Genomic DNA, 64217 nt, shown 5'->3' with positions numbered 1-64217 from the left:
GAATTGCCGAAGAGCTTTCATATTAAAAGGTTAAGCAATATAGTTGAGCATTTGTTTCGAACGGATTGCGTATTCTTAAAATGTAAGTAAAATGATTTTAAAAGTGCATATTTATTCATGCGTAGACTATTGAAATGAATTGTAGAAAGCTTTCAATTTTTTTTGGCAAGTCAGCAAAACAAAAGGTTTATATATTTATGGCAACTTGATGTTTTAACATATAATTCTCTAAAAATTTCAGTTAAACGTCATGCGATTTATGAAACTTAAAAAACAACACCTAGTTGACATACATACATTGTTTTGATCTATATCTTTTTGATAATCTTTTTTTTGGCATTTACAAATCTTTTTTTTTTTTGCTCATTTCCTACTCCCACTCAAATTTTGCCTTTGTATGCCAAACTTTTGAGCAGAAATCTTTGAATTGAGTTTAGAAAAATATACAATACAAAACAAGAGAGCGAATAAAATGCAAATATTTGGAATGTGTTTTTTGATTTAACAACACGAATTCTAAAGCGTTTCTTTTATAATACTGCCACGAAGTGAAGATAAACAGCACGTAGTAGTCGACGGTATAAAGCATTTGTTTAGTTAAAGAACTGAACTTGTGTATTTGTCTTAGGGGCCTATTCATGAGCTTTTGACCAAATGCCGCTGTCATTGAGAGGCAAGTAAGTTACTTGGCAAACTTTTTTGGGGCCCAAACAATGACAACTAATAAATGAATATTGACAGGCGGCTGGGCTGAAAACGGTGGGTCAAATTGCCGGTCAGCCGGTCAGTTCTTTCCTTCATTTGGTCAGTTTGTTTGGCTAGTCATGCAGTGAGAGAGAGAGAGCGGAAGGGGCGGAAGGGTGGGAGTGGCATTTGAGCCAGCCTATCGACATAAGAACTTGGCTAATCGCACAGTTATCGACTTAATGGTTTTTCTTTTCAAAAAAACAAAGTGAAAAAAAAACGGAAAACTGGAGAAAAATTTCTTATTGAAAGGCACTTTGACATGCACGATACAAACACACCAGAAAAAAAAGGAAAAAGAGAGACCGCACACATTTGACAGGGCAAAGCGAACACTTTGCCGCCACTGACCTCGAACGACTTCGTCTCCGGCTTCGGCTTCAGTTACGGCTTTGGCTCAGGAGCAGCCACAGCCAGTTGAGGAGTCCTTTGAACTGCAAGTCAAGTCAAATGAAAAACGCACCAATGGCAACTCAAACAAAAATGGCAAATGGTTTTGCCTTTCGCAGAGAGTGAGGGGGTTAGAGAGTTGTGTTTAGCGAAGCAGAGTAGAGCAAAAGAAAGCAAAGTGAAGAATGGGAGGCAGGAGGCAGGAGGCAGAACCTGGACACATGTCGCTTTAAGGGCGTGGACAGACTATAAATAAAAGGTTGACCTCTATTGATTTCATTGCATGCAGCAAAACGAACTCGAAGCGAAAAAAACTTGAACAGAAAAGGGAAAATCGTGAGTGTGTTTATCTTCAGTTTGTTTGCCTTTTTTGTTTCTCCCTCCTTGGCTCTCAGTCTCTCAGTTTTGTCTCGTTGGGCCTACAAATCTCTTCTCATTCTTGCACTTTCCCATCTCTTTTTGTCTCTGGCCTACGGCTAATGGAGAGAAATTGCGTTTTAATGAGTCGACAGCTTTATCATTCTACTGTTTGCCTTTTTTTTTAGTCTGGTTTGGTTTGCAGTTTTGTTGCTGTTTTAGTTTAGAGTTCTTCTTCGTTGTCGTCTTTGATGGCATTATCTGTGTGTTATGATCTTTTGAAATTATTGTCAATTATGCACAATTATTTTGATTCATTTGGCCAATGCACGAGCTAACAATTCTCCCTCTCTCTCGTTCGCTCATTTTGAGCTACTTTAATTTGATTTATTTGAAAATAATTGCGCATATTAGATGGCAGTCAAGCAGTCAAGTTGACAAATTGACAGACTGCCTGAATGATACAATGACAGGCACAACATAAAATGACAGAAAATTGCAGAAGCCAGTCGCTAATGACAATTGATTGTCTCACTTGGCCCCCATATCAATCGAAAAGTTCATTCATATTCAATACATTTCGTGTACTACACACAATTTCATGTCTTGCCAAATTATAATTCCGCTGGGAAGCAAGTGAAAGTGAAGGCCACACAATTATTTTCTATGATTAGCAACTTTCAAATCGCTTTTATTATATCAATAAAATAGTCAGAAATTTGTTTTATTGTTAAGTGTATTTCAAAATATTTGACAACAAAAACTATTATTAATAAATTTAAGCTTATGTACCAAGTTTTTATTTTATTCTTTTCGAATCAATTATTTTCTTTAGGAACTTTTCTATGCATTTTTGTAAATAGGACAAAATTTTAAAATCCTTTATATGTATGGTAAATTTGTATTTTCTCTCATTTAATTATTTTACTTTTAAAGTTTTTAAATATTTATATATTTGTAATTTATAAAATTTGTAATATAAGATAATTCTTTTACAAGTAATTTATTTATCTTACAACTCTCAATGAAGCATTTTTAAATATTGGCTAATTTAAAAACAATCTTTGCCTAGTTTTAAGATTTTCTAAAGCTGGAATAATAAATTTGTTGAGAAGTAAAAAATGGTTGAAGTGCAATACCTTGCATTGCTTTCAATTTAAAAGTGGAAAACCTCCCGCAATTTTTTGATTAACCTGAGCAATGTCAGTTGAGGTTGAGAGTCGAGGCCCGGCAATGGAATTCAATGGCAGTGGCTCGAATGAACTTTTCTCTTCGCCAGAGCTACGCAGCTATGCAAAAGGAGGATTCCTATATTTGTCGACTGGGTTCCCTTTGCGCAATTTAGTTTGCTGCTGGGCGCGCATTCCGCTGCAAGCTCGTAAATATGCGTGCATATGCATGTTGAATAGCAGCAGCAGCAGCAACAACAAAAATGTGACTATCAAGAGACAAGGCAAGAGGCAGCTATAGAAAAAGAGAGAGTGGGGGATAGAAAAGAAGACAATGCTGGAAGGGATCTATGTTTGGAACACGGTTACGGCCTACAGTTCGTTTGCTTTACGACTCCATTTGTGCGCTTTTCATTTCCATTTTTTTGTTGTTGCTGCCGTTGCTTTTGCTTTTCTTCTTTTCCCCAGCAGCAGCTTTTCACGGCAAATGCTGCATTTGCTGTGCTCTTCTATGCTGTCCCACTTCAATTTGTTTTACTTTTCTTTGCCACTTTTGAGCGATTTATGGAGGCAGCTGGCGCAAAAGACAAAAAATAAAAAAGAATGGGAAAACTGTATAAGAGAGAGAAAGAGAGAGGAGAAAGACCATCAATAGATAAAACCAGTGTCCTGCCTGGCAACAAATTGATTTTGTTGTTTTCCCAATTTCTTTGGCTGCTCTCAACAATTGTTGTATTGATTTTAATGGCTGCGTCTCTGATAATTTTCCAAGGTCGACATTTTGGGTAATAGACCTGTCTTGATTTATGTGAGGCTGCCGCCCAAGAAAATTGTTTGATAAAATGAAAGCGGATTCTTTTTCGAATTTTTGAAATTTTAGAGCAACGTGTGTGTCTGAGAACACTTTGCTAAATAATTTTCATTGATAAATGCTTGCTAAATTGAACTAGATTTCAATCCGTTGAAGCTTTCAGCAAACTGTCTCATAATTGAATTCGCAATCCAACAAACAGGTGAGTTTCTGTATCCATTTCAATAAATACAGCGTGCTCTGATTACAATATCTCAGAGGCAGAGTGAACTACATACTTGAGAAGTTGAGCCTTATTATCCAGGGATAGATACGGGTATCTAAGTAGAAGAGAAACATACATACATACATACATACATATTTACATAATCGTCGGATCAAAGCTTGGGCTCAGCGTTACAGGCGAAAGTTGAAAGTTCATTAGTAAGCCATAAAGTAGACTATAAATTCATGCATACACAACATATGTGTAGCACACACACTCAGAGACACACACACACACACACTCGCACACATGGTGAATGGCTCATTATCAACACCCACGCAGATGGCAGCGAATCTGTTAAGCAGCAGCAGCAACAACAACAACTGAGGATGTGGCTACGACGCAGTTCAAGTGGTTTTTCCTAACGGATGTGTGTGTGTGTGTGTGTGTGTGTGTGTGTGTGTGTGTGTGTGTGGGTGTGTTAGTGTGTGTGAGGGGCATATCTTTAGGCGCCATCCAACCACATATCTACATTTAAATTATGCAAGTTGTTGTCTAGGCTCCTTCGTCTATTTCTCTCATGCTGCCATCCTATCTCTCCGTCTGTCTATCTCTCTCTCTCTTTCTCTCTCTCTTCACTTTTTTGCCATCTCTCTTCATCGGTTTGTCTGTCTCTCTGTCTGTCTGTTTGTTTGTTTGTCCTGCCGCCTGTGTCTTTGACCCAGAAGCACACATTTAGGCACCGCGCCGCGTTTTATGCTACGCTTTTACACACAGCACATCTAAATATATGTATATGTATACAGTAGTAGTCTCTATCTGTATGTATGTGTGTGTGTGTAGAGCAAACTTTTGGGGCAGCTCACGGTTTTTATATTTGCACATGTTTGTCAGCCTGCAGCAATTTGGCTACATACTTTGCTACCTTCGGATTCTATATTTTTTATTTGCGCCTTCTGCTGTTTATTTGTTTAAATTTAACGCATCCTCCTCTGCTTCTCCACTTTCTTCTCTTTTTTGCTTTGCTCTGCAGTTTCTATTTATATATGTCTAATACAAAGTCAGCTTTTTATAATGGGCGTTGCGCCAAATTATGCTACAACTTTTTTTACATTATTCTCTCTTAGCCTATGGGCAAAAAAACTGTGTTTAATTTTGTTTGATAATTAAGCTAATTAATAAAAGAAATGTTGAAAAAAATATTTGATCTTTTTTTAAACAGAATATTGTTTAATCAAGTCTACTTATTTGAATAATTCAATCATTTTTATTTTAATTTTGAGACTTTTTGCTAGTTAAATTTAGTTAATAATTTAACATGCTTCAAGCTCTTTATTAATTATGATTTCACACTGACGCAAATCAATTTGAATAATTGAATATATTCTATAGCCTAAAGCCAAAATATAAATTGCGTGTTAATAAATAAATTTGATATTTTCAACTGATTTCTATTGAGTAATTGCTAAGTATGCAAAAGGTCATTGTTTTGACATGTTTATTGATAACCATTCAATCAAAGGTCAGCAAACCATTTTGATAGATTTTTCCATTTATTTCTTATATATTTTCCTTTTACTTTTACTTCAGTTTCGGTTCGATTCATTTGTTTGCAGCAGTCGAGAAATTATGTAGCTCCTGTCCTACGTTTGGTTTCGCTTTCACATTGCTTGAATTTTCTTTTATTTATATTTCGTTTATTGCGCGCTTCGTTTTCAATTTTCATTCCACAATATTTATTTTTTTTTTGTCGACGTCATTGTGTCGTTCTCTTCTCTTCTCTTCTTTTTATTATTTTTTATTTCTCCTTTGGGGTGGACGATGTCTAACCCGTGGGCTGCGTTGCGTGAAATCGCATCAGTTGTACAAACTTTAGGCGCGTTATTTAATTTGCCATTGAGGCAGTGCGCTCCATTTATTCAGTCCACGTTCAGGTCCTTGTCCAGTTCAGTTCAGTTCAGTTCTGTTCTGTTTGGGGCTAGTCAAGTTTTGGCCAGGAGCAATGAAAAAGTCCGCTCAGCATTTTTCCCCCAATTGTGTGTGTGTGTGTGTGTTTTGCAGGCAAAACTTTTCGTATGCCAACAATTGTAGAAGCTTATTTTTAGGCTTGATCAAATTTAATTACAGACAAAGGCAAAGCCAAACGCTGTATTAGAAAAACCAACTTGGAAAAATTAGCACACTTACCGTCACAGTTTGGAGAAAATCAATGTGACCTTGGCAAACTTAAGTCAATCAGTGTGGGGCCACTCGAGTCATTGAACATGACCCAGTTTGATACTTGCTAAATAATTGATCAGTTGTGCAGGAAGTACAGCAGCTTGGATCTGAGCAATTCAAAGAAAGAACGAGAGACAGCGACTCAAAGCCACCCGCTGAGTCAGTTTGTTATTAGCCATTGTTCGACACGTGCGCCAAATTTCACCCTCATTGAAGGTCCTTAAAGTCCTTGGTCGTATCCGTATCTAATTCTAGCTGGCGCCATTGACGTCTACCTTCTGCTGCCTGTTGCTGCTGGCTCAGCTTGAATCTAATCTCGTAATTTGACGCTATTCTTAATTTGCGAATAAATTCAAAGAATATTTGCCAGATTACCTTTTGCTAATGGCATTCCATTGAATTGCGTCGTAATGCGAGCTGAATTAAATTTGTACAACTTTTTTTTAGGATTAAGTTTGATTCACTTCAATTTGTTTGCTGACCTTTATCTGCACTACAATTTGACCCTTGAACATTTATTAGTCTAATTAATAAGTTGAATTATGCAACCGACAAAACTTTTCGTCAAGTACGCACTTGGGGGAAAAAATATGTAAGAGGGAAAAGCCTCGGCATAATTCAGTTTAATAATTTGACTTTGCCGTATGAGTATATTAAAGTTGTTTATACTTTTCGGCTGCTGCAAGGCTAATGATATTTAAATTTCGCCTGCCAACAAACTTTGCACATTTGTTGGCTCCGAAAAAAGTCCTTATTAAGTTGCTTCTTGTTTACGAGTGCACATTTAAGTTCTTGGACTAGACTTGACTTTGACTTAAAGTGCTGCCGTAAGTGCCATAAACGTGGCTCAAATATTTAACGAGCCTTTCACTTGCCGCCTTATTAGGGCACTCGCTCGCTTGTATATTACACATACGCAGTGTGGTCGCAGCTCGTCAAAGCTGCTGACTGAGTAGGCGCCTCGTTCAGTTTGATTCATAATTACACACTTATTTCCACTTAATGGCCACATCTATATCTAGAGTTAATGCGCTTGCGGTCGTTTTGTTGCCGCCATTTGCCTTTTTCCTTTGGCCTCCGCTTTTATTCTTCTGAGTCTTGCCTATGCACTTTATTTATCTGTTGACCAAGTGCTGGACAGCGCTTTAACTCAGCACAACTTTAATGTGCTTATTATCTGCAATTACGCTTGTTAACTCTCAACAATAACAGTCGAGTTTATTGTTCAGCATTGATTTAATAAACATAATTCGAGTTTATTGTTTTTAATTATTTGAGTTAACTTAATTCAAAAGATTTTAAAGCTGCCTTAAAACTAGTAAAGTTTTACTATTTTAACTTGGCAAACATTGTAGTTCACGCGCTTGTTTAACATAAGTAAAGTCACACTTCCAGCTTGTGTCATTTTGGCAATTACTATTATCGCCAGGATGCAAGCGGAGCGACTGGGGGGAAGACGAAGCAAATTCTACTTTGCGCCTTAACCCAAATCAAATTTGATCGAAGGGTGGGTTAAAAACTTTTTGCGAACTACATGAATTACTTATGCGCTAACGTGTTTAACGAAAAGTTTTCGGGGCTGCTATTAGTTTGAATCTCCGCCTTCTGCATCCTGGAGGGCGGCGGCTCATAAATTATGTCAATGATGCCAAATTGTTATCGGAGCGTTTGACACATGTGAAACTAACCGAACCTTGTAAATAATTAATGCCAAAGACCAGAAATTGGTAAGCGGGCAAAATAGATGTAGAGAAGTTCAAGGTTAACTAATAGGATTACGCATAGCATAGCATAGCGGGAGTAATATGCAGGACACGTGAAGGATGCGAATATTGTGGATAACCCAAAATGAGTTGTAGACTATGCTGATTCAAACTCAAAAGCGTGTGTGCAATTTGCGCGCATGTATAAGAAAATATGATGAGCGTCGAGCCAAGAAACGGCATTCACACGCACACACACATACATACATGTAGAATATGCAGGGACGACGACACAATAGCAAACAAGCAAGAAACAACTTTTGTATAGCATACTTTTTAGCGAAATTATTTACATACAAATGCTGATGATGTTGATGAAAGTGGAAAGACGACGAAGAAGACGACGACGACGACACTGGCAATGGATGGATGAATGGTTGGTTGGTGGGTTGGTTGGTTGGTTGGATGAAGAGAGGGAGGAGCACACACATATAGGGGGGCAGAAGGAGCGCAGACAAACAAGGACGTCGTCACGGCGCGCCGTCGGCGTTTGCCAAGGATCCACAGCGCAGCGGAGGCACTTGAAACTATTGCGAGAGGGCGGCTAAAATGCCTTTGCTGCTAGTTTGCTGTTGCAAATACTTTTTTTTCGGCATACTTCTACCGTAAAGGAACAGAATGGAGGGAGGAAGTTAGTCAGTTTCCTCGGCTTTTCTCTTCGCGCTGCGTGTGTGAAATGAACAAATTTTTGAGCGCGCGAAATTTCACTTGCTGCCATTTGATTAAGTGAAGTGCGCGTGTGTGAACCCCACTCTTCATTTCTTCGCTTTCGTTCGCCTCCCTTTGGCAGCGAATTTAAATTAAATTACGAGCATACAATTTCGCCGTGTCAAAGTGTTGTCTATAGAGTAATTGAAATGCTATTTGAGATTAGCTCAGTAGTAGACTCAATCTTATTCACACTTTTTAGTTTGATTTTAAATTTCAAGTGAAATTGTATTTTCTATTTCGAAATTTTTGGCCATTATTTTATCCAGCAATGAGCGCAATCTCTGCGCTGGCCCACAGTCTGCTTCAGCATGGCATTTCCAAGAGCAGCACACGCTGCTCTTCAACAGCGTTGTTTGTGCCCTTTGCTCGTGTTGAGAATTGCAAAGACAAAGATTTAACCAGTGTGGAAGCTGCATTCGAGCAGGACACGAGTCCGCTTAAGCTCAATCTTTGTGGCGATCACTATCGCAGTCCAAATGGCAAGCCGTATTTATTTCAGGCAGTGCGCAAGGCAAGAGTTGCTGTGATCTGTGATGACACTTTGCCGCATGAACCGTTGCCGCCACTTGGCAATCCCGAGTTCAATCGGATTGCCAACGAACTGATCCTCAATAAGGCAGCATCAGCTATAACTCAGCAGCGTGTAGGTTGACAGTTCATTAAACTTTTTATTCGATTTTTAACCTTCTTCTCTCAGGTACTCGGCATTCAAACGCGTTCCGGCTTAGATGCACTGCGTTTGGCGGCGCATTTTCTGCGCGATAAGATGAAGTGCAATGTCTGCCTCCTCGCTCGTCCTTGCTCGGAGCATTTCGAGCCCATCTTCAAGCGAGCTGGTTTCACCTGCCACAGTTATCAGTATTACAGCGAGGAGAAGGTCGAGTTGAACATTTATGGACTGGTTGCTGACTTGATGACTGCTCCGGAAGGCGCAGTTATCGTTATGGATGCCTGTGCCCAGAATCCCACCAGCTTGTCGCCCACCATCGATGAGTGGAAACTGATTGCTCACATTGTCAAGTGCAAGAAAATGATTCCCGTTTTCAATTTAGAGTTCCATGGCTTGGCCAGCGGTGATACCAGCCAGGATACGTGGCCTGTGCGTTACTTTGCCGAGTTTGGCCTTGATTTACTATGTGTGCAGTCGTTTGTACAGAACTTTGGACTCTACGGTAAGTTGAAGAGTAATGTGTGATGTCTTGGCAGGAGTTTAAATTACATTTTACAGATGAGGCGTTGGGTCATCTGATGGCTGTGGTCAGCAATGCCACGCACTTGGAGTCGGTGAAGGATCAGCTGGAGAGCTCTTTACTGGAGCACAATGCACAGTGCTCTTCAGTGTTTGCAAGTCGTGTGGTGTCCAAAGTTCTGACAAACTCAACACTGCGTCAAGATTGGTAAGTAGGGCTTTTAGTTAAGACAGCATTCGTAAGTATGTTTAAATTTACTCTAGTTAAGTCGTTTTCTATTTTAATTATCAATTATATATAGTGCAACTTGTCATCAATAGATTTTTGAAAATGTTGATTAAAGTTGTTTTCTTTTCGATTTTATTTCATATATAATATGAATTTAATTAATTTCTTTTATTATCTGATTTACCCTTATATGTAATCATTTAATTGTGAAAAGATTATTTCATATTGTACTTTTTGGCTTTATAATCTAAGGAAGTCTTTTACTATAGAGTAAGTAAGCTTCTCTTCAAGTTATTTTCTCATTATTGGTTTTTATTCATATGTACTACATATGATTAAACGTTTAATGATAATTTAATTCCAACTTATGCGCTGAATTTTTCGTATGTCGACTTTGACTTCTAAATTTTATTTGCCTCAATGAATGAAACATATAAATCGCTTATCAATTGAGTCGCTTAAGAATTCTGTATCGATTTCTCTCCCTTTGCCATGCATTCTTAATAAATCCTCTATAAGTGGCATTAAGTTGAAAGTGCCTGCATTAAAGTAACTTCCTCTTTAAGACCCCATTAAGTATCTACATTGAATAATGTGACATAAATATTTGCCAACTATTTCGTAACAGGGCTCTGACGCTCAAGGATATACATCAGAATATGCGACAAATGCGTTTAGCGTTGAGCAATAAGCTAGAGATCCTTAGGACGCCCGGCAACTGGGCTCAAATGAAGGACCAACAGGGTCCCCATCTCTACACAAATCTGAAGATGCCGCAACTGAAGGAGCTACGCAGTCGCCACATCTATGTGCCAAATTCCGGAAGCATCAATGTGGGTGCCCTGAGGCCGAACAATGTGGATTATGTGGCTGGTGCCATCAATGATGTAATGATCTCAACAGTGAAAGCCGACGCTGCTGCTGTCAAGACGAAGGAAACTAATTTAAGTGCTATGCAGTGTCTGCAGCATTTGAATGCGCCCTAAATGCTGGTTAACTAAATTCAAATTCAAAATTCATTGTAAATGCAATTTCAATAAAAAAAGAAAAACACGAGTAAACTAATTTATGCGTTAAGCGGAATATGCTTTGTGGAAATATGCATAAAAAGGGACTGAAATGTTTCGGAATTCCTGTGGAAGTTGAGTTAGTTTTCGTTGTCAGAAAATGATAAAAAATGCACTTTGTAATTCTCGTCATCGTCATCATCATCGTCGTCGTCGTCATCGTTGTAGTCATTGCAGCACATGTCGTCTCCCAGCACTTATAAGCGTCACATTAGAGTCAGTTGCTACTGCCAGAGATATAATGCGTTTTGCCCGGAAAAACAGTGATGAGCAGGGGGTGAGAGAGCGGTGGTGGGAAGGTGGTAAGGTGACTGGGGTTATGGCAACAGCTCGTTAAACTACAGTTTAAAGGATCTGACGTCGAGGGTGCTCTCTAGTAGTACACGTACTTGTGTGTTTGACACGCAGTTTTGCAGCTTTATGAATTTATGCTTTCCCCAGTCTCTCATATGAATTGTACTATAAACTCTGCGCCACTAAGCAGGTTAAACATTCTCTTTTATGCTGCAAGCTTTAAAAACAATAAAGATAGTTGCATATTAAACAAGCGCCGACGCGCAAGTATGAAAAGTATGTTAAGGCGTATGTGATGCTATGAAAGATGTGCTCTAGGAATTTCACTTTACTTCAGACTAAGCCAAGTACTTGTAGAGAAGAGGAAAATAAAATATTATATTTAGGATTGCCAGTGATGATTTGGCATTTAAACCATGTATTATACATATTTTAGGCTCCTTATTCTTTCGGCGTGATATATAAAAAAATACAGATACAAAAATACAAGTTAATATTTTGTTAATACGTAATAATATTATATTAATTAGCTTACTTATTCCTGAATGTGTTTTAAATTGAATTATAAGCTAATTACTTACATGTTGCATTTATAAAATTATAAAGAAAAAAGCGCCGAATAGTACTAAAATATAATAAGAGCTATATTTGATATATTGATATACTGTTACATTCAAAATATATAATATAAATGAGCACAAAATACACCAGATTGTCAACTAAAGCAACAAAGATCCAACTGCATCAGCTATTTTTTCCATACAAAATTATTTCTTAAATACCTTTTACAATTCACAAAGGCGGGTATAAAAAGTCTACAGAGTAACTTAAGGTCAAACATACTCGATTCTAGCTTTGCAACTTGTTTGATTTAAAATTAAAATCCGTTTATACGAAAATATATAAACAACAAAGTTATCGCGTATTTCATGGCAACTCTGTCAGTGTTTATCTTAAACGCACTCCATAAACCGTAAATGACGCGGGTTGGGTGCCAGTTTAGAAGTTTTTTTGGTTAGTTAGGAACTTGTTGCGTCCCTAAAATATATTCACATAAATCGAACCCTTTTTCAAATGAATGTGGGTGTGTGTGTGAGTGTGTGTGTGGATGCCTGCAATGCTGCCGTTGGCGTATTTAACCGCAGAAGCCATAAATCCTCAACAGGAGCAGCTACAGACAGTAGAAAATAGATTGAAATACATTTTTTATGGCAATCCGCGTATTTGCTTTTACTTTTACTTTTTTACTTTAGTTTTTTTTGGCAATGCCCCCTTGAACTCTCTAGGGGTGAATGTTGCTGCCGCAATTTGTCAGCGAGGGCGTGTTGGGGAGGAGGAGGAGGAGTGGACACTTGGTGTCGGGCAAATCATTGTCAGGGTCAACTGAATGCCTTAAAGCGTTCTAATGAACGCCATTGAGCGAGGAACTCAGTCAGTGACTCGACTGCCCTTTCAAATCCTCAACGATTGGCGTGGAAACATGTTTCCAATTCCCCTACTTTTTCAGCTTTTCTCAATTCAATTCAATTCAATTGCTTTGACAGTATCAAAAGCAATAAAACTAGCAAGCGTGTGTGTGTGAGTGTGTCAAACATTTGGTATTTTTAAGTGTGCGTGCGGTTTTATCATTGATTGAACTTGTTTAGACGCCTCGAAGAACTCAAATTTACACTTGAAGTGTCTCGGGCGACAACCGACCCAGTTCAGGTCAGCACTTCCTTCCCTCCCCTCCCTCGCGGTTGCCAGACGTGCTGAAGCGAAACGAAATTCTATTAAGGAATTTGACAAGAAAAATGCCACATCCATGAAGTATTAAATGCTCTGATTCAATTGGTCTTAATGAAGGAACAATTATCTAATCAATTGGCTTTATTTGTGAGCTTAAAGACTGATTTCCTGTTGTAAAATAAACGGAAATAAAAAGTCATTTGATTTATGAGGGCGTCTGTAATAATATTTTCACTTGTTTGCCTTTCATTTTCCAATTCCTCCATCAAAGAAACAAAAGAGCGCTGTTTTTAAAGATATGCTCCAGTCACATATGTACATATTCTTGCTGTTCGTTTTACCTTTTTGCTGTCTCATATCTGCAAGTGCTGTGGCAGTTTTGCTGCACACATTTTTGGTAATCGTTTTACCGCGTTTTTGTGGCTTCACATGCATTTCTCAGCAGCCCGCAACGATACAACCGCAGCAACATGCCAATTGTGGCAAGTGTTGCTGCAAGTGCTTCGGCCTTCACTCTGCTCTTCTCGGATTCGGCTCAAGGGAAACGTGTGCGCTAAAAAGCGCAGCACAGATTGCCGAATGGGAGAACATAATACGCGGATGCTGCTGCTGGTGCCGTTCTGCTGCCGACAGTCTCTTTGACAGTGCTGCTAAAAACGAGCTACGTATACTTAATATCTTTGCTCTTATTTTCACGTATCGCAATGTGCTGAAATTGGTTTATCCATTCAGCATATGTTTTTAGTGTCGTCATCTTTTTATACATCTGTTTGTCCAAGTTTACGATTCTGTGAAGTTATCTCAAATATTTTTTCATATATTTTGAGAAATTTATGTGTCACTCTGTTTGACAGCATCGTTTAAGATATTTTTGCAGTTGCACCTTTTGTTTTAGAGGCAATTTAATTTTAACATTTGCCTATTTGTGATTTGATTAGGATTTTAACACGAGCTGTAAACTAGTTTATTTAGTGAAAGGATTTGCGTAGAAAAGCAGGCTATATTTATTTTATGACCAACGAGTTGAATGGATAAGTGACAGAATTAGGTTTCTTACAATATATAGTTTCAAAAAATAATATACATGTATTCATAAATTCTATATTACAAATACATCAAAAAGGACAGTTGACGCATCTCCTAAATTTAGCGATTTCTTACTACTTTTTGAAGTAATCTAGGCAAGTTATTAAATCCTTATCTAAAATATTCAACAGAATTCCAAATAAAATATTTATTGTACATATGCCCTCAGCTACTAAAACAATCACTGTTTATATCCAAATAATAAAATTATATGAATATTCCATAACGTTATTAGAAAACAAATCAATAAAAACTGTTCGCAAAATTCCATGAAAATTGTAATGCGACACAAGGCCGTCTGATGTTCTACTTTAAGTTGTCAACGCCAAAGGCTGGTTTAAAGTGGCGACAACCGTTATAGTCGCCACCCCCAGCTGTCTCCCACATTTTTGAGGGCAATTCACTCTACCTGCGGGGTAATTTGAAACAGGAACAGGAAGGGTGAATAAATTGGTTTCTGTCGCATAAAGCCATTACTTGGCAGCCAGCACAAAGGACCTACAACAACAGTACAGTAGGTATGAATTTTAATATGTGCGAATATTTATATACATATATATTTATATATAATATTTCATAAGCTGTAAAAGAGGCAAAAACAAAAGCAACAACAACAACAACAAGAGCACCAAGGACAACGTTATTGCTGCTGCTGCTGCTTTGGTGCCAACAACAGATCAAAGGGTTTTATCGTGGCCCTTGCCGTTGCCAGCGTACAATTGGACTTTTGATTTTTAAAACGCGTCAGGTTAATAGCCCCTTATGCAATCATATACATTTTTCCTTTAGGGTCACTCAATTTGCTTTTAGTGTTGCCGAACGAATAATAATTTAATTGATTTACAACCCTCTGAATATGTGCAAAAGCAAAAGAGTGGCGTTTGTAATAGTGTGTCATTAAAAGGAAAAATATTGCTGGATTAAATGCAAGGAGAGTGAGCTGAATTGTGTAGTATTAAGCGAAGACTAACAACAATAAATGTCGAAATATAAGTCAAAATTATATTTTGTAGATAGGAAAAAAAAAATCCACTGCAACTTAATCTATTCAAACATATTTCAAATTGTATTTCAACAATAAATGCTTTGCTCATAATTTTAGCCTTAATTTAATTACTAATAAGAACTAAGAAAATAAGAATTTATCATTAAATTATCAAATTATCATCAAATTATTTTTTTGTTTAACGTAAATTTAAATTGGTTCTACATTATAAATTTGTTTGATAGCAAATTAAGGGTCTCTTTAGTCGACGCTGTTCGGCGAGGTATTAGGAGAAATAACGTATAAGCCCATTTGACGTGTTCTTTAACTTACAAAATAAAGCCTGATTTTTTTATGTCATGCTTGTGAATAGTCGTGGCGTTTGCAAGCGGAAACCATAAAGTTCCTTCAAGGATGTGGGCTGGCTACTCGTACTTTTTCATAGCTTTGTAATGCAAATGTAGGAGCAAGAAAATGCGCTCAGAGAGTGAACTGTAATCGATTGGCGAGCAAACATTATAATTCAATTCATTGCATACGTATAACATATATTTAAGATATAGTTACGTTTACAAAAGCAGATTTCTAGATTGCGGCACCTGTTTGTAGTTGACACCTGACACTATCCATAATGACCAATTTGCATGGCTGTCTTTCTGCGTGTTTGCAACTCGACCTACCACTAAGCCGTAGGAGTCAAAGCAGCCATTAGTCCATTAACCAAACACCTTGCTGAGGTAATGTCACAGCATGAGCACTCAGGATCAGCCATGTAGCAACGTGCGAATGGCGAATGGAGAGTGGCGAATTGCAAGTTGCAAGTTGCTCGTTGCAAGTTGCCAGTTGCAAGTTGAGAGTTAAGTTTCGCCAACGACCACATCCTCATTAGGATTGCGAGTGCATTTGCTGTAACTGAAGGCGACCATTTGCCAGTCAGCCAAGTTGGAAATTGTGAGGCAAGCAGAGCAAAAGCAACGCAGAGACACTCGAAGCTAAAGCTAAAGTTAAGTACTTTGTTGGCCATAAATTTGCCTTTGCGCCAACAATAAGGATATTAGATGTCACTGTCGTCATGTTTGCCTTCTTCTAGCCGCTGCTGCTTTTGCTGCTGCCATTGCAATTTCAATTGGTCTGCAAGTAAAATGAAACGCCAATTTCTTGGCCATTTTCATATTGTATTCAAAAGGGTTTCTCCCTCTCGCTTTATGTGTCGGACACATTGTTCATTGTGTGCACGTACTTTATGCATGCCTTATCCTTGTTGTTCTCGTTGTGCGCTTTTTGAATTGAATTAAGCTCAACTTGTGTGGAATTAACTAAATTGTTGTTAAGTGGAGCGGGGCCTTATCCTAGATCTGTCGACCCAGTCACCCATTGAATATCGATTTAAGAAATGAATACAGTTATGAATAAACCTCAATTTTCCAATATAAATCATGCCGCTTACATGCGTGCTTCCTGTTGTGCCTTTGTCCCCAATCTCCCCAATCTGCAATCGACTTCCCCTGTCACCCTGAACTCGCTTCCTCCATCGATACACATGTAAATGTGTGAGTGTGTGTATTATATTATATACTTTTTGTCTTTTGGGAAACCTACGCAACATTTAACAAAATATTTCAACTTGGCTGCCTTTCACATGCAATCCAAAGGACTTGCCCCATATGTGTGTGCATGCATGTGTGTGTATGAGTCCCAGTTCGAGCTGTGTGTAGCTGCACGGCCGAACGGAAGGAAACAAGGCGAACAAAGAGAGAAAGAGAGAGAGAGAGAGCACAGTCGGGCACAGGAAATTATTTATATTATATTTTTATGCTTCAATTTGTATTTAATTCATTCCATTTTTTTTCTTCACTGTTTTTACATTGCCAAGATTTAATATGCATTTTAATCAAAATATTAAAATAAAACAAAAAGGCGAGAGTAAGAGAGAGAGGGAGAGAGATGGCGAGCGTTGCCAAAATGTGGCAATATTAAAAAGTGTATCGTGATCAAGCCGCACTAACAATGCCACGCGCCGAATACAAAATATAAATAATAATTTCCGCTGGCGACCACAGGACACAACATATCCTTCTTCGCAACACAGCACAGAACAGAACAGGAGCCAGAGCCACAACAACAGCAATGACAACAACACCAAAGGCATACCAGACAACAGCTGCGTGAAGTGCGTTCAATTATTATTTTTTGCTGCTCGCTTTTTGTTCCTTCCGCGGTTCTGGTTCTCGCTGCTGCTGCCCTGGTTTCTGCCTTCGCTTCCCCCCTCCGCAACCCAGATAAACTTTCATCAAGTTTACAAGTGCTATACCGAAAAAGAATGAAAAGAAGCAAAACATTTTTTTAAGCGAAATATTATTGCCAGAAAAACGAAAGTCACCAGAGTAGCCGGTCCCAAAGTCACGTCGAACCCAGAAATAGAATGTGCCAACAAAGAAACACAATTTCTTCACTGTTTCAATGTCTCGGAGAGTTTGTTTTGTATTCAATTGTGCGATTTGAGGGTGATTGCTTAAGGTTATTCTTAAATCACAAACAAACTTTCGAAATATAAATGATAATTGTGTGCATGATTCTGCTTTGATGCAAAACAAGATCATAAAATTGAAGGAGAACTAGCTTTACTCTAATATTTATAACGAATAGTTTTTATTAGAAAATTGTGATATAATTGTGAAATTAGGAATAAAGATACCTAAATAAAATAAATTACTCTACACACAACAAATATTTATTTATTGTATTTAAAATCAATTGGCATTAGGTTATTTAGGCCCAACTCATTCTGTCGTCTGATGATCTTTAATGACGTTTGGCAAACAGTTAATTGAGTTAATATATGTGAGTAACCATACACATAACATAACATAACATAACATATCATGCCAACCATGTGTATCCCCTATTATTAACGCTCGTGTGATTTTGACACCATCAAATTGGGTCGACGCGTCGACTGCGGTCTAGGCTTAGGTCAGAAGAGGAGGAAGTGAAAGCAGGCCTCATCCCACCGGAGTTGCTGTTGCCTTGTTAGCTTGAAGAAATGAAATAGGTCTGTATTACCTACCCACATAACACAATTTGTTCCGCAACATTGATTTAATCCTTTTTTTGCCAGCGTCCTCGCACACACTCGCACATTTCTAAACCGAAGGAAGTACAAAGGCCTTAGCGTAGTCGTCTGGCACAATTTCTTAAATTTTCCGTTGGTTTTGTTGCCGTTTTCCGGCATTTGCGTCCTTGAATTCTTTTCTTTTCTTTCGCTTTCTTTCATTTTACACATTACCATAAATTCTTTTTCTTTCTTTTCGTTGTTCGTTTTTCTTGCTTTTGCCTTTGGTCCCATTTGAGCTTTCAATACATTTACATTTGCATTTACTGATTTGAAAACGTTGAAACGTACTTCCAACTGCTTTCCGCACGTTTAAAGTCCTTGCTGTTCCGTCCATCCGGAAAGGAAGTGCCAGAGTTGGGGTCGAACAATATAATATTTTTTTTTTTTTTTATGTTAGCCAACGGTAAACAATATATGTGTAAGTAATCTCTGTTGACTTAAGAACCTTAAGAACCGATATAGAAAAAAGAAAACGTACTTCTTTGGAATCTGTTGTATGAAATTAATAGAAAACAAAACAATTCGAAAATTCCATTTTCCCCTGTTTTCTTTAGCATATTCCTGGAAAAAATATTGGGCTAAGAATAAAACGTTTTCTGAGAAATTCTTGAGTTATAATTGAATTGTTGAAAGCAATTTTATAACTGGAGAAACGTAGGGTAAGCAATAAATGTAAAGAATGCATTTCACTGTTAGATTTGTTTAGTGCCAATAAATATAATATATATAATATACTATAAAACAACAACATGAATAAATGATTTTTACGTTAATATTTTTATTAGATAGCAAACTTATGATTAGTAATAAATATCTAATGATAATGAATTAATGGAACAGGTTCAGTATTAAAATAGAGTTAGGAATTGAGATACAAATGTAATCCAATTTAAAATTCTGTTTATGTTTAGAATAAAACACTAATTTAAATGGGATTAAAAGTAAATAAGTTAAAATTCTACAGAATGATATTCCCTTTAAAGTTAGTCGGAGTCAATGATGTCATCTTCGCTTAACTCATGATCTTTCAAGTCTTCCCCTAAAAGAGGCTCGTGTACCTCTAGAAGATGGGGTGGCAAGTGTCCCACCGCTCTGGCCACATCCGCAACGGTGCAGGCATAGAGATATCCCTTTTTCAAGTTCTTCTGCTGCAGCGAGCGTAACCAGGGCACATACCTTGGCGGTATTCTGGTCTCACAAATCATATATGACTTCCAAATCTCGGGCCAGGTGGCATGGGGATTGTTGACACCCACGATGGCTAGGCCAGACCATGGCCTATCATTGTCGATGACCAGGCGATAGAAGAGAAGGGGCACAGGCAAAACGTGATTGTTATTGGCATCGTTGGCCAGATAGAAGCTCGTCTGAGTAGCGTTCGGCAGTGGCATGACGCCATAGGTGCCCGTATATATGCTCAGCGAGAGCTTCTCGCGTGCAGCAAAACGTCGGGTGGCCTCCTCAACAACAGCCCAGTGGCCAGCATTGAGTGTCTGCCACTGGGGTGCCACATTCAGATAGTTGAAAGTGCTGCGTTGTTGGGTGGCATAAATCAGATCAGCCTTGGCGGCCAAATGTCCGCGAGCAAGAAAAAGGTCCTTCGTATCAAACAGCGTGGACTTCATGTCCACACCAAGACCAACACCAACGCCAACATCAACACCATCAGATGGGGCCGCCTGCTGCAGCAGTTGCTTGGCCCGCTTTTGCTGATGCGCCTGTGAGTAGAGGCGCTGCATGTCGAAGCCACAAAAGTGGCCGGCGGAGCTGAACTGTGGGCGCTTCACGTGTCGCTGAAAGTGCACGCTTGCCGGCAGCAACTGATAGTACACATACTCGGTTCGCAGCTGCTCGGCATCGTGACACAGCTCCAGGGTGCGCACAAATCTCCCTCCGCTCACATTGTAGCCCACACGGTAAATGCGTGCCGCTGATGTCATATTCCCATCGCCACATGGCTGCTGCTCCAAACGTTCCACGACATATTTAAGCTGCTGTGTGCAGTAGAAATCCTGCAGCTCTTGCTTTCCGCCTGTCCACTCAAAGGTTGTGTCGTGCAGGCAGCGGGCATGAATGGAGACGGTCTCTTCCTGACTGTCCATATTCGCAAATGAGGAGTCGCAATACAGCTCAATGCTGGCACCGCGTGGCACCACCAACTGACCATCTCCATTAGGCAGCCAATAGCTGTCCGTGTGCGGATGCAGGTAAAGTGGCTGCGCTCGTTTCCCTGACGGCAAATCTTTCTGGATGTCCAGCATGCAGGGGGCCCCTGGGGAGAAAAGTGAGTAATAATTAATGCAACAAGTGAATCAGCTCAATTGGTGTCTTTTATATTGCCTGCAGATTGAATACATCAGATGTGCTGCCCTGGGCTTTGTGCACAAGTATTTAATAGTAAGTGAAAATAATAATAAATAAGTAAAATTTGGACATTTTGCCTTCTGTTCTTTTCTGTTATAACAATAGAAATAACATTTTTGATTTCGTCTTAAGCTTTACACCTATCTCACTGTATTTTTAAATAATATGTGAGTTTTCAGTAAAATGTATGCATATCTTGAAACCAATTTATTAACGTATGTTAGCTAGTCACCTAATACTTTAGTCACCTCCATAAGTTAATCAGTAATATGTTTGTTTATATTTTCGTGTTAATTTTGTAACTGCCAAATGTTAATATTTTAATACTTTGAAATTTAAAAAACAAGCTTTTGAACTAATTTAAGTAGTATTTTCAAATATTTTTTTGATTGAAATTGGTTGTTTCGATTTCATTCGCATATTGCTTTCTCATAAATGATATTTGCTTAAGTACACATCTTAATTATATACCGTATTACATGAAATTAAAGTACTGAAGATTACAATCTTATTAGTGAAAGCTGTGTATGCTAAATTATAATTTGTATTATACTAACAAATGTATATAGTATATAAATTATCTCAAGTACACTAGCACTTACCTCGCTCAATCGAATCATCAATATGCACTTCCTCAAGATCTTTGATTATTTGACCTACTTCAGGTGGTGGTCTAATTGCTTCTCGCGCCTCATTCTCAATCGCGGTCACGATCAACAGTAAAGTGAACAAAAGCTTTTGCATAATCGGCTGTGAATCGTTCTCCCGAAGTGCCACGCGCGGTGTTCGGCAACCGACTAAATTATCTGAGCGTTATACAGGTGTTTTTATATTTTAATGTCATTCCCACTCTCACTTGCATTCTTTTTCTCGCTCTCGTTCTTTATCACTCTCGCACTCTCCCGCTGATTCTCCGCTTTGTTAACGCTACCTCTTGAATAATTCGCTCGCCATAGCCGGTTTTGTAATGCGCACCTTCTGAATTTTAAAAGTGTAAACGAAAGAGAGAGCTAGAGTTAAGTATATTATTATTTGTTTACTTAACAACATTTCCGAGTTGTGCTTTTTGATTATTGTTTGAACAGCTTTGATTATTCTGCAGACTAATTAAGATATTGCTATTATTTCCATCTCACGAAATTTAAAAATATTTTTTTTTAAGTTTATACTTAAAATTAATAACGTTTTCCAGTTACGCGTAACAATGTTCGTTTATAATAAAATCAAAGTACTATGAGTAAATTCTAAAGTTCATTAAAGTTCACAAATAGCTTGTAATATGTCAGGAGTATTGTCTAGCATGAGGAAACATTTATTATTAAATAAAGCTTTTAGACAATAGATATATAATTGCAGTTATAATATATTTAAGCACATTTGAAATACATTAAAACACATATTTATATTAGAACCATGAATCATCCGATGAGGCGGTATTATTTCGCCGCGGCCTCTGCGAGCTTCCATTTGCTCCATTGGCTGAGCTAACGGTCACAGAACTATCAGCATTGATTCCATCGGATTGTCGGGAAACTGATAATTGTTGATCTCTTGACACGTTCATTCCCTGTCCATTGCTCCAGCTTGACTGCATTGTGCCCATTGGCCGCCCATTCATCGAGTACGAAGATTGTTGCATTCCCTGGCGACCATTTGCGAATGTCGATGACTGTGATGAATATTGACTATTGCCATTGTTTCCATTATTCCATTGGCCTCCATTGCCACCCATTCCTCCACCTCCACCTCCACGTCCACCCATTCCATTGTTTCCCATGCCGTTGCCGCCCATTCCATTTCTTCCCATTCCATTGCCATAACCGCCCATCCCATTACCACCCATTCCATTGCCATTCATTCCGTTTCCACCCATTCCATTGGGTGGGCCCATTCCATTGCCTCCTCGGCCACCCATTTGAAATCCATTTATTCCATTTCCACACATTCCTGGAGGTCCCATTCCATTACCTCCTCCCATTCCATTGCCACCCATTCCATTTCCATTCCCACCATTTCTATTGCCTCCTCCCATTCCGTTTCCGCCCATTCCATTGCCATTTCCCATTCCGTTTCCCTGTTGTGCCGCATCGCCTTGATGCGTTAAACTTTTCACACTGCGCTTTAGACGTCTGAATGAATTTGAATTGCCGTTCATTCCGTTTCTATTCATTCCATTGCGGTTCATTCCATTACCATTTCCATTACCATTTCCATTACCATTCATTCCATTGCCACGCATGCCATTACCATTCATGCCATTACCATTCATGCCATTGCCGTTCATTCCATTACCATTCATTCCATTGCCACCAAATCCTCCACGACCTCCCATTTGGTGCCACACATTGGTGGTGGCGGCCCCATGCCGCCGCCCATTCCATTTCCACCCATTCCATTGCCATTACCACCCATACCATTGCCACCCATTCCATTGCCACCCATTCCATTTCCACCCATTCCATTACCCATTTGTCCAGCCTCTCTTCGATTGCCAAAGCCTTGCAACGATCGCTTCAGTCTCTCCCAAGGTAATGCCTGCATTGATTGTTAAAGTGAAGACAGGATTAGATAACTACATTATAAACTACATCAGTATTATTATATTTTGTAGATTCCCAGTGTTTTCTTGTTGTGCTCTTTTATTATCCATACGTATTGTAATTGTTATTGTTATTATTGTAGTCATTATAATTATTATTATTGTTGTTGTTGTTGTTGAAGTTGCCATAGTAAGGTGTCTGTGTGGTGTATTGTGTGGCATAGGTGGGATAGTAGGCGGCTGGTCCATAATATTGACTGGGAGTGTAGCTCACGCCCGCAAAACTCGATACGCCAATGGGAAGAATAACTATGGGTTGCGTTATGACCTGGGTCGGAGGTATATACACAGGCATAGGCCAAGCCATTGGCGAGGGCTGATAGGGAGGGTAATAGATGCGAGGAGCTGCGATCGGAATAGGCTGAGCGATTGGCATTGGCATGGGCATAGGCATTGGCATTGGCATAGGTCCAGGTATATATTGTCTTTTGGTAATATTGTGAAATGATTCTGATTCGGAATCCGAGTCAATGAAGTCTGACGAATCTGAAGAAAAAATCGAAGATCAAGAGAAGAACAAGAAGTGAGGTCAGAAGAAGCTTTTTCGTTTTGCTTTAAGAGGAGCCACCCGAGAGGGGTAAATTCACATTGATATTGTAGTAATAGCTGGGCCTAGGATTATAGAAACCAGGATACACCTGTACAGCCTGACGAGCCTGAGGTACTCCTCGGTTCGGATACATATAAGTAGGATAGGCCATGCTGATCGATAGATACGGATTCGCGTATTGTGCTTGATATTGATATTGATATTGAGTCGGATATTGTCGGGGAACCGGACGTGGTGCTGCTGCACCAGCTGGTACTACAACTGGCCCCATGGGCATCGGTGACATTGGAATCGGTGGTGGATAAGGAGGCATCTGGGGAGAGCGACGTGGTCGTCGGCCAGATGCCCGGTCTGGTGAGTAGAATAGAACAGAAGAAGAAAGACGCACTAAATTGTGATGTACATCAGATAGTTGTTGGTCTGAGATGAAGCTCTCGCGGAGCGGGCAAATGGATAGCCAGAAGCCAAGCGAGGATAGCAATTGTAGTAGCAGGGTGGTGTGGGAGGCACCAACTGAGGGCCTGAGGCAGCTCGTGCATTGCCGTAAGCTGGTATCGATCTAGAGGCGGTGGGTAAGTAAGGCGAACTCGGATAATTGCAGGTATAGGGATAATAGGGGCTGCAGGGTTGCCGCCAGGGCTGATTGTTGTAATTCGGATAAGTATTGGGATTGAGATTGGGATTCTGGTTGCCCTCCTGTACAATGACCAGAACATTGGCCTGTCGCTGAGCTGCATGACTGGCAGCCGGATCAGCGACAATCGGATCCGGAGCCAAGAGTTCAAAGTCCGTCTGAGATTTATGTTTCGGCTGATGATTCAAAGTCAAGGTGCTGGTGATGGGACTACTCGATAACAAGGTGGATGAACGTGTGTTTGCTGTGGTGGATGTGGTGTCGATCAGTTGCTGATCTGCAAACGGATCAGTTAGCTGATTGACAGCATAAAGAAATTTTAAAACGTACCTGCTGCACTCAAAGAACGCTCCACACATCTGGGATAGAGCCCGCAGTGCTCGCCATCCAATTGATCCCTCTCACAAGCTACATGCGAGACAATGCAATGCTCATTAACCGCACAGCTAACATCCCGACAATCCTGTCCGAACTCTGATCAAAGCAAAGGGAAACTAAATTCAGTTACAGCTCTGGGTGAATTGAAGTTCCGCACTTACTTTTGTAGGCATTAACGTGGCCCGCAACTATTACAATGATGGCCAAAAGCCAGCAGGCTACTTGGCCAAGTTGACGCCTCTTGAACATTTTACAATTTCTCTCTCAAATTTTAAGCAATCACTGAACCAAGGTTTCATCTGAACTCTAATTTATACGATTCTCTTGATATGCTTCAATTCATGTTTTAATTATTTTAGACACATTTAACCAATGAATTCAAATTACGCATATAAATTCATTTTGATGACAACTGATCAATTAAATTGGTGTCGATAGTTATGGTTTATTAAGTATAGCAGCGGCTTGCTAACTTAATTATCAAGTGTTTACAAATATTGCGGCCTGCTTGACTATTCAGTGCTCTACTTCACTATACATTTTTGACAAACAAAATTTATTTATTTTATATGTTCTATAATGTTATAGCCTAATTTAGTAACTATTTTTTCTTTTCATGCGCAACCTTAACCTAATGTTTAGCAATATTTCACAAAGTCCCTGGATTAAAATAAACCTTAATTAAGCGTTTAAGTAGTTATTAAAAATAAACCAAATCATTATTATGTTTCAGGCCATAGAACTTCACTTCAGATTAGATTAATTAAACACTTCAACAGATTATACAATACTCAATTCAGAGTACGTGAATCCCTCGCATACTATAGATAAGTGAAATACCAAAGTCATGGTAAGCTGCTCGGGGTCAAGGGTATTACTGGAAATTCCGCCTTTGCAAAACAAAACTGGCGTTATCAAATGACATTGTTACAAATTTTCTATTTATTGTATTTTTAGTTCTTAGATTAGTCGACTATGATTGCAATCTACGAGTGCCTTGCAGTTACACCGAGCACTCCGCTCGTCACCAGATTCTCCAGCGGCAGGTCCGTGACTACTTTAGTGAACTCTTCCACAGTGCAAGCATAGGAATATCCCCTGTTCAGAGTCTCCTTATTCCAGCTAATCCAATCGATTTGATCGCCAATGTCTGGACAGATGACGTAATCCTTTTGAATCTGCTCCACGGTGACATGAGGATTGTTCACACCGAGCACAACAATGCCCTGACGACTCTCACGATCGATGATCACACGGAAATAGAGCATTGGCACTGGAATCAAACCGTTGTTGTTCTCATCAAAGTCCAGATAGAGTTCACGGTCAATGCCATCGACATCGGGCAGCGTGGAGACGCCCCAAGTACCAGTGTAGCAATCTGCGGTGATATTTTCATCGGACACAAACTTCCTGACGCTATCCTCAATGCGTTCCCAGTTGCCGCCATTGAAGGTCTGCCACTGTGGTGCCACATTCACAAAGTAGAAGGTCGCCTGCTGTGCGGCACCAAAGACAAGGTCAGTCTTGGCCGCGAGATGTCCGCGGGCGAGATAGACATTGCTACTGATGTTGAAATAAGGTGAGGCATCCATGCCTAAGATCTGACTGACGGTGACATTCTGCTGCACCTGTGTGTACTTCTGGTTCACGTCCTTGACGCCATAGAAGTCTCCGGTGATGAAGCTGGGCCTGCTTACCGAACGCTGATACATGGCGCTGCCTGGTAGAAGCACATGGTGTACATAGCGTGTGACCTCCAGTTGCTCGTCGTGGCACACATCGTACATGTGCAGGAAGTCGTCCGCCGCACCGCTCTCCGCCAACTGGAAGCCCACCTCGAGCAGATTGGTGCCGCCATTGCAGTCGCGAGTGGTGCGTCGTGCCGTGTGTCCTGGCCAGGAGCTGCAGACAAAGTCCTCCAGCTGATAGACGCTGCCCAGCACCAAGAAACTCTTTGCGCCCCAGCAGCTGGCATTCAGATGTGAGTAACCCTTAAAGTAATCCTTAAAGCTGCTGCTTCCGGTGCAGTGTAACTCCAAGTGCTCGCCATGCTTCAGCTCCGCCAATCCAGCAATGTTGGGTTCCAAATACTCAGCCTTGCCCTCGGCAGTGCGTAGAACGAAAACCGGCGCCGGATCGTTGAGATCGCCGCTCACACGGAAGCTGCAAGCCTGCTGCTGTTGCTGCTCTTGGGTGTCAGCGGAAACTCCGAGTAGTCCTGTCGTCTGCAGTTGATCCAATGGCAAGTCCTTCACCACGGCAGTAAAGTCTTCGACGGAACAAGCATAGGAGTAGCCCTGTAGCAGCTGTGTCTTCTGCCAATCCAGCCAATCCAACTGGGCGCCCACATCCTGGCACACCACATAATCCTGCTGAATCTCCGCCAGAGTGGCGTGTGGATTGTTTACCACCACCAACACAATGCCCTTCCGACTCTCTTGATCGATGACCACGCGATAAACGATGCGAGGCACAGGCAACTGCTCTGCCTCTGCATCCAGATAGATGGGTGTTTGCACGCCAGCTGCGTTGGCCAAGGTGGATACGCCCCAGCTTCCCGCATGCACGCTCACATTAAGCGCCTCGTCGGCCACAAATTGACGTAGACTACGCTCCACGGCCAGCCAGTTGCCAATGCTAATGCTGCGCCACTGCGGCACCGCATTCACATAGAAGTGTGTGGCACGCTGTGCTGAGCCATGGACGAAATCCTGACGAGCTGCGAGCTGTCCACGCGCCAAATACAAGTCACGACTGCTATCCAAGTACTGGCTGGCATCGACGCCAAGCAGCTCACTCAGCGCCGTCTGCTGATATGCCAGACCGTAGTAGACATTCACATCCTTGCCCTGATAGAAGTCGCCACGCAAATATCCTGGCTGTGCGACATCCCGCTGATAGGCAACGTTGGAGGGCGTGAGCTCGTAGCGTGCATAACGCGTAATCTGTGTCTGCTCGTCGTAGCATAGTTCGATTTGTGGCAACAATCCAGCTGCCACATTGAAGCCAATCTGCAGCAGTTCGGTGCCGCCCTCGCAGGCAACTCCACTGCGCACCGCCTCGTAAGTGGGCCAGGACTGGCAGCTGAAGGAGCGGATTGCAACTTGCTCTCCCTCTGCTTCGTATAGTTGATTGCCCAGACAGCGAGCTGTGAGAGCCGTGTAGCGATTGAAGGGCACTGCCAAGGCTGAGGTGCAATGCAGATCCAAGCTACTGCCCTGCTCGATGGTGTAGACACCCGACTCGTCGGGCAACAGCCAACTGAGAGCGCCCTCTGGAGTAAACAGCGGTGCGGGATCCCTAAGATCCCCGTTTATGTTAAAGTGACAATCGTTTGGATTGGGCGTGGGCGTTGGTGTGGGCGCTGCACTGGTTGTACTTGACGAAGTGGAGGACTCCGTGGTTGTTGGAGTGGTCTCTGTGGTAGTGGGCGTGACAGTGGTGGAAGAAGTAGTCTCCGTAGTAGACTCGGTGGTAGACTCCGTAGTAGACTCCGTGGTGGAAGATTCTGTAGAAGACTCCGTGGTGGTGGACTCCGAGGTGGTAGACTCCGTCGTGGTGGACTCCGTAGTGGTGGATTCCGTGGTGGTGGATTCCGTGGTGGTGGACTCTGTGGTGGTTGATTCAGTGGTGGTGGATTCCGTGGTTGTAGATTCCGTGGTGGTGTACTCTGTGGTGGTAGACTCCGTCGTGGTGGACTCTGTCGTGGTCGGAGCGGCGGTGGTCGTTTCCGAATCCAAGCCAAGTACACCGTTTGTCTGCAGATCCTCGAGCGGCAAGTCCTTGACCACCGCTGTAAAGTCCTCCACAGTGCAAGCGTAGGAATAACCCTGATGCAGATCCTCCTTCAGCCAGGTAATCCAACTAATCCGATGACCAACATCCTCGCAGAGAATGTAATCCTTTTGGATTTGCTCAAGCGTCACATAGGGATTATTCACACCGATCAAGACGATGCCCTCGCGAGTGGCGCGATCAATAATCACACGGAAATAAAGCATAGGTACAGGAATCAACCCGTTGTTGTTCTCATCAAAGTCTAGGTACAGTTCGCGCTCAGTGCCATTGACATCGGGAAGCGTGGAGACGCCATAAATGCCCGTGTAGCAATCTGTGGTCAGATTGCGATCAGCGACAAACTTGCGGACACTCGACTCGACGCGTTCCCAGTTGCCGCCGTTGAAGCTTTGCCATTGTGGCGCCACGTTAATGAAGAGGAAGGTGGCCTGATGGGCGGCACCAAAGATCATATCGGTCTTGGCAACCATGTGACCACGCGCCAAAATGCGATCCTCGGTGTAGTTGAAGTAGGGCGACGCATCCAGGCCTAGAATTCCGCTAATTGTGATATTCTGCTGCACCTGCGTGTACTTTGTGTTCACATCTCGACCACCGTAGAAATCCAATTCGATGAAATTGGGCCGCGAAACGCCGTGCTGATAATCATAACTGGAGGGATAGAGCACGTGATGCACATAGCGCGTGACCTCGTTCACCTCATCGTGACAGACGTCGAAGGTGTGCAGAAATCCGCCATCCTCGACCTCGAAGCCCGCCTTGACCAGATCCGTGCCGCCATTGCACTGACGTCCAGTGCGCAGCGCCGTGTACGTGGGCCATGCCGTGCAGCTGAAGTCGGAGAAGGGATGAATCTGTCCGTCGACGAGGAAATACTTTTGCTGCAGACACTGAGCTGTCAGCTGGGTGCGATTAGCGAAAGGTGCCGCAAATCCCACGCCAGGACAGAACATATCCAGAAGTTCGCCATTGGTTAGACGCACGGTATCCGTGGGATCCGGCACAACTATTTCGTAAGAAGCGTGGCGTGAGAAAAGCGGTGCGGGATCATTGAGATCGCCATTGACAAGAAATTCACAATCGCCATAGATGGGCACACCTTGGTCCTCGTCCGCGAAGGGCAACACACGCGGCAAACGTCCGGCGGCGGTCCTGAAGCTGACCAGCAGCTGCAGGATTAGAATTACACTCGCGTAGCACTTCATGGCGTTGTGGCGTTTTAGGCCAAACTGCTAACGCAAACATCAAATTGCCACAATCTTATATGACTTTCCATGTCGCGCATGGCGTTATCTTGACACTATCGTTATCGTTATCGTTGGGACGGACACTTGACGCACTTGTTTATGATCATTGATTGGGCTTTTGATGGGGAAATCGTGGTCACTTTTTAAATGAGATATGCTTTTGGCCATGGCGCATACTGGCTCAGCAAAAATTTGGGGTAAATCATTGATGTACATTTTTTGAAGTTGATGTCACTTCGAGGCTATAAATTTAGCAGATTATTTGGAAGGACTTCTCGGAATTATGGCATCGCTACCTCTAATTCAAAGACGTAAACAAATGGCATAATAACTGTTATTTGATTTCCAGTTGGACGCTATAAACTCTTATCGAATATCAATAACCCAAATAATTTTATGAGATGCGTGAAGCAGAATTTATTTCCCACTCTTCGTATATTTAGAAATGCAGCAATCGTGCTAATTGAGTATTAATCAGTTCAGAAAATTGCCAATTGAAATTTTGAGATCCCCACTTAATAAACAACAATCGATCGATTTATGAGCTGCTTGAGTTGATCAATTATTCATAAATTTAATAAAAGTTAATTTCATTAATTGATCAACAGTACTTCAATAATAAAAAAAAAATGTCATTTGCTAATTGATTGTTTCTAATCCGAAAGCTGTCAGCAACAAAATATCGAATTCAAATGTGTCTCGGAGATTGTGAAATGAATTCCATCAAAGTCAGCAGCAGGAGCAAAGCAAATGAATGAGTGCCTACAAAAATCGTTCGCCTGCCTGGTCTGCAAACTAATTTGCAGCACTGTACGTGCGTATGGATTTCGTCAATTGACTGCCCGCAAAATTTGTGTGGGGACAAAAGAAAAACAAAAATACTAAATAAAAAAAAAACAGAAAAAACAACGTAAAAGTAAAGAAAGCAAGTAAAATTATATGTAAAAACAAATCATTAGGTAATTGGATTTGTGGGGAAACACAATTTATTCGCATTTGCTGCTGACAGCTGCTGCTCACAGGCAGCTCACCCAGGCCTTGTCAATAAAATTCAATAAACATGTGGATAGTTCTCTACTCTCTCCGCACTTTACTCTTGTACTCGTATGTGCGTCAAATCAATTGAAAAGAATTATTTATCACTAACACTGGCACTTGACAGATTTTTATTATTATTATACTTTTACTATGGGGTAATATAAAATTGTAAACACATGTTCGTGTGAATTGATAAAACGACATTGATAGTTAGGATTTCATTTTTTTGCATATTTAATGCATCTTAAAGAAATACATTATTTATATCTTTTAAAAGACATATTTCTATTTTGAATAAGAGAAAACTAAAGTAATGTTGTTTGCCATTTAATTTATTTGTGGACATTTTAACGCATGTCGTTCGGTATTTTAATAAACTAATTGCCATATTTGTTTGTGTTGTCTGTAAATTGGGCTAAACAATTTTAACAGATTCCCATTAATCAACGTGTGTTGTGTCTAGTCGGTGTTAAACGGCCTGAACATGACAATTCGCGCATAAATTCTAATGCGAGCATTCTCAATAATTTATGCCAACTAATGGTAACACATGGCGTATGCGTAATTTACTTGTCATTGGCAACCAATTAAAACTGCGGCAGAGGGGATAAATCAGGGAAGCGCAACGAAACGATGAATGTTGCATCTGGCACTTTGGCTCTTGTGTTAATGGCAACCTTAATTATAATCTCGCTTTTTTTTCATTTTTGCAGTTGCATTTCTTTTCAATTTCGTCGTCGTGGCGCGTCGCGTCGCATCTCGTCTCGCACTGTCCGCCCTCGTTTTCGTTCTCATTCTCGACAGGTGGCACAGGGCTCAGCTCAATTAAAAGTGCATTAAGATATCGCATGGCAGGACACAAGGTTAAGGCGCCAGCAGCAAGCAGTAAGCAGCTCGCAGCCATCTGCCACTTGATAATTTCTTGCCTGATTGCAGTTATCTAATGAAAGTGCATAACTCGCTCAACAGGGGAAAATAGTAAGTGCAACAAATGACATTGAACATTGTCTGTGCCATAAACTTACGCTATTAAAAGATGAATGAATTTCTGAGCCATTAACTTATTTAATAAACGCGCATCGAATTCGATTGCGAAATATTGAAATTCGTTGCTTGGTTTAAAGAAGCGACTAAAGGAAATTAAGAGATACACAAAAATATGAAAACACACAGAACTTTATGGCTTCATGAAATTGTGCAAGTTTCCTTTTTGTAGTCGCGTTTCTTTTTTTCCTGTATATGTATGTGTATGTGTCTTTTGGCCGAACGAGAAAGTGAGCTGAAAAGCTCTTGTATGGCGCATTAAGACCCCTCGAATAACACTGATACGCCGTGTTGGCCGACGCTGTTGATGGCGTCGCAGCGGCATTGAATAAATGAAGAATAAATGTAGATGGCAATGCTGCTGACTGGCTCTCGCCTCTCGGATCTCGGTTGTTGGCTCTTGGCTCTGTTGCCTACTCTTGCTGCTGGCTTTGGTTTTGTTGGGTTTCTGGGTGTTCGTTGGTGTCGACGCTGGCCAACTCGAACAGTGGCCACTGGCAGTGATGGCCAACGAGGCGGCTTTCAAGTGCAGCTGGCAAACGCGACAACTGCAAAAGACAGCGCCAAACAGGACAGCAAAAAAGAGCAAAAATATTATACTGTTCTTTTTTTTGTTCATTTCATTTTCTCCTTTTTTATACAACAAAAAAAGTATGTGGCTGAGATTGTGTTTTATGTAGTACTTTTTTTTTGCATTTTTTCCAGGCGTAAGCAATTTTTTGCAGCTCTCTTTCGCTTAAGCGAAACATTTTAATTTAAATGTTAAAACGTGACAATAGCCGAGTCGCTGGAGGGAAGCGGACGATACCAGACTGTCTCATGTGTCGGGATGTCAGTCAACGACACATGCAGTTACTCAACTCTGTACTCTACTTAACGCAGCAAGCCTTTCTGCATAATTACAAGACATTTCGAAAGGAAATAAAACGAATAAATTTGTATTTATTTCAATTGAAATAAATGTCAATAAACTTCAATTTATGTAATCTTAAAGAATTGCTTAACTAATAAATCTGACTTTGTTATCACAGATATCAAGCACTTTTTATCGATCGCTGATTTGATGCGGTTATTATTTATGACTGTTGGTGTAGAGTATGCTCTTGTTACTGTTGCTTCGTCGTGTTCGTCAACCTTGTTGCTGTCATTTTCAGCTTTGAGCTGTCTGTAGACGTTGTTGTTGTTATTGCTTGTTATTTGAGTGGATTACCAGCAATGTTGAGAGTCCAATGACCAAAGGGGCTGGCGAAGCAAAAACAAAACCAAAAAAGTGAGCGCTCTCTTAAATTATGCCTGCTCAAAAAGTTGAATGACGGCGCGAGCTCAACGAGCTTTTGGGATGAGGCCGAGACTGTTGGTCTCTGTGTGTGTGTATGTGTATGTAGTAACCACAGCTCAAGTGCCAATTAATAAGTTTTTGCCTTTGGTATGCGTTTGAAAAATAACAGCAGCAAACGAGAGAGTCACAATGAAATGAAACCCCTTTCGTCAGCAAACGAAAAGCAACCCTTTGGCCAGCCATCCAACAGACTCCACTGATTGTTGTTGATGTTGGTCAGCCTGTGTTGTATGGTATACATGAATAATTCAAAGAAAAGGATATTAAAAGCAAATACACGCACTCTCACACACACACATACATATGAGTATTTTTTGCATACTTGCACGTGCATCAGTGTGTGTGTCTCAGTTGATGTTGTCGTTGTCGAAGGATGAGTACGCGCTTGAGTAATTGGAAGTTTTTACTGCCGCCTCGTTTGCTTCAATTTCGCTGTTGTTTTACTTCCTTCTCATGTTGTTCTTTTGCTCATACTTGCTGTTGTTGTTGCTTTTGTTGATGAAGCAAATTTTAATGAATAATGTGCGGCTTCACACATTGTCATAAAATATTCATGCTGTTGCCAGGATGTTGTTGAATTTCATGAGCTAAAATTTAAGACTCTCAGTGTTGTCGATCCTTAACCTTCAACTTTCTGCAACTCACTTAGTTTGTCTAGCAAATGCTTTAGCCAAATTGTAGTTATATTAAGTTAGTTCTTGGTTAGTAACTTGGCAACTTGGCACGACTTCAGTTATCAATAATTTGATCAGCTTAGCATCTTGCAGCGATTATTTCCAAGATTCATTCTAATTTCCTTTTGCCCTTTTGTTTGCGATTTGCATAATAGAAATGCCAAGTTCTCGCATTATAATATATACTATAGCATAATATCATATCAGGTTGGTCTCAAGTGCATTGTTGCCATTGTTGAATGCTCCTTGCTCGATGCTTTCTGCTTGCTGCCTGTTGCTGTTTTTCTTTCACTTCACTTTCCGGCTTCGACTTCAGCTGCTGCTGCTGCACTGCACTCTCTGCGTTTGCACAAAAGGAAATTTTTGCAGCAACAATGTATGTTGATTTTCACTTTACTCTACTGCTGCTGCTTCTGTTGTCGCTCCCTCCCCCGTCTTGTTGTTCTTGTTGTTCTTATTGTTATTGTTGTTTGCGTTATCGTTGCTGTTGTTATCTGTAATGTTGCTGGTGTTGTGCTCGCTGCAACGTTTAATTCAATGTAAACGTGTTAAAGCGTGCCCAGCATGCGGAAAAACAGAAAAACTGTTTTAAATTGAAACAAATAAGCGATGACGGCTCAACTGATGCATTCGATGGCACCTCTTGGCCATCTTATGGCCTTTCGCCTCCTCCTCCAGTCATCAGCATCATCATTAAGCATTGTTCACGCCTGACGTCTCATCAACAACAATGCGAGTGTTAAAAAATATATATGTTCATTAATTTGAATTCAATTTCGACCCGGGTGCATTGTGCATTCAGCTTGTGGCAAGTGCAATTGATTCTCGGCCAATAATCAATCAGACTGTAATCAAATGCAAACATCTCGGCCATTATCGGATTGGATGAGTCAGAATAATGAAGATGGCTAAAAGAGCATATAAAATTGATTCAGTTAAAATGATGAAAATAATAATTGAACAAAACTCACCTACTTTAATTATTTATATTAAAGGTCAGCTAGAGCTTCCAGGAATCTTCTTCGAATGGGGAACAGTTCAACAGACTATTTCGAAACGAGAATTGCTATAAGCAGAAATGTATATTAAAAAAATGTTCTAGATTTTCCGCTGTAATAATTGCTTACATCAATAGATAATGTATAGGTTGGAATAGGAATTTCCAGCTGCAGCGGTGGTTGGATCGTTTCTCTCCGATTACTGGCAAGCAATTTGGCCACGTCGTTGATAAAATCCGCTGACAAAACTCCAGTTGCAACGCGTAGCAACTGCAGCTCTTTGCATTCCCCGACAACTTTAAGCAACGCATTGGAGATGTCGGGTCTACTGGACATCCACACAGAGAGCTGCTGCAGATGTTTGAGATGCGACAGCATTTCCACGCATTCGGCCGTCAAACAAAAGCATTTCAATTGCTGCAGTCCGTTTAGTCGAACAATTTGCAGAATTTCCTCTGGACTAAGGCTGCCGCCATCGATTTCCAGCTGCTGAAGCTGCGGCCTCATAGCCAAAGCACTGAGCACCGGCTCAAAAGAGCCTTTGCGTCGAATGCCATAGTGCAGCAGCCGCTTTAATTTTGGCAGCTTCGCCAGCGGCTTATAGGCAGCTGCCTCGGCCATCATGCCAAACTTGAGCGTCTCCAGTTTGCCGCAATGTGGCACTATGTCTTTCAGGTTGCCCTGCACACAGTCATAGCCTAGCTGGAGAACGTTTAGATTTGGATTCGACTTGCAGCATTTGACCAGCACTGATGAAGGTATTTTGGGTACCAACAATTGCAGCTCTTCCAAATGGCGCAGTAACCACAGATTATCAAAGCTCCAATCTGGAAAGCAAAATAATTAAGAATGAATAAATAAATGGAAAAAAAGAAGTAAGAAATCTACAATCGAGTAATCTCGACTTTGAGATACCTGCTACCGAATTTAAATAAAGACAAAATCATAAGTAATTATGTTTAAAATATACCAAATTAATATATCAAAATTAAATATTCCAAATATTCGGTATAATATTACATAAAAAATATACCACAGAATACAAAATATACCATATTCTCAACCCAAACAATTGATTCAACAAAAACTGAAGGTATATATTCAATATGCTTACCATTTTTGGTGCGTATTTCGAGATTTTTCAGCACATTCAAATTTTTGAGTGCTGAAAAAATTTGCTCAAACGGCTTTTCAATTGGCGCATTCAGCATATATTGGGGTTGTATTATCTGCAAGCTTTTTAAACTTATCATGCCTTCTAAGGCAAAGCAAAGTGTGCTGAAGCAATTGATGGGAGTTTGGCAACCAAAAGATCGGTATGTTCGAGAAGTGTCAAAATGACCCAGATCAATGATGAGATTCTCAACTAACTCGCGACAAATGCAGAATTTAATCAGTTGACTTCGTGTGCTGCTTTCGACTACCGCAAACTCTCGATTTTGTTTACCGTAATGTTCAATGAATACATTACGAAATTGCTGGCAAACCTGAGCGAAATTATTGTAGTCGTCCGGGGGCAAATAACTCAGTATATAGCCCAGGCAATCGCTATTCAATTCCAAAATATTCATTGCGCTTGCCGAGAGAACCAGCGCGTTTAGTTATAAACAAGAGACTAAAGCAACATTTATTTAAAATTGCAAAAGCAATCTAAAGCCACGTGTCTTAGGCGCATGAGTAATCAACGCTAGATTAGATATACGTGGTAGCAAGTTTATTTTTGTTTGAATTCAGTGCGACGTGTCGCATCGATCAGGTTTTAGCTTTGTATTGAAACTTACCTACCGCAATTTTAGCGTCCGATGAAATTGCAAGCAACAATTGACACAGCTGTGTGATGAGATCTCGCTTGATAGGCATTATTGCACAATTGAATTGACGATTACAATTATGGAAAAGGTTCTTTGTGACACGAATAGACACAACTACTACTAACATATGTACTATATATATTATTTGTATATTCATATTTTGTTTTCAGCGGAAGATAATGATTAGAAATATTTGTTCTTATCTTCAAAATTCGTCAATAAATTTAATGAGCTATTGACAACTGGCAAGCAATATAGAAATATTTATATATGTGTTTGTTATTTTTTGTTTTTAATTATTAAACTTTTTACTTTACTTTTTTTAACATATAAACAAAGAGAACAATTTTTACATGATAACTTCTTTTTTGTTTAGATTTGAGAAATGACTCTTTGCAATTATTTATGAATAGTTTAAAATTTATCCAAGTTTTCGTTGAAAATTCATAATTTCATGAACCATTTACAATAATTTTATGTGTCTGTTGTCAAGAGATGATTGCTGAGTATTTTTATAAACTAATCTGAATAAGGCTTCCGACATAATTCAATTGTGAGATACCCGGCCGACCTGCGTATTATTAAATGTCTAATATAGAAATGAACATTTAACTTTTCTTCTGTCACATATTATCAAATTAATTAATCAATTCAAAATCATAAGCATATGACTTGGGAGATATGTTAGAGACCACGTTAAAAAATTCGGACTTCAACTAATGGGTATTTTTCCGATGAAAATGGTCTGTTTCAAATTTGTAGATTCTATAGAATTGATCTTTGTTAACATTGCATAGATAAGCAGAAATATTCATGCCAAGTTCAGAAATTTGCGTCATTGCTCGGCAGCTTAGTTTGAATTCTGCCTTTTTTGTTTGTGGTCGCAGATCTGCTGCAAAATCTTAATTGCTACAACACAAATATTTACTTACTTACGATGCAGCTGCTCCTATTCGCGTTTTTGCTCGTCATCTCTGTCCAGTACAGTCATTCAACATCGATCATAGACCCGAATAATGTCGAGCTCGGGTTTATAAAATCAACTATTGAGTTAATTTCATTTGTGCGTATGGATATAGAACAATTAGAAAACGAGATCGGTAACTTTGATGCGACGAAGATGCTCGAAAACCAACTCAAAGTGTTGCAGCATTTCAAGAATGTCAGCATTGGAGAAGCAACACGTTACACAAAAAGGAATGTACAGCGTTATTTATCGAGAAAATGAAGCCCTTCATATAGGCAAAGAATTTTCAATGGTTTTGAGGAATTTCGAATACATGGAGCTTAAAGACTTTGAACAGGATGAAACACTCTTACGATTAATTGCAGCAATATCGCGATTGAGAAAGAATTCATTTGGGTTAAATTATATAAGCGATATTTATCTGATACTGTACGGTGTTCAATGCAACCATGGAGATGAACAATGTTAGGAGATCAGAAGCAATTTAAACAGATGCCCAAAAATTGATTGATTATATGGTACTACGTGCTGGAACCTGCAATCGCCCCAGTATATGTTTTACTTGTTCTATAAGGAAATCACACTGAACTGATGGCCTATATTCTTATCGAGTACTCGATGATGATTCAAAAGGCTTCTGGAAATGACAACTTTATTATAGAAAAGAATACAGTTCGAGAAAACTATAATGAGATCACCAAAAATGGAATCAATTCACTTAAGAATTTACTGGACAATGCCAATCGTCATCTATGGCGTTGTGATCCCACGGAGAATATACCCAACGTTACTTACGATGTGGTTACACGACTGCTTCAAGGATACATTGAGAACGAAATGAATCTAAACAACGGTGCCTCATGTTTTCAGACTTGTGAATATTATCAGAGCACAACCAGCAAAGGTTGCTTCGATGAAGAGTTTTGCACTGAACAACCTAAATGCTCGGGTCGCATTCACGACTGTCAATTTGTAGACTCGGTCCTATCAGTATACCAATCTCCAGAGAACAGCACTCGTCGCTATGAGTATATTGAATACGGCGAATCGAAAAGTTTGGGAACGTTCTCTAATTATTGGAGTAAATTAAATAAGGTGGAGAGCTGGAATAGATGGATTTTCTTTGAATGCAGCTACTGCTTCTGTCTCTGTGATGAACAAAGCCCAAAGTCGGATCCCTACTTCAATCATCGAGAAACATTATCGGATGTCAATGCAAACAAAGTGGTGACTGGAGTGAGGTTTGTGAAGAGGAATCGTATATTTCATTTGCAAATCCAGCAGGGAGAACTCTTGCCTCGTGGTCTCATCAACGAATCAGCTGTGGAGTGGAAACCAGTCGAAAACTATGAAATCGGTGAGTCGACTATCACACATTAACTTACCAAAATTGTGCTATAGATCTGAATGATGTAATGAAAACAGATGATAAAACTTGTGTGGTGATTCCAGGTTTTGGATGGACACATTAATCTGAAAGTGCATTTCAGTAAATTAGATTTTTTAAAGGGCGAATTAGTCAACCCGGACGTAGGAAATTGGCAAACGAAAGAAAATGTTTCCATAAGATAATTCGCCTGTGCCACCAAGCAGTGGTGTATACACTTCATCACCGGAATGAACAGATTATTTGGAGTTTACCAACACTGGAATGTTGGCGGATGTTGCTCAATCGACAATTCCCTATATTGATATACAGGATGTCGCGTCCATTCCACCAGTGGCTTTAGCTGGCATCGGCATCTACTACAAATATAGAGGGTTGAACGGTGGTTTTGTGGCACCCCAGATCATCAGCTACGACCTTTCTCCTCACTTCTCGTTGATTCCAAACTGAATAATTTAAAGTCGATGGCTATTGAATATCAAATAAAATTGAACGAAGAATATAAATATGCTTCTGTAGTGGTTGTCTTCCGATTGAGTTGAGTTCAAAATAAAAATATTGGCAAATATTTATTTTTTTGTATTTGATTATTTGTTATTTTATTTTATTTTTCAGCGTGTGTTGTCTTTTTTGTCTGACAAAAAATGATAAGCGAATCAGATGAATCAGTTTAATGGCGTCCCGTAGTCAGTAATTTCTAAGTAACCAAGAATAATTCTTAAAAACTAAGAATTGTCAATTTTATAAAACACCAAGAACATTAAGTGTTAATCGAAGAAGAATTGACTTCCACTTTAATAGCTACTTGATCTTGTATGTACTCTGGAACAGACATTCCCGACAACAAACTTTTACTTGTTAATGGCTGATGTTCCACTTTTGTATTGACAAAAGAAGAGAAGAAGGAGGATTGTGAAGATAAATATTTAAATATCTATTACTAAAAGTTACAAAGTTTTCAAAACAATATTATTATATTCAAATTATTTATGAAATTTTAAATGAATTGATTATGAAACCATATGAAACGTTTTTGAATACGAACACTGTCTAATCTTCGCTTAAAAAATAGAAACAGTGGAACTGTGTGTCGTCTGTCAATAGAATATGTGTCGTCGCACAGTAGAACAAACGTTGCAAAGATTAAATTAAAATCAGATTCCCCAAATAATATAAAATTTTTCATTTACAATTTATTATTGATAATATAAATAAATATGTATTATATACTCTTCGGCATCTATAGGTTAATCGCAATTTATTTGTAAAAGCAAAAATAGTGCCACAAATAAGCATTCGATTATAGTATGATAACCAATAGTTTATTATGTTATTAATTTTACAAAGGAAAAACTAAAAAAACTTGCCTATGCCTTATAAAATATGTAATTAATGTATGCAAACATTGTCGTGCCAAACACGCTTTAGTTTTGAATCAGCTCGTTGCACGAGATTTAGATATTTAACATTATTGTATTTCTTTATTACCCATTTTAATTGGTGCCCAAGTTTATTAGTCAAAATAAGGCAGAATTCTTTGTTCCAAAATGCTCTATTAATTAAATACAAGGAAACTAATATTTATTGTTAAAAAATTATCATTATTAAAAATATCGATCTGCGATTTGAGTACGCAAGCTTTATAGCAAAGATGGAGTAAGAAACTTGGTAGTCCAATTTGATTACTCGATCGGTTGATCGTGTCCGGTCAATAGAGATTTCACTGTATTTGATTGGCCTTTGCGCACATTTTATAGATTAGCAGACACACACAAATGTATGAACTTTGCGTCTTTAATCATCATCAGCTTCGGTTTAGTTCCGCTTTATTTGTTCGCGATCACAGTTCTTTTGTACTCGCAATACAAAAATACGTACGATGCAGTTGCTCCATTTGGCATTTTGCTTGCCTTTACTCCTGGTGCTGTTAATCTTCATCCAATCCAGTCATTCAAGCCAAGACCGGAATCATGCAGACCTGGCTTTTATAAATGCAGCTAAAGAAGTAGTTTCATTTGTGCAATTGGATATTGAAGACTTAGACAAGGAGACGGGGGACTTTGATGCTGAAAGGGTCAGAGAATATCAACTCAAAGTTATTCAACATTTCAAGAATGTCGGTGCGCAAGTTCGCCAAATCGAGAAGATACACTTGACATCACCTGAAAGACGATTGTATTATTATTTCATATACGATCGTTTTATAGAATTGTCTTTTCATGCAATATCCGATCACTTTAGTGCTATGATGGATATGGATGAAAAGGAGGAAGATATTCTGTTGATTTTCACTGAAACTGCTTCTCAACGTAGATTTAACCCATTTCTGCCAAGACCTATTGACTTGTTTTATTTGCAATTGCACGGTTTTGAATGTAATAAGTACGATGATGAATGTAACGAGTTTATAAGCAAATTAAACATGTTGTCGAAAAAGCATGAGTTGCATATATATTTAAGGTGTTCGAGACAAAAATCACCTCAACAACTCTTCTACTCGTTATATAAGGAAATCGCTCTCGGTGAACTTATGGCATACATTTTGATCGAGTACTCAATGATGATTCAAAAGGTTTCTGGAAATGGCAATTTTACTACAAAAAAGGAATTCTGTTCGAGAGAACTATAATGAGATTACTCAAACGGCTCTCACTTCTCTCAAAGAAGTGACGGAAAAAACTGATCGCCTTCTATGGCGTTGCGATCCTTCGCCACATATACAGAACATTACCTACGACGAGGTTACGCGGCTGCTACAAGGATACATTGAGAATGAGGTGGATCTAAACACCTATGGGTCATGTAGTCGGACTTGCGCTGATTATCATAACACAACCAGCAAAAGTTGCTCCGATGAAAAGTTTTGCGCTCAACAGCCCAAATGTTCGGGTCGGATTCACGACTGCCAATTTATAGACTCGGTTCTGACTGTATGCCAATCACCAGAAAACAGCACTCGTCGCTATGAGTATATTGAATACGGTGAATCGAAGAGTTTGGGAAAGAACGAAAAGTGTTGGCGGGACGTCAATAAAGTAAAGAGCTGGAAAAAAATTTTTGTCCATCGATTGCAGCTATTGCTTCTGTCTCTGTGATGAACAAGGCCCAAAGTCGGATCGCTACTTCAATCTTCGAGAAACATTATCGGATGTCAATGCAAACAAAGTGGTGACTGGACTGCGGTTTGTGAAGAGGAATCGTATATTCCATTTGCAAATCCAGCAGGGAGAACTCTTGCCTCGTGGTCTCATCAACGAATCAACTGTGGAGTGGAAACCAGTCGAAAACTATGAAATCGGTGATACCACTGCTAAGGAAGGAGTCGACTATCACACATTAACTTATCAAAATCGAGCTATAGATCTGGATGAAGTAACGAAACCAGATGATATAACTTTTGTGGTGACCGGTGTGCGATTCCAGGTTTTGGATGGACATCTGAATCTGAAAGTGCATTTCAGCCAATGGGATTTTGTAAAAGGCAAATTAATCGACCCGGAGGTAAATAGCATTTGGCAGTCGAATGACAATGTTTACAATAGAGAACAGCTACGTCTCGATAATAAACAAGTGCCAACACTAGCCTATGAGAACCCGCGATATTCAAAGAACTCTCAATATCTTGAATTTACCAACTCGGGAGGGTGGGGGGATGCATCACAAACGACAATTCCGTTTATTGACATACAGGAAGTCGAGTTCAAACCGCCAGTGCCTTTAGCCGGCATCGGCATCCACCACAGAGGTTATGAATACGAATCCAGATTCGCTAGTGGCTTCGGTGGCTTTGTGGGCCCCAAAATCGTCAGCTACGACCTTTCCCCTCATCTTGGTTGATTACTAATTGAATACTTATATATATTTCAACAACAACGACTGTAAGATTCTATAAACATTATTAACATATTTCGATGTTCATATTTAAAAAGAAAGAAAATGTTTGGAAATCTGTTTTTGTGTTGCTTGTCTGCTGATTGAATTGAATTATAAATAAATCGTTTGACAAATAGTCTTTTGTTTTTTTAGTACATATACATATTCATTCTAAGTTTTGTTCATTCAGCTGTTCCAGTCTCAGATTTTGTGTCGAGCGTAAACAAATTGACAGAAATTGATAAGGAAACTATTTGTGTTATAAGGTTAGACACGCCTGTGTTTTTTTTAAATAAATACAACATTAAAACTAATATTTGTAATCTATTGTCAGTTAGTTGCTCAAAAAAGTAAGAAAGCCATAATCAGGTTTGCTTGAGGTGCCAAATTACACTCTACTCTAAAAGACTTTAAAGATTTTGGGTACATGGTATATCTCAGTCAAGGTCTCTTGACTAGAACATTCCTACTTATTTTTATTTATTTTATTGAATATTCTTCTTAATTGAGACTAACAATAGGATACAAAATCTAATAAATAAACCATGTTTTAGAAGGGTATTAAAACTTTGTGCTAACTGAAAGTGAAAGCGAGGCATCTCCGACCCCATAAAACATATATGTATTTTATTTATCAACTTTAAAATCCTAGACGATATTGTGTGCCTTCCGGAGACTATACAGATAGAGATGCGTTTTTTTTTGACACCAGCTTTCATTGTTGTACGTAATCGATAAAACGAATTTTTGGTAATCATAGCATAATATATACTAAAGTCTTTCCGACTACCCAATTTAGTTGCGATCAATTTACAAGTTATTCAAACAAAATTGTATTTTACTTAACCTTGGTTCTCATTCTCTTTATTTGGTGTTCTATGGTATTTATTGATATACCAAAAAAGGAAATTCATATTGAAAATATTTTTTTTTTAATTTATTTGATATTTTTTAATTATACCACACTAATTTGCTTTAATTAAGAATGGTATTAAGTAACTCACAGTCGAACACACTTACCAGTAGCTTGATTATTTCTTTTGTTTGTTTGTCGAACAATAATAGTCGACTGTCAAAGAGGTTTCACTGTATTTGATTAGCCTTTGCTAACATTTCAAAGATTGTCGGCTAATCTACGCCAAGCTGTGAAATTTGTGCCTTTGCTTATCATCAGTTTCGATTTAGTTCCGTTTTGTTTGTTCGCGATCACAGTTCTGTTGTACTCGCAATACAAAAATACGTGCAATGCAGCTGCTACAATTGGCGCTTTACTTGCCTTTTCTCTTGGTACTTTTAATCTTCATCCAGTCCAGTCATTCAACATCGAACCCGAATCATGCAGACCTGAGTTTTGTAAATGCCGCTAAAGAAGTAGTTTCATTTGTGCAATTGGATATTATAGAATTAGACAAGGAGACGAGCGACCTTGATGCTAAAAGGGTCAGAGAGTATCAACTCAAAGTAATTCAACGTTTCAAGAATGTCAGTGCGCAAGTTCGGCAAATCGAGAAGCTATACTTAACAACGCCTGAGAAAAGCTTGTATAATCGTTTAATGAACGAACGATGTATATTTGTAGGGCTTCATGCGATAACCGAGCATTTTAAATATATGGAGGTTATAGATGAAATAGAGGAAGATACTCTCTTGATCTTCACTGAAACAGTATCTCAACGGATATTTAACCCATTTTTGACAAGACCAATCGATTGGTTTTATCTTCCACTTCACGGTTTGAAATGCAATAAGTACGACGGAACATGCGGGAAATTCAATTGGAAATTAAAGGAATTGTCGATGATTTATGAAATTCCTATGAACATACGGTGCAAAATGCGACAATCCCCACAGCATATATTTTACTCTATATATAAAGAAATCGCTTTATTCGAACTTATGGCTTATATCCTGATCGAGTACTCAATGATGATCCAAAGAGTTTCCGGAAATGGCAATTTCATTATAAAAAGGAATTCTGTCCGACAGAACTATAATGAGATTACCAAAAATGCTCTAACTACTCTCAAAGAAGTGACGGAAAAAGCTGATCGTCTTCTATGGCGTTGCGAACCTTCGCCACATATACAGAACATTACCTACGACGAGGTTACGCGGCTGCTACAAGGATACATTGAGAATGAAGTGGATCTAAACACCTATGGGTCATGTAGTCGGACTTGCGCTGATTATCATAACACAACCAGCAAAAGTTGCTCCGATGAAAAGTTTTGCGCTCAACAGCCCAAATGTTCGGGTCGGATTCACGACTGCCAATTTATAGACTCGGTTCTGACTGTATGCCAATCACCAGAAAACAGCACTCGTCGCTATGAGTATATTGAATACGGTGAATCGAAGAGTTTGGGAAAGAACGAAAAGTGTTGGCGGGACGTCAATAAAGTAAAGAGCTGGAAAAAATTTTTGTCCATCGATTGCAGCTATTGCTTCTGTCTCTGTGATGAACAAGGCCCAAAGTCGGATCGCTACTTCAATCTTCGAGAAACATTATCGGATGTCAATGCAAACAAAGTGGTGACTGGACTGCGGTTTGTGAAGAGGAATCGTATATTCCATTTGCAAATCCAGCAGGGAGAACTCTTGCCCCGTGGTCTCATCAACGAATCAACTGTGGAGTGGAAACCAGTCGATAACTATGAAATCGGTGATTCCAATGCTAAGGAGGGAGTCGACTATCACACATTAACTTATCAAAATCGATCATTAGATCTAGATGAAGTAACGAAACCAGATGATACAACTTTTGTGGTGACCGGTGTGCGATTCCAGGTTTTGGATGGACATCTGAATCTGAAAGTGCATTTCAGCCAATGGGATTTTGTAAAAGGCAAATTAATCGACCCGGAGGTAAATAGCATTTGGCAGTCGAATGATAATGTTTACAACAGAAAACAGGTGAGCATTGACAATCTACATTTGGCGACATGGCAGTGGTCGGATCCGCGATATTCAAGAAATAACCAATATCTAGAATTTACCAACTCGGGAATCTTGGACGATGCATCACAAAAAACAATTCCGTTGATTGATATACAGGATGTTGAGTTCAAGCCGCCAGTGCCTTTAGGCGGCATCGGCATATACTATATGGCTAAAAGCGACTTCCGGGGCTACGTGGGTCCCAGTATCATCAGTTCTAACCTTTCCCCCCACCTTTCGTTGATTACTAATTGAACTCCAACAATTACGACTATTAACATATTCATATAGAATTCCATGACTATTTTGTATTGCTAATCTGCTGATTGAATTCAATTAAAAATAAAACCTTTGGCAAATATTCTTTTATTTTGGTATTTTAAATGTTGTTCATTTAGCTATTTCAGTGATTGAGATTTTTCGTAAGTAAAAAACTCGAAATATGCTGATAATGAAGGTCTTAAGGTGAAGGACGTCCCTAGCGGTTGATTTGAAATTGATGTACTCTTGAGTAACTTTTTAGGGCAATCAAATACTCCTATTGTTCAACGAGCAAAAAACAAAACAAGTTAGCAAGCCATAGTTGAGATTGCTCGACCATAAAATACCTATGCGATTTATTGTCACAGAGTTTGGCGGCTTAAGCATATGAAAGACGAAGATGACTGTGTCGACTAGGACGCTCTAGTCTACGTGTTGCATACAGTTATAGAAAACTAAAATACCCTATGTCGGCCGCATTGAATATAAAAATAATTCTTATTTGCACTCAGTTTGCTTCAATATTTTTGTTATCAGTTGAGTGTTCCCGCCAAGCTATATATGCGTAATTCTCTGGTAAATGTCGCGTGCGATCACCCTTACAGTTAAAAACAAGTAAGAAAGCTACAGTCGAGTGTACTCGACTGTGAGATACCCGCTACCCATTTGGAATAAAAGAAATATATTTTGCGGTATTTTCTCAAAATATACCGAAAATACTGCAAAAATACTAAAAATATACCGAATGGTATATTTGGTATATCGACATAGTACCGCATTCAAAATATACCATAGACGGCACAATATACCAGATTGTCAGCCAAAGTAACTCAGACCCCTAGTAAGTAGGCGCTTTTGCCCATACAAAAGTATTTCTTTAATAACTTCGACAATTTTTATCTGATTGCAACCAAATTTTCAGGAATCATAACTACTATAGTTATTATTGTATATACCAAAATTCGGAACTCTAGCTTTAAAATTACGCTTGTCATTCGATTTTTTTTGATTTGCGGGGGCGGAAGTGGGCGTGGCAAAAATTTGAAACAAACTTGATCTGCGTGCAAACATAACAAATGCTGTCGAAAAAAAAATTATAGCTCTATCTCTTATAGTCTCTGAGATCCAGTGTTTCATACGGACAGACGGACAGACGGACAGACACACAGACGGACAGACGGACATGGCTATATCGTCTCGGCTGTTGACGCTGATCAAGAATATATATACTTTATAGGGTCGGAGATGCCTCCTTCTACCTGTTACATACATTTCCTGCCGGCACAAAGTTATAATACCCTTCTACCCTATGGGTAGCGGGTATAAAAAAACAAGTAAGAAAGCTACAGTCGAGTACACTGAGATACCCGCTACCCATTTTGAATAAAAGAAATATAGTTTGCGGTATTTTTCTCAAAATATACTGAATATACTGCCAAAAAAACTAAAAATATTCCAAATGGTATATTTGGTATTTCGTTATTGTACCGCATTCAAAAAATATACCAGATTGTCAGCCAAAGCAACTAAGACCCCTAGTAAGTAGGCGTTTTTGCCCATACAAATGTATTTCTTTAATAACTTCGACAATTTTTGTCTGATCGCAACCAAATTTTCAGAAATCATAACTACTATAGTAATTATTGTATATACGTATAAATTCGCAACTATAGCTTTAAAATTACGCTTGTTATTCGTTTTTTTTGATTTGCGGGGGCGGAAGTGGGCGTGGCAAAAATTTTAAACAAACTTGATCTGCGTGCAAACATAACAAATGCTGTTGAAAAAAATTATAGCTCTGTCTCTTATAGTCTCTGAGATCCTGATACTGATTCATTAATTTTTTAGTTTTGCGTACGAATTTGTTAATTTTTGCAATTATCAGAACAGAAAACAAAACAGAAAGAAAATTCCAAAACCATTCTTAGCTCAAATTAAAGTACTAATCTAGAGCTATAAGAGTAAACTTTTCTTATTTTTAAAATTGTTGCAGGTTATGTTTTTTTTTTGTTCACTGAAAAGATGATCGCATGCGACATCCGTCAGAGAATTACCCAAATTTAAATGATATTTATTTTTTGTATATAAATTATATTTATATTTTTTTTTAAATATATTTTATATTTATCATTAAATATTTGCGTGATTTAGTTAATCTAAAATTTTAGAATAGAAAATAATATATTTATAGATATTTTAATATATTAAGAAGTTTAAAATTTACATAGAAATGAATCGATATTCACGTGTCACGCAATGTGGGCAACGTTTTCATGTGGGCTGCAAATAATGAGATACACACGTGACTTTCTGGAAGTCATTTTATTTTTTAATTGGCAATTTATTGATGGCTATGAAGAGTAGACGATCCTACAGTTCTGCAAAAAATATTCCGTACCGCATCAAATGTTGGAGGTTCTTTGAGAGCTACAACTGAAGGAAACTTGATTTCGACAATTGAAGGCGTTATAGAAGGACCCCGAACAGGCGTTGAATGTTTCTTCAATGTGTTTACGATCTTTGGCTTTTCACTGCCAGAACGAACCCATTTAAAGCTCGTGCTTTTGACCGATAAGGGAGCGTTAACCGTATGCAGAGTGCCGGCTCGTTTCCTCGACTTCGGCTGTGTATTGGGTACAGCGTGAGAATACGGCGATGTCTTCGCGTTCACGTTCATTGTGGACGGCATTTTGAGGACCGGCATTGTTGGCCTTATGCGGTGTGGCAACGGCGCATTGTTATCAAAGACGATGTTCTGAAGAACGATGGAACCGTCGAGGAGAACCGGCATAAACAATTGCGCCTCACGACCCGGACACTCGACCAACAAAATATTCTTGTCTAGCAATAACTTCATTGTGAATTTGTGCTGATTGTAATTGGATTTAAAATGCATCATTGCGGGGCCCAAATGATTTCAGTTAACGAAACTTTAATACAATTGCTTTACATTACTGGTTGTAGTGAGAGTACATAAATATTTTGACATCTGAAAGCCTATTTAGCATATGATGTGATGATCTAATGTCATGCGATCGAACTTTGTCACAACTTGTAGGCAGAGGAAGGAGACTTATATTTTGCAAGTTCCTTAATCTTTGCGTCACCGGCTGCTTTCAGTAGAAGCTTCGAGTTCTTTTTCTTTTTTTCCTTCACTATCAGCGACGATGACGTTTCACTGCTTACAATATCTGAAGGAGACACCAATAGCTTGGTTAAGCCCACGGCCTGAGCTGCCAGAGAAGCAGCCAGTGCGGCAGCCGAGCCTCTGCCCTTTTCAGTGTTCTCATTCAACGATATTTGCCAGGCATATCGCGTTAATTCCAGAGCGGAGACGCGTTTCATGGTAACGGAACGACTAGAAATAAGAGGCAAGAATATCTCAGATTCATAGCCGTTACATTCCACAAGCACCACGTTTCCATTCGAAATGAGCTTGATATCGAATTTCAGACCCAAAGTATTTGCCTTAGCCAGGGCAGGCGTCAAACCCGCAGTTGCTGTGATCAGTCTGCGGTTTGTTATTCGATTTGATCGGATCAAGTTGGGACGAACACTAAGTCGAGTTTCACTTCTCTGATTCTTCGGCTGTCGACTGCATACTACATTGGTTAAAGCGATGCGATTGTTTTTCAGCTGAGGCACAAATATTTCTGACTCGAATCCCGTGGCTGTCACTAAGACGACGCTCTTGTCCGAGAGCAGTTGTATGTTGAATTTGCAGAAATCTAGTTTATTAGATTGTTTGCCCATTGTACGGGAGAAAACACAAAATTGACTGGAATTTGGTATGATTCAATTCACGTGGAGAAAGATATTATCCCTGATTAGGATAATCTTCGTTGTTGTTTGTTGGCGTCTGGGAGAAACTTATTTATATCTAACATCCAAAGAATTTGTCAAATTTTGTAAATAAAAATAAATATTTAGTAATGTCAAATTGACTTTACTATATTCACATTTTATAACATTAATAATCTTAAGTGTTCGCGATTGATAAAAAAAGATACTAAGCTCGCCATTCCATTAAAAGCCATTTTCGATAGATAAGAAATAGTAATAATATTTTAGCGGATTCTCTGTAAAATATCCTTTTACTTTCGACATTTCCTTTCGGTTTTACTAATGATTTTTTCTACGGTGTTTTTATGGTGTCTATACCACGAACGCCCATTCAATATCGCCTCGAAGCCACGAAATTTAATGGCACCAATTCACATCAGTTTTCCACGAAGTAACCAATAAAGAAAACCACAAAACCAGCCACGTTAGGCTATCAGCGATGTACTAGAATCGAAGAGCAAGCATTTCTCCTAATTGTATCAAAGAGCTACCGAATTTATGGGCTCCAACTATTAAATGTTCGAGCTTCTGGCGGTGCTGTGCCGGCTGTGTTTTATGTGGAAATACCGGGGAGTTGAGTAGAAAAAAAAACGACAAAAGAGAATACCACATAGACCGCTCATGGCTGGTCAGAGTTGTTTCAGTTTCAGTTGGTTGGTTGGTTGCTTGCCCAGCTCAGCGAATTATAAAAAATTCAATTATAAGCTTTTATAATGGCATGGGTTCGGTTACACCTGGTTCCCTTTTCTTTTCTTTTTTTTTACTTTATTTCATTTCGTTCACCTCTACAGGATAATGCACTTTATCTGCTGCCGCTACTAATGTCTGCCTGGGTTGCCTTAGCTCTGCATTTAAATTTAGCTGGGGCTAAATTATATTAGCCTGTTTAGCGTTTAGTCTACTTCAAATGTTAGCCTTTAAAACACATTCTTAGAAATGGAGTATGCTAGATTTGTTTTCTAGGAATTGATTAACCTAATAAAACAACATTTTATTGAGAAGCTAAATGTTTGTATAAGATATTTAAAACAATTGAAGCCCAAGACTCTTTTGTTTTGTAAATTCAATTTTGCCTATGAATATTTAGTATGAAATAAATAAGAATAACATTAACTTTGAGTAAGTCTTATATTTTTTTTTTTTGATTTGCCAATTGGCCAGTTCTGTTAACAGGGTTTTTATCATCGTTTGCCGCTCACAAAAGGTGTAGAGAATTGATTTGTTGTGTTTGACATGCATTTGATTTGTATTCGCTTCGAGGAATTGACGTTAATTTGTGACTTTTGTGGGATATTGAAGGGCCCATGAATGTTGCGAGCATTTCAACGGCTGTCGTCTGGCCAAGTAATTTAATCTGACACGAGCCAAAAATAAAGTAGGCTTAATGTGCGAAGAAGTTGACAGCAATGTGTGTGAGGGGAGGGGCCTCAGCATCTCCACTCCCAGCGGCACTTTTCAGCTGCCCCAGCATATATATTATTATTTATCCTGGTTACACTCGAATCGCCTCGAAAGACACGAAAATAAGCACAGCATTTGCATAAGAAAGTGTGAAATGGGCTCTCAGTTTGAGTGTCGGTGTGTGTGTGTGTGTGTGTGTGAATTTTCCATAAGCCGTTTTTGCAGTTTTTGACAAATGACTTAAAGCCTTAAGGGTACACAGCTTTGAAAAGGGTTAAAGTAATTTGTTGAGACTGTTAAATATTGAATGTGGACCAGTCGCAAGGACAACAAGGAAAAACAAATACATACATAATAAAAATGAAATATTTCCGTATACAAGGACAAGCACAAGCAGTTGCCTTTTCTCTGTCTCTTTGCTCATTTTCTCACTTTCCCACTCGTTTATTTGCTGGGAAGAGGGGGAAAAGAAAATAAAATATATTTTCTTTTCGAATATTTATAGTTGTCTTTACAAATGACAATCAAGTTTTTATAAAACATTAAACTTCTGATTCGGTATTAAATTTCACACAAGACTTGCCATTAAGCAGTATATATTGTATATGCAAATTCTGTTTGGGATACACCAAAAAAAACACATAACAAAGTTTACAAAAACTGTAAATTTAAGAAAAATAAGAATTATGCTTTAAAAATGTTTAGCCATAATAATAATTTTAATTTAAATATGCTAATAATATAGTTAGTGCTAGACAAAATTCTGATTTGTGTCCGTGCTTCCGATTTATATGCATAAATTCTTTAATTGTGATTAAGTCTTTATTACCAAAATTAAATAAAATTTAATTAAGTAGCTTTCGACCAAATTCTGAATTTAAAAAATTTTGAATAAATGTATATTGCCCAAAATTCAATAAATTTACATATACAAACAATTGTGTTAGATGATTTTCATGCTCAGTTTAATGAATTATGATTAAATTTATAATACCAAAAGCGTAATTTTTCAACTAAGTCAGGTTTAAAGAGAGTCACATATATTTATTCTTATACAATATTTTAACTTAAATGTGTTTTATTCGATGACCTCTAGCAAATCTTGCTGTGCATATGACTTATGCCTTTGAAGTATGCACATAAGAAGCGAATTTCACAAACACACATGTGTCACATATATACACACATACATCTATATATTTATCCATAAGTATCCTTCCAAATGACATACTTAGCGGAGGAAACTAATGTTGGATATGTGACTGATCAACTAGGAAATTCCCTTTATATAAAATACATATTTTCAGTTAAGTAGGATAATATTTTTAATCATGAATCTAATTTACAAAATACAAATTTCAATTATTATATAATTGGTAATATGAGCTGATCATACCCTTGACATAATTATGTGTACAGAGGGTATAAGCAGGCGAAAGTTTCATGCACAGTTTCATTTTGGTTTTATTGCGCCAACTTGGGCTGATGACAATGGCGGTCGAGGTGTGCGTTTAATCCGGAAACTTATTTATGTATGTACATGAGCATGCAAGCCGTATGTGTGTGTCCGTGTGTGTGTGTGTGTATCTTTCCGGTCGTTTGCCTGACGCATTTCTCGCATGTGTAAGCGGACTGGGAAGGAGGCGAGACGACGGACACTTTCTTATGACACGACCGCGCACACTTTCACTTTACATAAGCTCTTTGTAGTGCTTACAGCCCGACACCCTCAATCGTCTTTGTCCAAGTGTCTGTGTCTGTTTGAGGTTATGTGCGTGTGCGAGTGTGTGTGTGTGTGTTCGTGTTGACAAACACTTGATAATTCCTTGCATACACGCACTTTGGCTCGTCTGTATGTGCGATAAGTAAGTACGAGCGTATCTGCAGGATAATCTTACGCAGAAGAGAGAGTAGAGCTTTTGCTGGGCTCTCGTCTGCCTGCCATCCTGTGTTTGTGGCTGCCCGCAAGGGTCTCTTGAATTATTTTAAATTGTTTCTGCCATGCATTTTGATCGACTTTTTATGTATTCATATGCGTGTGCCACACAAACATCTACTACTAACATCGCTTGCAAATAAAATAAAAATAAAAAATAAAATAATGGGCCTCCGCGCCGCACTTTTGTATTTGCCAAAGGGCCATAAACTGTGATTTAGCGTCTCCGCCCCAATTCGGGCTTCTATCAGCATTTAATCTGGCAGATGGTTAAGTGACCGATTTAATGGTTTGTGTGGTTCGATGGCCAAACAGTTTCCCTTTTGAATTTCCCCCAATTTTTAAGACACACTGCATAGATAACCCAAATGCAAAACATACAAAAAAGAAATGGGCTGCTATCCTATCTACTCTCTCAATAATATGCAACTTGAAATAGTCAGATTTACTTTTTACTGGTTTTGTTCATCTAATTCGAGAGTTGGGATGCCAAAGTTGATGCCGTATTTAGTTTCCGGTCGTTGGGCGCCAGCTTTGTGGCTGATGATGAGCACTTGCTGTGTTAATTTAATTAACGTGCAAATGGCTGAAATTACTTTCTGAAAAGTTTTTCTGTTTATTCTGCCTGGTTGGCAGAAGGCTTCAGGGCTATAGGGCTGGGCCATAGATCAAAGCTGCTTTCGTGCTGTGCAACGTATCCCTTTCTCTGTGTGTGTGTGTGTGTATGTGTGATTTGTGTCTGCTCTGTCAGCAGGTGTGCTTTGCTGTTTGTATCTCTCCCTTTCTCTGTCTAGCTGTGTGTGTGAGTGTGTGTGTGTGCCAGCTTCGGTTTTTATAAAGTAGGTCAGTAGTTGTGCGATGCCAATAAAACTTAATGCGTCCGTGTGTGAATGGTGTATGGAATGCCGGTATTTGCCAGCCAGCTTGTTGATATTTTTTAATATTTATGGAATTTTTAAATGACAGCTAAGAGTAGTTACATACATATTTAACATTTAAGCACAACCTGCCCAGAATTGAAATTGTATCATTTATTCCAAATTGCCTTTCGAATTAATACCCTAAAAAAGGGGATCGTTTTTATGTCGTAAAAAATCTGTATATACTCAAACATTATGGTTATTTCAATCATTTGCTCATTTTGCAGAGCTTTTTAATTAATTAATCGATTTCGATTCGAAAATGGGAGGGAAAATGCCCTTGTATGTATTTTGAACTTAATCTTTGTTTAGAGATCCGTAATATTTTTGTTCAAATATCACTAAATATCAAAAAGAATCAAGAAAGCTACCATCGAGTCTACTCCACTGTGAGATGCACAACATTGCGGTATTATTCTTATATGACAAATTAAAGTACTAAAATATAAAATAATATACCAAAGACTATGACTAAGACTATTATTAAATTTAAAAATAGCATAGAGTGCAAAATATATGAGATTGTCTCGCGCTCTATTCTTTCAATCACTCTTTCTTCTCTTAGGTTATTTCTCTCTCAGTGAATCTCTTCGCAAACTCTTTGCCTTTTAAGCTCTCTTACTGATTCATCGATCAAATAACTGCAGGCGTCTGTCTGCATATACTGTTATCTGTTCATACACGTGTATACTCAAATATTAACTGTTTACAGTCTTATCTATATAGATAATTTTTAAAAGTCTTAAAAATTTGATTAAGAACTGAAAATTTGGTATAAAGAAATACGATGATAAGAAAGCTTTAGTTGCAATCGCGTTCTTGTATCACAATGAAGGCAAACGAAAGTAGGGTCCACATATTGCAGCTCAATGATTATTGTCTGGAAACTATTTTGAAATACTTGGAAATGGAAGATCATCTAAGTTTCGCAGAGACATGTCATTATTTTCGTGATGTCTTCAATCGTTGGACAAGTAGTTTCAACTATACACATATTGTGCTTATGGCCGAGATATCTGTGCATGACTTCAAACTGCTGTCGGTAGTTTATAAAAATGTAAAAACATTATGTGTTGATGTCGATGACCTGATGCATTCTTTGAATAAACACTATGGCAATGAACGAAAATATTATTTTAGGCAATTCTGTAAACTAATAATTGGCATGCAGCAACTGCAGAGTTTGAAGTTATGGCAATTCGATTGCAAAAAACGACAAAACGCTCAGAATATAATAAAAATGGCAGGAAGTTTGCATCAACTAAAACAATTAGAAATTTTCTCATACAGTGAGTAAGCCCTTTTGCAATATTTACAGTGGAAATGACTCATGATGATTGCTTATTTCGCAGAATGTGGAAATATGAGCAGAGTACTAAGACCTTTCAAGCAGTTGGAAACACTCACCTTGGACGTAAACTTGAGTTCTAAAGAATTGCGGAGATCGTGTCATTCGATGCCGCATCTACGTCAACTCAGTTTAACATCACGCGTGGATAGTTCCAGTTTAAAGGATGTTATTAAGGATAGTCCCCAATTGGAGGAACTCAGCTTCTACCTTAAGCCCAAAGCAAAGACGCTCTATTGTTTCCAAAAGCCAAAAGCTTGTTCTTCCGAAATACTTCAGAGTTTAGCTTATAGCCATGTGAGCTTAGTATCGCTGGATATTAGACACATAATATCGGATCTGAATGAGGCTAAACTGTTGGCAACAATTAGTTCGCTAAAGATTCTCACCTGTCGCTTTTCGAATGCCGATTGTGTGCACTGGTTGAGACAACTCAGTTTGTTGGAAGAACTACGCATTTCATTGCTGGAAACTATCATTGATATGACAGAGATATACTTGGATCTTATCAGAACGTGCACACGTTTGAGATTCTTGCGAATATTCGATTTACATATATGCGAAAATTTTGCCATTCAAGTGTCAAAAGTGCTAGAAGAATGCGTGGACAGGCGTCCCTTGGAACTCATTATTTACGGAGATCGTGACTCAACCATTATAAGAACATCAAAAGTTATAGATAGTTCGCATTTGATATATAGCCGCATGAATGCACGAGAGCTAATAAAAGTGTTTTAACACACACTTGTAAAGATAGTACGCAAAGAATGGCTTTCAGACCCAAAGAAATGTTCGCCTCGTCGTTGACCTCATTCCGAACATCAAAAAACACCTTAAGGCAGAGCAAAAAAATCTTCAAAGCTGGCATCATAAAAACCAAAACAGATTTCGCAAATGGCAACAACATTTTCAATTATGCTAAACTTCGAACTGTTAATTAAAGCTGTCAGAAACAATTTGGTAAAATGTTCACTGAAGAGCCCAAAAAACAATTTATAATTAGAAAATTGCGTAGGAAAAAACAAAAGCATTAACAAATGCAAATTGTTTACCTGTTAAATGAGCAATGTATGTGTCAATACTAATTAGAGATGCGACACTTTAATACCCTAAGTGATAAAATTAAAAGTTACAAGTATTTTCATAAGTTTAAGAAGAGTTTATCAAATACATTAAAACTGACATACCCAGTAGTAAAAAGTACGGGGTATAAGCAATTCAAGTGCAGAAATTGCGATTGCCTTTCACAACAAACAGACAAATGAAATGTCCACGCAACAAAATAGCAACTGTCGGAGCCCGTCGGAAATACATCAAGTGTGGACCCTCAGAGTGTTCAATGACGAAGAGACGAGATGCGATGCGAAGCGAAGCGATGTGATGAGATGAGATGAGTGGATGAGCACGGTAGCCGGATGGAGGAGGTAAAGATGGCCAGGAAACGGCCAGGCGACAGTATCCTCAAGGCAACCGAAAGCATTGTCTGTCTCTTGTCTGTCTGTCCAACTGAAACGTTGACAACAACGGAAATTATTGTTTCTGTTCTCGTTCTCGTTTTCTACTTTCTCCCATCGATTCACTTGCTAGCCAAGATTAGAACTGTTGCAGTGTAGCACCAAGTTTTTTGTCAGTCTTCACTCTTGGGTCCAATTTCAAAACATTTTCAGTTTTTTAAAGTTGTGAAATAATAATTTCAAAGGTACATTGTGTCAGCCACTAAGCACAGAGCTGCAAGTTTGTCCACGAGTGTGAATATAACTGATAGCTCTTTAATTATACCCGCTACCCAAAGATTATAGGGTATTATAACTTTGTGTCTCCAGCAAATGTATGGCGGAATGAGTCATCTTCGATCTCATGAAGTATATTTATTCTTGATCAGCATGAACAGCTGATTCGATAATCTGGTATATTTTGAATCTAATCCTATGTCGATATTCCAAGCACAGCCTTCGGTATATTTTAGTGTTTTTTCAATATATTTATTTGTTATATTTTAAGAATAATCCTACACAGTTTTGCTTTTATTGAAAATGGGTACAACGTATCTACAGCTTTCTTACTTGGTTTTATACCCACTACCCATAGATTAAAAGTGTATTATGACTTTGCGCTTCCTTTAAAAAGATATTGATATACTACATAATAAAGTCGTTGGTATATTTTTGCATATGATCAGTACATTAATTTGCTTTGATTTGCTTTTGTTGAAAAGTAGCACGTATCTCATAGTCAAGCACACTCAACTGTAGCATTCTCACTTGTTTTCATACTTCATTCTCGTTATTTTTATATTTATACTCAAATGCTAAGTTCGAAAAAGGGCGAACATATCGCTGCCATAAGTTCGATTGCAATTGAAAACTTTTGGTTGATTTCAGTTACAGATAAGAATGTTAAAAGTTCAACCAATAAGCTGAGCTCGAATTTTGGCCAAGCTTATGAAAAGTTTGGCCAAAGCAACTGGCTGAAGATGTTTAATAAAGATGTAACGTAATTCGGCATTTGGCCAGGCTTTAATTAACTGTAGCTGTAGACACAGAAACTAGTCAACAAATTGCTCATGTTGAGGTTCTTCAAGGAGATTTTCTTGAGCCATAATTGCATTGTTTGACAAAAGAGGAAACTGTGCGACCTTTTGACAGTTTATAGTCTTAACTTATGTGTGTGCTGTCATAAAAGGGGTGAAAAGTTTCCGCAAAAGCCTTGTTGTTGACTCTTGAACTTAGCCAACAAGCAACAGCAGCCGTCGACAGCCTGCAGCTGATGCAAATCTTTTTGGCACTAGAACATTTCGATTTTTTTTATATATATATTTTTTTTTTGGGTGAATTTTGTTGAAATTTCTTTGACATTTCATGCAAAACTTGTTGAAGTGTTTCAATTAAAACTTGAGAACTTGTTGACATTTATCGAACACTGTGCGGCACTGGACAATGTCGTTCTGCCAGGCGCTTGTCAAGTACTCATTCACACACACACACATACACACACAAATACAGAGGCAAATAAAGACTTATATACATACATACATATTTGCTTGGCAGGCTACGACATCTTTCTTAGCTCAGCAGCACGACATTGACTGTATTACTTAATGTCATTGTTGAGGTCCTGCAAGCTGCATTGTTTAGCACATCTTCCTCATCCCCTCTTGTCCTCTCGCTTTGTCGTTGAAGTGCGTCAAAGGATTTGCAGCTCTCGGCAAGTTTGTTGATCGAATTTCACTGGAAGTCAATAACAAAATCAAGCACAGTTTAAAAGCCTGTCAGATTAAATAGATTTCCATTCGAGTGGCCTCTTGAAGTTTGCATTATGTTATGCAATTTTCATATTGATCCATTAAATGTGCAACCATTTCAACGATTTTCATAAACAATAGTCTGTCTGTATAGTCATAAAGGTTGACCAATTCCCTCGACAACATTGGAAACAATGTTAAGCGCATACATGTATTATGTTTACTCTAAAACAAAAATAATTCACAGCTTAGTTTTGAAAAAACAATTTTGTGGCAAATTAATTAAAAGCGTATAATAAATAGGTACGTTGTGTTCACGATGCTATGCAAAATATACAAAAAGGGTCCTATTAACTTACAAATAAATTAGAGAAATATTTAACAAATAGCGAGCATAATGTTAGTGTCAATTGCAGAGCATAATTCAGTCTGATAGTTGAACATTATAAACAATTTTTTGCATTTTAAAGCACTTCTAATTAATACGTATGAGCTTGTCAGATGATACATTAATAACTCGTTCAGCTGGCTGGATTTTAGTTGAATTAAGTAAATAAGGCATAGATAAATTTACCGACCCAGAATTCGTTATTGTTAAACAAATATGACAAGGGTTTAAATGCATTTAGTCATGAGACTGGAAATGGCGTGGATCTAAATATTGCTCATACGCCCCGGCTACCTCATACTAATTGCTGGGAAACTGATATTTTCAACGTGATTTTGAAGCTTTGTTACAACATTCCGTAACCCAAAATCGTTTTGTTCCTGTTAAACTAGACATACATAATCCAATTAATGTACAAGGACGACGCGTCGCTCCTTTTGATACTTAATTGGTTTACGGCAAAAGGTAACAGCAAAGGTAACGGTAACGGCAACGGCAACTGTAAATGTAATGGTAACTGTAAGTGTAAGTGTAAGAGAAAAGGCAACGCCATCAACATCTCAGTTTGAGTGGAGGCTTCGTCGCGGCTTCGTTGCCGGTTTGAAGTTTCAGCTTGTGGCATCCACTCACGGTTGGCTATATAAAACGGCTAATTGGTTTTTCAGAAAGGTAACATAATTGGCATGTGGCTAACGGCCAATCAGACTGTCTAATTGAATGTGTGCCAAAGGGTTTTAATGTCTTCTACGCATACATAACAGGAAGAGCAGATCGATGTCACAGACGAGTATTTCAAAACATAAAATAAAAATAACATATGTGAATTAAACATCTAATATTTACATAGTTTAACGCACATCTTTTAAACTATTTTAATAGAATAATTATAAATCCAACATATGCTTAACAGTTTTCAAAGTTTTCCCTACAGGCATCGATGCAGTGGTGCATTAAGAAAAAGTTAATCAATTTTCTGGAACGCATTTTTAATTAACTGCATAAATATTTATGTTTGACAAAGGGTAATAATTTTTAATATTGGTATTTAATACATAATTAGTACGGTCTTTGGCCCTGGCATACATCACAATACGTATACGCATGAGTTCGAGCACTCATAATGCAATTTAATAAACTTGATGCGAACAAAATTCACAGTTGAAAAATTCCAGAAAATAAACATGTGTGTGCAGCGGCACTTTAACTTTTTTGAAAATGTGTGCACTTATTGCAGAGTGAATAAATGGCTATCCGGATTGGACAAACATGCGGAAAAAATCAAATGAAAATATATGAAGTGAAATATGAGTTCATAAATATTAAAATTGTGCACGGCAAGAACACAAATACGAGACTTTACTGATTAAGTATGTAATTTAGCTTAAGTGCTTAAGTGCAAATGCCGGTATTTTTAATTCAAATGCAAACCGAATTGAGATACATCAATACTCGGATGCCACTTAGAAGGCATGTAAACCGAGAAGAACAACAGCAACAAGAGTAAATAAACATTAAGAATTGTGTGTGTCAGAAAAGTGCTGACATTGTCTGATTGCCAATTGCAACTGACCAGACCACAAAATGCAAAATACGAATGCGAAATACGAAATACAATGCAAAGTGCAATACATTTGCTTGGCCAGTTCTTTGGGTTTCGGTTTGGGTTTGCTTTGGGATCACCTCACTGGGAGCAAACTGAATGATTTTGCTTGATTTCAATTCGTTTGCTATTTGTTTTGGCACTCAACGACAACCACTTTGGCAAATTTATTCGTTGGCATATTTAATTGGCACTGCCTGAGAACTGACAATGTGCAGCCAGACAGACAGACTTAGAGACGAACGGACGACCAGACTCAACAAATTATGTCAATGTGAGCAGAACGCTAATGCAATGGGCCTAAATAATTGATCGGGTATTGTGTCTGAGTTTTCAATGTGTAAATAAAATGCTACACACATACGCACACACACGCGTGCTTGTTGTATTTGGGCTCTGCACACAATCGATACACTGCGTATACGCAATTTGCATATAACGCATCCGCCCCAAGGCGCGCTCAACACATTCACTGAATGGAACCGGGACACCTTGCGACTATTGTCTATTAGATGCCAATTTAAATTCGCAGCTAACGAAAAATACTCAATTGTTGTCAGGTGATTGACACTTGAAATATGTTTACAAATATTGAACATTAATTGTGCAAAATTTATTTTCATTATTCCTAATGCCATAGAGCATCCGCTGTCAGTTTAAAATCGAATCGAAACACATGTCTTTAAATATTGAGAAAACCCCAAACCACCCAAAACATCAAATTTGATTTGGAAGGCGATGCAAATGCTGTTGGATTTAATTTAAATTCAAAATAAATAAATAAATAGATACATTTACAGTGCCCTAAGCATCTAATGCATTGCAGCTCTCAATTTCTTGGCTTCTTAAGGTGGAAACTGGTGAAAGCTGTAAATAAAATTTGACAACAAAATAGACATAGTTTTAGTCATTTAGTTTCCTTTTAATTGTGAAGCAGCTGTTAAGTGCCATTAGTTGTGATTTAAGTACTATACTTTCGAGATATGCAACTGCTGTTTATTATTTATTAGAACATTTCAAAATAAAATACGATTGTATTGCAATCAGATTAAAGCTGTATAAAATAAAGTAATTCTATAGAAATGACTTTATTTAAATTATTTGTTGAAGAAATGCACACAATTGTCCTTAATGGCTGAACATTAAAATGTTTGCTTTAACTTTTCATTGCAATTATTATTTACAATGGAGAAATTGAATTAAAAATCACAAAAGCAAGCGAATAAATAATATTTTTCATCTGCGTAAATATACGACTATATTACAGGACACTGAATCAAGTGCGTGTGTGTGTGTGTGCAGCATCTGCCGTGTTCCTTTTCCATATCTACATTTCGAACAACAATTTTCACACAGAATTTAACACATTCCCGAGTGCTCTGGGAGTCACCTGAAGGCAATAACTCTTGGGCTCACCTGGGCAACCAGATGCTGAGCGTTGAATGGGATTGGGACTCCGAGTGCGAAAGGATGTTGCAGGCCTTGCGAACGTTGTAACTGGATGCAACTGTTGCGGTAGCCGCTGGTGATTAACTGTGGACTTGCGGACTGCCTGCCAGGCGTCATTAAGTCCACCAGCAACAACAGCTTCCTCGGCTGAGGAAGCGACTTTTAATGCAAAACTTAAAGCGCAGTTAAAGTTGTTTGCTTCACTTTACACCCCGATGGCCAAAGTGAAACTGGCAGCTGCACTTCATTTGCAGGCAAGCAGCTCATTTGTGCTCTCAGGCAGTATTTTTCTTCTCCTACTTTGCGTGGAAAAACTTTAGACGTCAGTTACTCATCTCTTGCTCGCTTCTCATTCTCATTGTTTCGCTTTTCCCCTCTCTCTCTCTCTCTCTCTTTCTTTCTCTCTTAGGTGCATACCGCGTTGTATGCGTGTAATCTACTCAAAGCAAATAAATTTTTAATGTTGACTAATGTAGAAATTGTGCGCAGAAATTTACCTGGGTTCTGGCCATCTTTCATAACACTAAGCCATGGCATAGCAGCTCGGCAAAACAGGCTCAGCAACTATGCAAGCTACACAAATTGAAAATGAAATCCTGGACCAAGTTTCCAAGACATGCAAATTTACAGAATGCAAAACAAGCGCAAAGTGAAATTTCAATGAGATTTAGCTGCGTTTACAGCAGTAGCAGCAGCAGCAACAACTCACTACAAATATATTTTGTACTCGCAAAGTCAAGCGAAACATTAACATGAAAAGAGCAAACTGAACGATTTCATATAATTAAACCCTACAAAGGGATGGGGAAAAAAGAAAACCAATCTGAAAGAGAAAATTAGGAACATTTGTCATTAAAAATCATTTTAAAACAAACAGGACGAAAAACTTGTGCCGTCTGCTAGCGCCTGACTTGTCAAATGCTAAAATGTTCACAATAAAAGAGAAACACTGAAGAACAATAGGCAAAACTCATAACGAGACAGACAGTCGCCAGCGACAATGAGCTCGGAGTGAGATGCTTTGCCTCGACTCTTGTTTTGGTAATGAATAACTGAGGGAAGCGTATTGGGTTGAGCTGGGCAAAAAGTGGAAAACTGGCCCAAACATTAACGAGCATCAGCGAAAAACTTGCAACTTGCAGCCAGTGAGAACTTGTAACTGGCAACTATAGAAGAAAGAGGCAAGAAGAAAAAGGAAGTTGAGTTTTTGCTGTTTGCATTGTTTGCAAAATGCTTCAAGTAAATTATGCAGAATTGCAGCAGCAACAGCAATATCAACAACAGTAGCAACAGTGGCTGCGGCGATGGCAAAAAGCAAAAGTTAAGCGCACAACAAAATAGAATTTACGCTGGCTTTCTACTCTTGCGACTTTTTCGCAGTGATGTCTTTGTAGTAGCTGCTGCTGCTGTTGTTTTTAATAAACTTAATAACTTTGCAATTTGTTGCTGCAATCAGCGAAGGACAACAGTGGCCAAAATTGCCATTCCGCAGGCATGCAAATGACCAGCACACCAGGCGACACATGGCGTATACTTAATTTTCATACAAATTATGCAGGCGACAAGCTATAAAATTAATTTCGAACGAACATTGTGCAAACTTTCGTCAAAATTTACATGAAAATCATTTTGGTCAACATTTAAACAACATGATTATGGTTTTTTTAATTTTTGTTTGAATACAAAAGAGATTTGTTGATGCATATAGCTCAACTTTATTTGATTTGTAATTGGATTTTTCCAACTTTGCTTAAAGCGAATGCCAAGTTAAAGCAATGCCAAAATTGAGAAGTGTGCAGAAGGATGAAGCCCTAAACAAGCTAGCATATGTGGCGAGTGAGGTCTAGAGCACAAATTGAATTTGCGCACAGCGCCAAACAGCATAACAAATAGACGTTACGCATACGCCAAGTGAGCCGCCGTGTGGACAAACCTAACCGCACAAGGACGCACATGGACGCCAGTTGATAACCAAGACAGTGGAAACCGAAAAAAAAACACATCACAACAGCAATGGAAAATAGGAAAACACTCACTCAACTAGCCAGGCCGGTCTGACCAGTCAGTTAGCTAGCCATGACGTTTAGAAATTTGGCATGCGTGGCGTTAACTGAAGCTGACTGAAGCAC

The 64217-nt window shown here is 38.9% G+C and overlaps 11 protein-coding genes across 13 annotated transcripts; 5 read left to right on the top strand and 6 right to left on the bottom strand.

Annotated features, from left to right (window-relative positions):
* Positions 1-8534: 8534 nt before the first annotated feature.
* Positions 8535-10853, top strand: LOC132792598 (aspartate aminotransferase, cytoplasmic-like). The gene is made up of 4 exons (XM_060802027.1): positions 8535-9013; positions 9068-9542; positions 9599-9767; positions 10417-10853. Exons 1-4 carry the CDS (start codon positions 8639-8641, stop codon positions 10772-10774), a joined length of 1377 nt encoding a protein of 458 aa, XP_060658010.1. The 5' UTR covers positions 8535-8638; the 3' UTR covers positions 10775-10853.
* An 8139-nt stretch (positions 10854-18992) lies between these two features.
* Positions 18993-21211, bottom strand: LOC132792666 (uncharacterized). The gene is made up of 2 exons (XM_060802111.1): positions 21030-21211; positions 18993-20335 (listed from the first exon to the last, which is right to left on the bottom strand). The coding sequence occupies exons 1-2, from the start codon at positions 21169-21171 to the stop codon at positions 19047-19049; spliced, it is 1431 nt and encodes a 476-aa protein (XP_060658094.1). The 5' UTR covers positions 21172-21211; the 3' UTR covers positions 18993-19046.
* A 621-nt stretch (positions 21212-21832) lies between these two features.
* On the bottom strand, positions 21833-22711 carry LOC132788204 (N66 matrix protein). Its single transcript, XM_060795535.1, has one exon. It carries the CDS (start codon positions 22709-22711, stop codon positions 21833-21835), a length of 879 nt encoding a protein of 292 aa, XP_060651518.1.
* Positions 22712-23800: 1089 nt separating this feature from the next.
* On the bottom strand, positions 23801-24853 carry LOC132788202 (uncharacterized). The gene is made up of 3 exons (XM_060795534.1): positions 24750-24853; positions 24541-24684; positions 23801-24487 (listed from the first exon to the last, which is right to left on the bottom strand). The coding sequence occupies exons 1-3, from the start codon at positions 24835-24837 to the stop codon at positions 23964-23966; spliced, it is 756 nt and encodes a 251-aa protein (XP_060651517.1). The 5' UTR covers positions 24838-24853; the 3' UTR covers positions 23801-23963.
* A 654-nt stretch (positions 24854-25507) lies between these two features.
* Positions 25508-29610, bottom strand: LOC132791398 (uncharacterized). The gene has a single exon (XM_060800291.1). It carries the CDS (start codon positions 29589-29591, stop codon positions 25575-25577), a length of 4017 nt encoding a protein of 1338 aa, XP_060656274.1. The 5' UTR covers positions 29592-29610; the 3' UTR covers positions 25508-25574.
* Positions 29611-32380: 2770 nt separating this feature from the next.
* Positions 32381-36323, bottom strand: LOC132792751 (uncharacterized). Of its 3 annotated transcripts, XR_009633039.1 has the most exons (5): positions 35841-36323; positions 34856-35553; positions 34700-34794; positions 33356-34636; positions 32381-33275 (listed from the first exon to the last, which is right to left on the bottom strand). XR_009633039.1 is itself a non-coding variant. In XM_060802209.1 (4 exons), the coding sequence occupies exons 1-3, from the start codon at positions 36295-36297 to the stop codon at positions 34729-34731; spliced, it is 1221 nt and encodes a 406-aa protein (XP_060658192.1). In that variant the 5' UTR covers positions 36298-36323; the 3' UTR covers positions 32381-34636; positions 34700-34728. The 3 variants fall into 3 exon arrangements, 2 of the variants coding, with proteins under 2 accessions (XP_060658192.1, XP_060658193.1); XM_060802209.1 differs by having other exon boundaries at positions 32381-34636; XM_060802210.1 differs by having other exon boundaries at positions 32381-34636; positions 34704-34794.
* Positions 36324-38095: 1772 nt separating this feature from the next.
* LOC132788201 (uncharacterized) lies at positions 38096-39341 on the top strand. The gene is made up of 2 exons (XM_060795533.1): positions 38096-38861; positions 39130-39341. The coding sequence occupies exons 1-2, from the start codon at positions 38096-38098 to the stop codon at positions 39339-39341; spliced, it is 978 nt and encodes a 325-aa protein (XP_060651516.1).
* Positions 39342-41473: 2132 nt separating this feature from the next.
* Positions 41474-42728, top strand: LOC132788200 (uncharacterized). The gene is made up of 2 exons (XM_060795532.1): positions 41474-41688; positions 41966-42728. The coding sequence occupies exons 1-2, from the start codon at positions 41474-41476 to the stop codon at positions 42726-42728; spliced, it is 978 nt and encodes a 325-aa protein (XP_060651515.1).
* Positions 42729-43949: 1221 nt separating this feature from the next.
* On the top strand, positions 43950-46062 carry LOC132792946 (uncharacterized). The gene is made up of 2 exons (XM_060802486.1): positions 43950-45677; positions 45754-46062. Exons 1-2 carry the CDS (start codon positions 44010-44012, stop codon positions 45805-45807), a joined length of 1722 nt encoding a protein of 573 aa, XP_060658469.1. The 5' UTR covers positions 43950-44009; the 3' UTR covers positions 45808-46062.
* A 2815-nt stretch (positions 46063-48877) lies between these two features.
* LOC132792859 (uncharacterized) lies at positions 48878-49898 on the bottom strand. The gene has a single exon (XM_060802374.1). It carries the CDS (start codon positions 49713-49715, stop codon positions 49008-49010), a length of 708 nt encoding a protein of 235 aa, XP_060658357.1. The 5' UTR covers positions 49716-49898; the 3' UTR covers positions 48878-49007.
* A 4980-nt stretch (positions 49899-54878) lies between these two features.
* On the top strand, positions 54879-57291 carry LOC132792991 (uncharacterized). Its single transcript, XM_060802547.1, has 2 exons — positions 54879-55351; positions 55415-57291. The coding sequence occupies exons 1-2, from the start codon at positions 54892-54894 to the stop codon at positions 56146-56148; spliced, it is 1194 nt and encodes a 397-aa protein (XP_060658530.1). The 5' UTR covers positions 54879-54891; the 3' UTR covers positions 56149-57291.
* The last annotated feature ends 6926 nt before the right edge of the window (positions 57292-64217 follow it).

This window comes from Drosophila nasuta, chromosome 3 (assembly GCF_023558535.2).
Source record: "Drosophila nasuta strain 15112-1781.00 chromosome 3, ASM2355853v1, whole genome shotgun sequence".
Taxonomy (NCBI): Eukaryota; Metazoa; Arthropoda; class Insecta; order Diptera; family Drosophilidae; genus Drosophila; species Drosophila nasuta.
Note: the sequence above shows the minus strand (reverse complement) of the source record. Positions and strands in the feature narration are given on the sequence as shown.

Excerpts from the sequence above, each read along its gene's own strand:
- LOC132792666 (XM_060802111.1), bottom strand. The coding sequence starts at position 21,171 with ATGCAAAAGCTTTTGTTCACTTTACTGTTGATCGTGACCGCGATTGAG. Across the intron at positions 20,336-21,029 it reads TGATGATTCGATTGAGCGAG|GGGCCCCCTGCATGCTGGAC; the intron begins GTAAGTGCTAGT and ends TTTTCTCCCCAG.
- LOC132792598 (XM_060802027.1), top strand. The coding sequence starts at position 8,639 with ATGAGCGCAATCTCTGCGCTGGCCCACAGTCTGCTTCAGCATGGCATT. Across the intron at positions 9,014-9,067 it reads CAGCTATAACTCAGCAGCGT|GTACTCGGCATTCAAACGCG; the intron begins GTAGGTTGACAG and ends TTCTTCTCTCAG. Across the intron at positions 9,768-10,416 it reads TCAACACTGCGTCAAGATTG|GGCTCTGACGCTCAAGGATA; the intron begins GTAAGTAGGGCT and ends ATTTCGTAACAG.
- LOC132788202 (XM_060795534.1), bottom strand. The coding sequence starts at position 24,837 with ATGTTCAAGAGGCGTCAACTTGGCCAAGTAGCCTGCTGGCTTTTGGCC. Across the intron at positions 24,685-24,749 it reads CCACGTTAATGCCTACAAAA|AGTTCGGACAGGATTGTCGG; the intron begins GTAAGTGCGGAA and ends TGCTTTGATCAG. Across the intron at positions 24,488-24,540 it reads GCGTTCTTTGAGTGCAGCAG|ATCAGCAACTGATCGACACC; the intron begins GTACGTTTTAAA and ends ATCCGTTTGCAG.
- LOC132792859 (XM_060802374.1), bottom strand. The coding sequence starts at position 49,715 with ATGGGCAAACAATCTAATAAACTAGATTTCTGCAAATTCAACATACAA.
- LOC132792946 (XM_060802486.1), top strand. The coding sequence starts at position 44,010 with ATGCAGCTGCTACAATTGGCGCTTTACTTGCCTTTTCTCTTGGTACTT. Across the intron at positions 45,678-45,753 it reads ATGTTTACAACAGAAAACAG|AATTTACCAACTCGGGAATC; the intron begins GTGAGCATTGAC and ends ACCAATATCTAG.
- LOC132791398 (XM_060800291.1), bottom strand. The coding sequence starts at position 29,591 with ATGAAGTGCTACGCGAGTGTAATTCTAATCCTGCAGCTGCTGGTCAGC.
- LOC132788204 (XM_060795535.1), bottom strand. The coding sequence starts at position 22,711 with ATGAACGGCAATGGCATGAATGGTAATGGCATGAATGGTAATGGCATG.
- LOC132788201 (XM_060795533.1), top strand. The coding sequence starts at position 38,096 with ATGGCCTATATTCTTATCGAGTACTCGATGATGATTCAAAAGGCTTCT. Across the intron at positions 38,862-39,129 it reads AGTCGAAAACTATGAAATCG|ATTATTTGGAGTTTACCAAC; the intron begins GTGAGTCGACTA and ends CGGAATGAACAG.
- LOC132788200 (XM_060795532.1), top strand. The coding sequence starts at position 41,474 with ATGGCAATTTTACTACAAAAAAGGAATTCTGTTCGAGAGAACTATAAT. Across the intron at positions 41,689-41,965 it reads GTGGATCTAAACACCTATGG|CTATTGCTTCTGTCTCTGTG; the intron begins GTCATGTAGTCG and ends CATCGATTGCAG.
- LOC132792991 (XM_060802547.1), top strand. The coding sequence starts at position 54,892 with ATGAAGGCAAACGAAAGTAGGGTCCACATATTGCAGCTCAATGATTAT. Across the intron at positions 55,352-55,414 it reads ATTAGAAATTTTCTCATACA|AATGTGGAAATATGAGCAGA; the intron begins GTGAGTAAGCCC and ends CTTATTTCGCAG.
- LOC132792751 (XM_060802209.1), bottom strand. The coding sequence starts at position 36,297 with ATGAATATTTTGGAATTGAATAGCGATTGCCTGGGCTATATACTGAGT. Across the intron at positions 35,554-35,840 it reads CGAAATACGCACCAAAAATG|ATTGGAGCTTTGATAATCTG; the intron begins GTAAGCATATTG and ends TTTGCTTTCCAG. Across the intron at positions 34,795-34,855 it reads CCTATACATTATCTATTGAT|CAATTCTCGTTTCGAAATAG; the intron begins GTAAGCAATTAT and ends TTCTGCTTATAG.